This window comes from Electrophorus electricus, chromosome 23 (assembly GCF_041902795.1).
Source record: "Electrophorus electricus isolate QZ-2024a chromosome 23, ASM4190279v1, whole genome shotgun sequence".
Classification (NCBI taxonomy): Eukaryota; Metazoa; Chordata; class Actinopteri; order Gymnotiformes; family Gymnotidae; genus Electrophorus; species Electrophorus electricus.
The window spans coordinates 9536571-9594011 of NC_137519.1; the positions used below are offsets into that span (position 1 = coordinate 9536571).

The window sequence follows — 57441 nt, forward strand, 5'->3', positions numbered from 1 at the left end:
GAACTGATTATAAGTACTTATAATTGGGCCAGTAAACAAGTTGTGCTGGTATGCATCTGCGCTCATTTCCAGGTCTGTTTCTGTGCTAGATACATTTACACACACAAAACCTTTGTTTTATTCTGTAATAGAAATTATATTGAGGAGGTTATAACATGATGGCATGTGATAAAGAACGACTCTTTCCTCCCCTATAGACAACAGACTACCAGCAGTAAATAAACCAAAGTCATATGCTAGTTACATATGTGGATAAGAATATCAAAGCTGTACCAAACAGGCAAGCAGACCACTATCAGTGTACCAAGAGGCAACCTAACCACTGGCAGGGTCTGACAGAGTGGGCAGATGTAGCACTTTATAATGGCCTTGTTGTCCTGGCCTGACCCACTGAGCAACATATTCACAAGAGCTCAAGTAGAAAACACATGTGAAAAGTGGGCTCCTGAGAATGTTTGAACAAAGGTACTTTTGTAAGGTAAAGCCAGAGGTTGCCAGATAACACTAATAGATTAGATTAGTTGCTGTATTTCAAGAAGACAGGGCCTATTGGTTATTCTGCATGTACTCACAAGGTATTCAAACCTACCACTGTTGCCTGTGTAACCTACCTACCTAAGAGAACATAAAGTAGCAGAAGTGGAGTTAATATGGCACTCTGCTCCTTCCTTGTGTCCTGACATCTTTTGCCTACTCTAAGGTGGCTGATGCATGGTAGCCTGCTGCATCTACTGTATTTTTGTTCTCTTACAGCAAATTAATCTTTTCATGTTTGTACATATGTAATCAATGTAGTTTTAACATATAAAATTACACAACATATTAAACTTTAACATATTAAACTACATATAATTTTATATGTATTTTATATACTTTTCTATAATAAGTAGAAGTGGCTGATTCTTTAGGTGCTCTGCAGCTTTAACAGCATTTAAATTTCACTGCAGAGCCAGTACACTGTTAACATAGAAAGTACCCATAGTAACGAGCAAGTGGCTTTACAGAGAACAAGGTAGAGCTGTCTTTTGACCATACCCTTACATCTACTGACATCTGTTCACTCAATCTGCAATGTGCTATCTTACATTAGTATTTATTACATTATCTTACACTAGAAGTTTGTTAAAAGAAAAGGGGTTCGCACATTTTGGTGAAGACATTGCTAAGAGCCAGAGTGTGTGCTCTGCACTCTGACTGTGCTCCATGGGGAGCCTTGTTAGTGCAGAGTGTTGACCTTGCTATTTATTAAATGCTCTATTCATAAAGGGAATAGAGGCCCACTGTGGCCCCACCTAGCCACACTGACTGTGTGGGCAGGGAGCAGGGACCCCTGCAACACAGACTGGGTGGAGTATGACAAGCAAAAGCAGGGAAGTCTCAGTGAGTACCAAGAATTGACATGAGTTGCTGGCTATTAGGTCTACTTCACATGGGACCAATCAATGGTGGTCCCATGGTAAACTGTTACCTGATTGTTCTTTTGACTTTTTGTTTTTCTTTTTCTCTGTTCATGTGGTCCAACACAGATTTAAATTTCACTGGAGAACCATTACACTGTAAACATAGAAAGTATCCATAGAAGCGAGTAAGTGGGGCTCTGGTCTGCCCATACTGTAGATGGAACTTTGTTTATTATGGCCTGAACATTTCTCACAGACTCATGACCATATTAAACGAGGGAATATGGTATAAAGGAAGCCAACTGTCTTTCATCTCTGGCATACCTTTTTGAAAGGTAGCATAGCTCAGGGTGAAACAAGAACAGACCACTCACCTGAACAGCTTTTCACAAATGCACTGTGATAATGGTAGCAGGCAATCACCTCTGAAATGAGCTGTGAATGACTTTATGGAAAAAATATACCACTTCATTGACAAATTAAACTATGGAACAGAATGCAATAGCCCTGCATATGTGTGGAATTGTGACATAAGCTACTATTGTTACCTTTACCTTCAGGATGCTGATTGCTAGTATAATAGTTTAAGTGTATAATCATAATAATTTGTGTGAGGACTATAAAGCCTTAGCTGCAACACTTTTGCAGGACAAGACCAATAGTGCTTTTTTTTATAACACTACATTTGCTGTCTGGCTTTAACAATAAGACTACATAGCATATTTTAATTGTGGTTGACTTTTCAGTTTCTTCTAGCCATATGCTCTCCACTGCATAGACTATCTCATTGTAAAATTCATCTTCTAGAGTCTTTGGCCCATGCTGTGTGGGTCACTCACCCAGTTGTGTCCCCAGCATGTGACATGCAGCAGAGTTGCCATATGCTTCCAACCAGTTCCCTATTTTGTTGCATCAGATAAAAGTTTTTTTTTAACAGTTCATAAATCCCATGTTTCCACTGCTGAAACAGATCTGGGGCGACAGATCTGGAATACACAACATAAATTACTGGTTGACTATTATGATAGAAGTTATATGTAAGCAAGTAATTTTAAAAGTCACCACACAGTTATATTTTTACATAATTATTGTGATGAAATAACTGTAATTCCCTCTGTATCGTTTAAATTTAAAAATATATAATTCCATGTCAATGTCACCATGACCGGTCATAGCCCCAGTGTTTAAAACAAACAAATGTAAAAATAATAATAATAATAATAATAATAATAATAAAAACACTCACTGTGCCACTGATTGCAAACGGCAACTCAGAAATCATATTTCCCATCAATTTGGCAACACGCAGTGCTATCGTGATACAGGAAGAGGTAGTACTTCACAAGTTCTGACGCTCTTAGCCAACAAGGTAGGTCACAAAACTGACAAAGATTGAAATGGATCGTTATAAAATCAACAACAGGCAAATCCGCGTGTAGTAAGTTTGAGTGTAGTTACTATGAACAGACCTAACAAGATAACTAGCTGGCCAGTTAGCTAGCTAGCTCACTAGCTAATGAAAATAACCTACAGTTCGTAACTGGGCCGACTTAGTTACCGCTAGCTAGCTTGCTAACCGGACAGCTTGTTAGGTAGCTAGCTAACGTGTTGGATTTTTTTTTCTCCAAACCTTTTTCCTCTTTTTTTCTTTCACATAAGTAAGAAAAACACATATAGAATTACATACTATATTTTCGAATACCGTGTCATGCTATGACTTTGCTAGGTTAACTAGCTAGCTAGCTAGCTAGCTACCATTGTGAAATTGAAGAAACTGAAATGTGTCTCAAAAGCTTGGAACAACTTTCTCTTCGAAAGGTCCCGCCCAGTAATTTTGATTCAGATTGTGTGTAGCTATTGTAGTAACTGGATACCTTTAACGGTATTTTCGTGAATGAGGTCTATCATTCCACTACTTAATGAATGAAATCTCATGTCCATTAGACAAGAATCTTTTTAAATCCTGGTATTACATCTTGTGTAGAAACTGATGTAATGTGCCATTTATTTGGAATGTACAAAGACAAATTAGATGACACATACCTAACATGCCTAGAGCATATTCTAGTGTGAGAAATTTTTAACATAAACTATGAAGTTAAATTACAGCTTGTTTAATGAGAGTTTCAACTAGTTTATAGAAGATGATAGCTGCTAGAATTACCCTCCCTCTTCCTATGCTTTTCCGCCTCTCTTGGACCACAATAGATGGCATGCAGTGAAATGCACAAATCCAGTCTTGAAGATTCCTGTGGCGAGTATGAAATGTCGAGCTGTGCAGCCGCTATGGAGAAGGAGTCCTACCTGAGTCCCACAGAGAACCCCTCCACCCTTAGTGTGTCATCCAACCTTCAACCAGACCAGCAGGGCTATGATGTCGACTTTGACCCCCCACTGGAAAACAAGTATGAGTGTCCCATTTGCCTGTTGGGTCTTAGGTCAGCTGTGCAGACACCCTGTGGCCATCGATTCTGTAATAGCTGTATTAAAAAATCCATTAGGTGAGCTACTTTACAATTTTTTAATGATCAAAAATGACTTTATAGTTCAAATGTAAATGATCTTAATAGTGCATTAAACAAACTCCTTGAAGATCATAAATATTTCATTGTTGAAAGCTATATTGTATTTAATCTTTTCAATAGGGACACAGGGCAGAAATGTCCAGTTGACAATGAAGTGCTCACAGAAGACCAGCTTTTCCCAGATAATTTTGCCAAGCGGGAAATCCTGTCTCTCATTGTACGCTGCCGTAACACTGGCTGTAATGAGAAAATGGAACTTAGGCACTTGGAGGTAAATTCCCATCATTATGGTAAATATACTACCTATTGCCAAAACTGTTAACCTTATGAGTACACTGCACTGTCTACAAAAATTACTAAGAAGAGAAACCAACCCCTTTGGTGATGCCATGGAAAAATTAGGTTTACAGGCAACCACACAAGGGTTTATATTACTGTTTGCATCATGTTTCATCATACTGATTGTGAGAAGTGCACATGTGTTTCCGCCCCTGTAGAGTCACTTGCACCTCTGTAAGTTTGCCACATTGCCATGTGATCAGTGCCAGGAATCTGTGCGGAAGAGTGAGCTGGAAAACCACAAAGCTCAGGATTGTTTACGACGCCTGGTGACTTGCCCAGACTGTGCAGAGATGATCGCCTATGCTGACAAACAGGTAATTTAGAACTGTAAATGTCAGCTTCTCTGGGGGCAGAATTATTCTGTGTAGTCTAAACCCTTGTGGATCTGAAAGTGTAACAGGTAAGTATGTAATTTTTTATGATTTCAAAGTCAGATGTCGATTTTTAATGTCTGTCTCTTGCTGCAGTTTCATGAGCAAATGTGTCCCTTTGCAAATACAATATGTGACTACTGTAACATGGAGCTCATTCGGGATCAGGTGAGCAAAATATGTCTGCAAGTAAACATGTGAGCATGCTTGTTCAGAAATATTTCACTGAGTTTGTTGCAAGTGAATCTGATTATCAGGGCTTCTGTAGTAATGTATTTCTTGGTTTCAGTTGGCATCACACTGTGACACAGACTGTCTGAAAGCTCCTGTTGCCTGTACTTTCAGTATGTTTGGTTGTAGGGAAAAGGTAAAAGACAATCCATAATATAACTATTAATAAAGTAATACATTATGAAGGCCTTTATATAGGTGTATGTAGGCCTTTGTATTATATATAATTTTTTTTGTTTTGTTTTGGGTTTTTTTAAACTCCTGATGTGAATGGCAAATTTTGGTATACTGAGAGCTGATGAATGAGCTGCGTTTTCTGCAAATCTTTGTCCCAGATGGCAAGGAGTGACCTGGCCCTTCACATGCAGCAGTTCACACAGATGCACATGCGCTGCATGGCTGATTTCCTGCGCAACCAGATCCTTAACGGCTGTCTGCTCACAGTGCCCGCGCCGACGTCCTCTCCAGCCGAAGAGCGTGGTGCTTCTGGCCGGCCGGGCGAGCCGTGCCAGTGCGGTCAGCAGCTGCAGCAGATGCGGGAGACAGTACTGGAGCTGGAGGGCCGCTTGGTACGTCAGGACCACCAGTTGCGGGAGCTAAGCATCCGCAATGAGACACAGCAATCCCAGCTAGCGGAGTTCCGCAAGAAGCTGGCCTCGCTGGAGGAGTCCACGCACGAGCTGGAGGCGCAGCAGTACCAGGGCGTCTACGTGTGGCGCCTGGACAACTTCTCAACCCACCTCCGCAACCAGGAGTTGGGACACCCCGTGGTGCTCCACAGCCCGCCGTTCTACACAGGCCGGCCGGGCTACAAACTCTGCCTGCGGCTGCACCTTCAGACACCCAGCGCGCCCCGCTGTTCCAACTACATTTCACTGTTTGTGCACACCATGCAGGGGGAGTTTGATAGCCAGCTCTCCTGGCCCCTCCAGGGTACCATCCGGCTGGCCGTGCTGGACCAGGAGGAGGGGCAGCACCACATCGAGGTGATGGAGACTAAGCCGGACCTCCAGGCCTTCCAGAGGCCCACTGTGCAGCGCAATCCCAAAGGCTTCGGCTATGTCACCTTCATGCCGCTGCAGGCCCTGCGGCAGAGGAGCTTTGTCAAAGACGATGTGCTGCTGGTACGCTGTGAGGTCACACCGCGTTTTGACACGAGCCTCAGGAGAGAGGGAGTGCAACCTCGAGGCTCCGAGCCATCGCTCTGAGCGCATCTGAGCCACTCCACTTTATTTTCTACAAGTTCTCATAAACACGCTGTTTATATAAAGATTCAGGCAGATGTTTAAAGTAATTTTATTTTTATGTCAGTGTGTTGTTCCTCAAGAGACTATTTTGAATATGTACACAAGATATAACAGTAATAGTTTTAAACCCCTGCACATAGTTAAGTATTCCTTCATAAATTATGGCAGTTTAGCTGTATATACTGCTAAACAGGTAATTACATTCTGAACTATTAAGCAGGTCATGCTGATGGCACTGGAATTGTTGGCTTGTTGGTTGCCAAGATGCAGGTACTGTCTTTCTGATCAGAGAACTTAAAGTAGAGTAGTACTCAGCTAGGACTTGGGAGCCATAGTGTTAAAGGGCTTCATAGTAGTTCTTTATGAACCTTTATAATCATGACAATGAACGTAACATAGGTCACACAACAATCCATCTTGGGCTATTTTCAGTGGGAATGGCCTACCCAAGGCAAGTTTCAACCATCACAATATAGCCAGCATGTCAGTAACGCTCCTACATGCATCAACAAGAGGCACCCCAACCTTTCTTGCTCAAATATTTTCAAAAGCAGCAGACTAGAGGCATCCAGAGAAGAACCTGTAGTTTCAATATTTTTGGTATGTATTGATGTCTTGTGATTCACTCCAATTTACTTCACATTGAGTCCAGTTTACAGAGAACAGAAAGCTAATTCAGGACCTTAACAATTCTTTCATGCTCTTCATTTTTTATGCTATGGTGTTCAAATTAAGTACAATGCCAAATGTCTTATCTGAAATCTGTGAAGTGCATCTTGAGGTGTGTGGCACGATGAAAGGAGATGGTGAAAACCACTGTGGCCTAAATACCCTTACTAAAGTTGTAGTACATTAGATACATTTCGTAACACCCTTGCTTTTTGTTCCTTGTCCTTTTGTTCAGATTTTATGTAAAGGCATTTTCTTTGAAAAAAAAAAAATGCTATGTGCTACTGTATCTGAATAATCTAGAGGAGAAAGTGTAATGGCCTTCACAAGGTTTTAAGAGCATTTTATTCTATTTTCACATTGAATCACAGTTTCTAGTTAGAAATCAGTTGATGCCAAAAAATAATAAAATGCAGAATACACTTTAAATTTTTAATGAACCCATGAGATGAACCATGCCAAACGTGGCTATTAACAATTAAAGCTTTTTAAAATGACCTTTTTTATATAATGTGCCTATAGTGACGAAAGATCATTGTATAGCAGTGCTAATGTGGGTCGTCTACTGACTAAATACATGCCGTAAAATTCACTGACTAATTTTATCTGTTTTCTCTGATTATCAGCTGTGTGTAAAACCAATAAACATTTTAATATATAAAAATTAAGAAAAGTACAAGATTTATCCTTTCTTATATTAATTCGTTAATTTTCAGAGGGTAGGCCTTCTTTGGTATTCTTCAGGTTTCAGGATTACAAAGTCAGAACATCACGTTTGGCTCTCAAAATGTGTGACTGACTTGAAAGAGATTTCTGTTGTGTTCTCTCATCATTTCCTCACTGGTCCCACAGTTGTCTGTTAACCCACAATGTGTCGTCCTAGTAACAGAGAGAAGATGCATGTCAGCAATGTCGGACAGACCATCAGTCATGCTGTAGCATCGTAGGCTGCACCCCCTTCTCTCCAGATACATCTCTCCTTCCTCTTCCATTAAAGGTGACAGAAGAGACCCTTCTGAAATATGCTGTGTAATCCTTATCTCCGGTTGGATGAGGTGTCTGGTTTCTCTGGTATCTTCTACATAGCCTAGAGGAGCAACAGAGAAGGCTTAACATACTTACTGATACTGGCCTGGTCCAGAATGTCACTGGTAAAATTATGCTGACTCAGCTAGACCATTACTGCCAAGATATAAACATGTAACTTCATGTTACTTTTGTTCTTGTAGTTCCACAGGTAAGGAGAAACCACCATCTCGAGCATCTTTTCAAGCCGACAGTATTCCACTGAGGGCCCTCTGGGATCGTGGACTCCCTGGCCACACAGACAAATAATGCTAAATAAAGCAGACATAGCTGGTGTCCAACATGTGTACGCATGCACAAGAGGCATTCTCACCTGTAGGACCAGCAGCATCTGTGTGATGGACGTGGGAAGCAGAGGCAGATTGGTGGGTAGCAGGTCCTCGACAGGAAGCCTCATCAGGACCAGATCCCTGAAGCCCAGCAGGGCCATCTGCCTCACTGTCAGCTCCTGGCCCTCAGGAGCCATGGGAATAGAAAGAGAGGTAGGTCACGCATTATCTCATTACATTATAATTGCTGTATATTGTTGATGAAAATCGAACACAAGTTCTCGTATTGTCTGGGGCAACTTTATTTGTAATATGTTGTTTTATTTATTTACCTGCAATGGATAGAAAATAGCCTGCAGTGTAGGAAGAATCTCAGAGAAAAATCTCAACCATTCCTTAGCCAAGAAAAAGAGCTGTCTTTCTCCTTTTGAGAAATGAAATATCGTGTATACAAACTCAGCGAACAAGTACAGTACTGTAAATTTACATTAGTTCTTTTCATACCTTCATGCAGTTGAACCTCCTCAAAAATAAATGTAAAGCCTTTATTCAGAAGTTGATTCTATAACCAAGAAAAGAGACTGTCTTAAGAATTAACTAAATGGGCCCGACTACAATGAAATCATCACATTAAGGCCACTTAACTGTTGAAAGTTTAAAGAGTATTTTTAAATGTTTCTCGTTATACCATATTGAAGTTATGTCTGTGCAAAAAAACAAAAAAAACAAACAAACAACAAAAATGAAAAGAAATAAATACAAGAGAATACTCTGTTTTCAGCTTTCAGTCTAAGCCTTGGCTTCAGGAACTAGAGCTGGAGAGTACCTGATAATACTCTTTGATGAATGACCCCATCTCTGTTTTTAGAAGCCATCTGTCAACATGTAGAAAACCCATGTAAGGCACTCAAATAAGGCCATGTGCAGCGTGTGTTGTGTATGCACCAACCAGCCACTTTATTAGAAACACCACTGCACCTACTACTCGCAGACAGTTTATTAGGTACACCTATTTTACTAGTATATTTTTAGGTGTATAATTTGTGTTGAAATTATGTTTCTGTTGTGGGTCTGCTGTGAGCGCATTAGGCTTAGCAGTGTTGCTGCTGTCTTTTTATTTGTGTCAGTGTCTGCCACACAGTGTTTGCCACACAGGTTGGGAGGGGTCTGCCACAAAGAAATATCCAGATAACAGCAGTTCTGTTTTCTCTGAAACTGGCCAGTGATGTGAAGTTTCTCATATATACATGTAATAGAGAGGGTCATAATGCTTATTTTGAGATATGATCATGACCTATTTCTGGGTCATTAAGATGCTGTGTGTCAATTGGGCATAGTTAGTTTAGTGTATGTACCTGATACTCTCATTTAAGGAGTAGAGTTCATTCATCTGAAGCTCCTTTCCCTGAAACACCTTGCTAACTGCAGAATAGATCCTAAAAACACAGAATTTACTATCACCAGTAACTCAGAATGCAAATGGAATAGCTACAAATGATCTTAAACAACATTTGTATGCCTGATTATTTGTATGCCTGGTTGCATTTAGTGGTGTTCCAGTATAAGATCTGATCTCCACCTGTTCATGTCACTGCCACTAGGGCCATGCAGCATGCTGGAGGCAGGTTGTAGTTGAGAGAGGACGGGCAAATGGATGGAGCTCTGGTTGCAGGTTCGCTGCTGGCTGGAACTCATTCTGGCTTCAGATGAAGACCAGTGTACAGGCACAGCCAGGGATCATGCGCAGTCAGAAGGACACCAATAGTTGGACCACCAGTTACTGAATACATCAGGCAAACATGCAATTCTATATCTTCGTCATCAATCAGAGTGGGAAAATGAGAGAATTTTCAGGTGTTTGAGATTTAGGCCATGTGAAATTACGCTGGTTGGCAAGCTCCACTTTGTCAGCTTCCTTTGGTGCAGCAATTTCCTGTGCTGTGTACTGTATACATCCATTTATGCTGCATACTGATTAACTAAGCAAAACGCACCTCTCAGCAGTGAGTTCCAGCAGAGGCAGGCAACGGGAGTACACGCCAAGGTGATACGCTAATGAGAGAAAGTGCAGTGGGCCTGTCCAACATGATGTATTTCAGAGTACTCACAATAAAAATGTAGTGATGGTGCTTATGCTAAGCAGTTATACAAAACCAAGAAAAGTCACAAAATGCCACAAATAAATAGATTAATTCAGAAATTGCGCATTTACAATTAGTCATAGTTTTTATTTAGATTCAAAATTATTCTCTGCTTACTAGCTCAGTGGTGGATTGGACTAAAGGTGTCCTGCAACTGCTCACCAACTGGGTCAGAATTGGGTCTGGGTAACGTGGTCAGAGAACATATACAGCATGTTTAAAGGATCAAGCTTTTGTGAATAATCCACTGATGTATTTATTATCCAGCAATGATTGAGAGTGTTCCAGTGACAGAACAACCCATAAAGTATATTTTTGTTATTGAAATAAGAACAGTAAGACTTGAGCAACACAGATTACATTACAGCAAGCGGAGTACATACCAAGCTGTTACAAAGCAGGTGGTCGCAACTGAGTGTTAAGTTCACACACTCACACAGTCCGAAAGACTTGGATTCAGGATTTGACAGAGATCTGATGACGACTGCATCCTGACAAAATGATGAACCCTGTATTTGTGCCGTGGGTGTCTTTCTCAGGCAACGCTCTAAGATAAACTCTTGAAGTCCCTTTTTGTGGTGGTGGTTTTTCCTTTTTCTTTTTTTTTTTTCCCCTTGCCTCAGTTACTGATTCATTGCCTGTACTGGTCATTCATTGATAATGTGTAATCAGTGCATGACGCTCTGGATAGGCATATTATTAACGTGAAGTGGCAGGAAAGGTGCTTCCAGTGCCTGTTTGCATGTAAGAGAAAGTTAGCAAAGATGTTCATTACTATTTTAAAGAAGGAAGTTTGGAGGTGGAAGTGTACATCAAGGGCTAACCACAGCAAGTCAGAATTGCAGGAGTGAGAACATGACTAGTTAGTTAAAACAAATGCATTATTTACAAATGAAAACATTTATATTAGTAATCTTTAATCCATGGATATACCAGAAAAAAGCCTTAGACAAAATCACAGAAACAACTTTGACCAATCATATTAGGCAGCAAAATAATTGTCATTTTAAATATTACATTTAGGTAAAAATAATTTAAATACCACAAATAGCTCAGTAGAAATAGAAAAGCAGTGCATTGAACTAAAAGTAGGAACATGTTCGTGCTCGGTGGGTGGAATCTGTGTTACTAAATCTCTAGTTTTGTCATAAAAGTAGCTGAATTCACAAACAGCGCCTGTGTGTCTGCAGCCACTGCTATTCGTCAATGTAAGGCAGTTTCTTGCCGCTGCCATGTCCTCGCTGGCATTCTGACTCCTCTTTTTTTGCTGTGCTCTGCTGAAGGGTGTTCACTCTGCTGGCCTTGGAATCTGTGAACCAAACAGATGTGACATTCGCTGTCGTCAGGAGGGGCATACCAGGAAGGAGCCAAGCGAAGTGGGAGTTGGCTTGGGAGTGGAAAACTGAAGCCCGGACCTACGTGGGGATAGGGGCGCGTCTCTGTCACACTTCAGTGTGCTCTTGTCGAAGCACTCGGCAATCCAGGACAGAACCTCCCCGCAGTACTTCACCTAAAGGTCAAGGATGTTGCTGTTAATCAAGTGTATATGAGCAACACTTGTCCTTATATGACATACGCTGCACCTCCTTCTGTACTTCACCTCAGCCTCCATAGATGCCATGCGTTTTTCTTGCTCTTTAAACCCTCCCACAATCCTCAGCAGGCTTTGTACCCTGAAACACAGCAAAGTTAGCACAGCACAGCAGCAGCAGCGCAGAAACTGCTGAGTCATGTGCAGCGGAGCGGGGAGCAGCAATGGGCCGCTCACTTTGAGGATGTGCTCCTGAGTCTCTGCTCGCTGCTCTCCAGGTGATGCCTCTCCAGCCTGGCTAGGTAGTTCTCCTTCTGCACCGTCTCCCATGTCATCAGCTTCTGGTCCAGCCCCACTGGTAGCTCCCTCTCTGAATATTAAACACGGTGTCAACTTTCATGTGAGTTTTCAAATGACCTCCCGTTTCTTCTTGTTTTCTTTCTTATTTACATTATTTGGGGAAGTGGCAATTGGTGTGTAAGTATGTGTGTGTGTGGGGGGGTGGGGGTGGATGGATGGGTGGGTAGGTGTAGTTATCCACTATGTGACGAAATATGTGACTGCTTTCAGATCAGTCTGGTCACGTTTCAGATGTGAGCACATCCAGTTGCACCCAGCCAGGGCTGAACAGAACTGACCCAAGTGTTCGATTTTTGACTCAGCCTTTTTGAAGAGGCTTAGGAAGAGCTGGGAAAGGTGACTGATGATGATGAAGGGCGGAGCCAGCGCAGGACGGCTGTGGTACTCCACTATGAGATTATATCGCTGAAACTTCCAGAAGATATCCGTGTTCCCCTGCACCACTTGGAATGTGTAGCTGCAGTGACACAGACAGAGGCAGAAGTGATACTTGCACAACAGGCAGCTTTATTTAGACCTGAAAGTAGTACTTAATTTTGGCCTGCATTTTGAGATGCAGTTTGAGTTAGTTACTGCCTTTGGTTAGCTGGTGTCTAAGTTCATACTGACTGATGGAATTCAGGGAAATGCAAAATCCCCTGCAAGATGCAACCTTTAGCAAAAGCTCCTATAACCCCAGCCCTAGTAAACCTGTACCTGCAAGACACCCCGATCACAAAGAGAGAGATGGCCACCATATCACACTTGTTCCAGTTATGTGGTATGTGGTCAGACTAATTAAATTATTTTATTTCAAGCCCACTCTGACCTGAACATAGCGATGAGTAAGTTGAGCAGCAAAACGTTAGTGACCAGTAAATAGATGACCAGTAGAAGGATGACCAGCCAATTGGCATAGATGTTAGGACAGGGTAGCAGAACGCCTGAGATGATCGCCTGCAAATCCATGGTGCAGTTATCGGCGTGCATTTTAGCAGCTGTGGACATATAGCAATGGCAGCATGAGCACCTTGTCGCCATCTTGTGGCAGTCACTCAACTAACAGCTTTAGGTAAATTAGGAAAAGCCCCTCAACGTCATTCCAGTGTAACAGGCAACTAAAATCAAACATAAAACATTCAACACGTCAGTCAAATTTACAGATATGTGTCTTAAGATAGGACCAAATTATCCTGTCTAAAAAAATCCTACAATCTACTACTGTGCTTAACCTGTGTCTTGGAAGCTAATGACACATGTAATAATTATTTCAAAATTCTTATGCCCTGTATGCACAATATATTTGATAATGAACAGAAATCCCCTAATCATTTTAAAGTACATTAATCCCACAAATAGAATAGCTCACCATCTATCTCCTCCAGGGGGATCTGGCCGAATATATGCAGATAGGGGCGGTAGAGCACCCTACGAAAGACCCAGTCCAGGCGCGGGTCGTTGGGATGTAGCAGGGCCTGAGTAGCCACTCCATATGCAATCAACCACACACTCAGGAAGAACAGGAAGAAGAATACATCCTTCATCTGAGAGAACGACACCACAAGCGTCCACAGCCAATCATAATCGAAAATAGGCTGGCACATTAAACTTTCACACTCTCACACAGATACTGTGCTTTTGGAATAGCTGAATGTGTTCACCATTCTCTCCACAATGATGATTTTGGGCCCGAGTTGCTTGTGGATGGCGAAGATGTGGATGAGCCTTAAAGTGAAAACCATGAAGTCCAAAGCCAGGACTGTGCGCCCAGCCTCGTATGTTCTTTTCGCCATCCTACACAGACACACTGATGGAATTCAGGGAAATGCAAAATCCCCTGCAAGATGCAACCTTTAGCAAAAGCTCCTATAACCCCAGCCCTAGTAAACCTGTACCTGCAAGACACCCCGATCACAAAGAGAGAGATGGCCACCATATCACACTTGTTCCAGTTATCCTCCACATAGAGTTTAAACTTCTTCAGAATGTTCATGTCTTCATCTGTGAAGAAACTCTGGGATACATGATTCAATATGGTCATGTTGCAGTTTCAGTATGAGGCAGATGCTTGGGCTGAATGTGGTTTTATAGTGATAAGCAACAGTAGAGTGCCAGTGTTGCCTTTGCTTTGTGGAATCACAGCCTATATGGCTTTTGCACAGTAAATATGGTCCTTTAATTGATCCTATTTACACCCAGATGAGTTTAACCACTGAATCTGTCCCGTAACAGAGTCCTATTAATCCAATATGCAAATATCGAGAATGTACTTGAAAATAAAAACTTATTGTGGAATATCCAATAGAATAAAATACAACAATAATCCAGTACAATACAGTAATCATCATGGCAACAAAATCTAAGGAGTTTAAATCAGGTGTCACTCTGAATTTTATATATCCATTTTCTGTAGGAGTACAATGCTAAACACTAAGAAAATGTGAATTTGTTAAGGGCCCCTTCTGAACTCTTCCCACCTGCCGGATCTCTTCCAGCACCAGCGTGAACACCCAGAAGTAGAGGATGATCTCGGCCAGAGACGGTCCCATCGGCGGTGCAGGGCGGAAGTCCAGCAGCAACACATAGGTGAAGAGGGCAAGGAAGGCGAAGTACATGATGACATTGCCCAGGAACACGGTGACCGGGGCGCTCCAGAAACGTCTCCAACGACGCAGGAGGAACTGGCTCCAGGCAGCACCACAGCTCTGATCGGCGGGGTCGCCAGCCACCTCCGAGTCCCTGACAGACGCCGTGCGGCACCAGGACGACACAGACACAGAGCATCAGTAAAGTTCAAGTTACCCAGAAAGGTCCTGTGTTGTGGAGTGAAAAGGGACTAACTCTGGGTCCTCCTCGGTCAGTAGCAGGGCCTTTTCTGTGTCCAAACTGTCCAGCTCCACGAACTGCTGCCCTCCGCCTCTGCTCTCCAGTGCCCCATCTCTGCAGAACGCCAGCACACCAAGGCTGAGGAAGCTAATCTAATCATCATCAATTCAGCCAGTTGCAACAGTCTTAGCACCACATGCGTGATATGAAGCTAGATGATTTCACTTGGGCTTCTACCTGAATTTGATCAGGTTGGTCCATATTAGAGGTGGGAGGAAAAAAGACAGGACCAGTTTGGAGATGGCTGTATCTGTTTTCATGGCTCCCCACCAGATCTTAGTCAGAAGAGCCTGGACAAAACTGCAGCCAGTGACAAACCAAAAGTGGCAGACTACAAGCTGTAGGCATGCAAAGGACTGGAACATGTGCCGCCTACCTGGACACCGTCATGGGCAAAGAAGCTTTTGGCGTCTGCTTCCATTGCCAGATTCAGCACGGTGTATTTGCTCCAGCAGTGCGTCTTCCTCACCAGGAGGGCATAAGCTCTGTCCTCACTGTTTGAGTAGCACTCGCTGAACAGATCTAAAGCAAGAAATCACACAGATGCTGGAAAGTTACTTATTGTAACTGTCAATTGAAAAAAGAGTCACCAAATCTCTCCACACGTCTGTTACATCGGTGTAATGTCCTGTTGCCCAGGAGTGGCAGCAGATTGTTTGTTCTTTTTGTAGTTATAGTTTATGTACGAATGTATGCAGTAACACTCACCGAGAGCAAACTGCTCATACTTGGCTTCTTTCATGATGCGAGCAGACTCTGCCTCTGACTCAAGGTGAGCCAACTCCTTCAGGATCTTGCAGCCAGCCAGAGCTGCAGCCACTGCCTCTGGACCCTATCACACACACACACACACACACACACACACACACACACACTCACACACACACACACACACACACACACACACACACACACACACACACACACACACACACCAAAACAAAAAAAAACATGGACATTCACACTGGGGACACTTGTAGTAGCCGGAGTATACTACAGAAACACTACAGAAGTGAATTACTTCCAGAACATTTAATATTAACCAGACTCAGCAGAGGATGATAAAAAAGGAACATGGCCCCTGTTCCTTGTCACTATCTTCCCTGTTCTCCCCCATCCAGTCATTCATAAGACTATAAACAACAACTTGGTATCCAAATTAACTGTGGTAAAAATTTGCATATAAGAGTGGCATTCAAAGGATAGAATTATAAAGATGTAAATAAAGCTGGTTTATTCAAACATATCTCATCACTTCAGAGGTCTATAGGGACCTACCATTGCCCAGAAGTAGTTTGCCATCTTCTGTCTGTTCTGCAGGATGGCCCAGAGAAAAAGGTCTCTCCATGGGTTCTCACAGCGCTCCTCAAGGTCAGGGAGGTCCTTCTGGCTGTGGAAAAGGCGACCTTTATTCACCCTCTCCTGGGGAAGATACAAACAAGAACAATCTGGGGGATTATTTCTTTTTTTTCCATTATTAAACATGTGGGTAATTGACATCAATGACGTAACATCTACTATACAGTTAATATACAGCTTTTGTTTTTTCTCTTTGTTTAGTTATTCCTTTTTGGTTGGCAGGTGTGACTCTGTAACTTCCACCTAATTTCTGACAGCAGGTTTTGTCAAATCTGATGAAGACCTAGTAGGCTTGAAATGTAATTTTGAAATATACTACTTTTGGAGCATTTAGAATGGTGTGTAGACATCTCCTGTTCTCTTTAATTGTGTATATTTTTTCCCTGGAACCTGTATATGATAATACTCCATGAATGCTGTCTAGTTTTCTCATTAAATATTGTTCATTACTGGAATGCTTTTGGAGAATGACGAGTGTGTCTTATATTTTCACATCCAGGTAGCTGCATTAGACATAGCCAATCTCTCCTACCGCTGGGAGCTTCTGGTAGAAGCCCTTGCATGAGTCATGCAGGAAGTCCTTCAGGACCTTGGAGACCTCATGGAGAGTGAAGCGAGGCCGCCGCTCCCCAGACTCCCCAAAAGGAGGCCCTGGGTTCCGAGCTGAGGTCAGCAGGAGCTGTTTCTCCTGGTGTTTCTTCAGGAGGTCAAAGAGGAGACTCTTCTCTGACACTGAACAGTACAGCTCCTGGAGACGCCTATAAGTCAGAAACTCGCCCAAATTCACGCCATTGTCCACAAAGAGACGCACAAAATCTGGCTTGTTGTTGACCAGAGCATCCATCATGACCCCCTCAAGGTCTTGTGCCTAAGAGAAACATACTCTCAGATGTTATTACAAATTATCTAAAAATCTGCAACATGTGGGTACAACAGGTGATTTTACATTAATACAAAAGGTTACATCACTTCTAAAAAAAATCACAAGTTTCTCACACTCCACTCTACATCCCCACTGAAAATCTCGCTCTTGGCAATGTCCACTCTATTCCAAGCCACGGCTAGTTTGAGCTCATCCAGGAAGTCCTGGGCCTCCTGACTCTGGCTCTTACAGGCTAGGGGAGAAAGAAAAACAAATAAACAAAAACAAAATCACTGAAAAATAAACTGATGCATAAAAAACTGCTACATAAAATCTTGCTAAATAATGTTATTCACTAATGGTTTTAGTGGAAACTAGGTTTTCCAATGGGAAACTAAGATTTTCTGTAGGTTATAATCTTCTGACAGATATGTTTATACTCACCTTTAACTAGTGCTTTGAGTATAACTGTGTCTAGCTCAGAGCTCTCCTGCTCTGGATCATGTACAGTCAACAGGTGACCATTATATAGAATCTTCTGAATCTAGTCAAAGAAAGCAAAAAAACAAACAAAACATTTAATGCACACCATTTGGGAAATTCTCTCTAATTACAAGTCTAGTCTGTGCCATTTGCCCCTAACCACTTTGATCCAGAAAGTGATGTCAGTGCAGTGGCTGCTGGGAAACGTGTCCAGCAGCAGCTCTTGGACCAGCTCACTATCCCAGCATCCTCTGTTGATCAGCGTCACTAAAATGTCTGCTACGCCCCCGGAACCAGCCAGGATCAGCCAGGCAGTTGCATTCTGGATGGTCTTGTACATTCTCTACATATGCAAGGTGTTGAGAAGCAGAGGTCAAAACTATAATAATTTTAGCATGGCAATTTATAAGACAAGATGGACTAAATCATTATCTACACACTTGCGTAATAGAAAAGTCAAGAAAATAATTTATTTTATGATCTTTTGTGATTCATAAAATATTATTTGAAAAATATTGCCTGCAAAATCTTTGGTTCCCCATGAACAAGCAGACACAGGACAGGAATTTCATAGCTGCCGGGTCCTGCAGAAATACAAAATAGGCAGTGAGATCTAAACTACTTGAGAGGTCATAACTAAGGACATGTAGCTGTGAGCCAAAAAAGGCTCGGTGAGTCTGCTGTGTTCAGACACCTCCGTATCCGGTACGCTGCAGGGAGATGTGTTTAAGCAGTTTGACCCTCATGTCACTGGTGACCCCTGGCTTCTGCGAGTCCTCGTCTAGCAGGATGAAGTGGGAGTGGTTGCAGTCTAGAGAGTAGACGGTCCCATGGGGGAGGTCCTCCGTGGGGTAGGCGGCTGGCTGGTCAGGCTGTGCATTTGAAGAACAACATTACTGCACTTTTAACTGGAGCACTGCCATGATTGATTGTGAGCAATGACACCACAGTGACACTACAACCATGACTCTGCTTCACAGATTTCCAGATGGTAATGAGCTGTCGGTTACCTCTGACATGTTTAAACTGGGTGAGAGATGACGTAACTGATGTTGCAGCTTATGAAGGAATCATTCACACAGAAAAAATACACTGACACTTCCTGCACTTGTAAAATCTAAAACTAATAAAGGAATGTTCTCCTGTGCCTAGAGTCATGACCTTGGTGGAGAGCAGCAGGTCTCGGTTATTGATCATGGTCCAGGGAGTGATTCCGATGGCCACCACACGGTCCTTCATGGAGGTGCTTGCCAGAGAGTGGTCCCTCACAGCCTGACCCAAATGCTTGGTGATGCCAAACCGCAGGCCACTAGTCAGGATCCATGCTCCTGGGGATGACGGCAGTGACAAGTCATTCACTGGCCATTGAGTGAGTGTTTTATTTCCACCGGCATCATTATTCCGTGACCTCATCCAAGTTTTTTCATGTGCAGATTGTTCTTGCTCACCTGTACTCTGGGTGGCTTTCACTAAGCCTTTCCTCACTGTGTCTCTGAGCCAGGGCTTCATCTGGGCCGGCTCATCACCACCCACTAGCGCCACCACCAGGTGCGGAGGATGAAGCCCCCACTGCTCAATTAGTAACTGGTATATCAGTACGGGGTCTGTGGAATTGTGAACCCTGGCAAACTGGACTGACAAATAGTATGTGTGAGTGATAAAAATGGTCTACCAAGCAAATAAGGAAAATCAAAAACTTTTACCCTAAACAAAAGATTTGACCGTTAATAGTTATGAAAAATCAACTTTATATGTAAATCCTGAACTGAATAATATGAAAATGTTTGTCATTGAATGATTGTACACATGTTGTGAATGTGTCATATCACCTGTAGTGATCTGGCAGGACTAAGATAATGGATGTGTGAGGCTGTTTGTGTCGGTAATAAAAGCCTGAAGGCTCTCACGCAGTGACTGAGAGAGTGAAACACCCCAAAAGATTCAATGATGATAGAGACATCTGCTGTAGTATACCTTGCCCCTGGTTCTATTGGTCCCAATGAAGTCAATGTCCCCCACATGGCCTGCTGTCCATTGGGGTTTATCACGGGCCTCTCTTGCTTTTTGACCCAGACCACCATGAGGGGTGGAGCCTTCCTGTATAGAGAAACACTGGCACCCCAACAGAGCCCTAGATAAAGGACGAACACAGAAACAAACATACAAAGATGAGTGGTATAACTTAATACAGATATGTGGGGATCATAGCACAGAACAGGAATGGTACGTGTGATGAGGACTAGCCATCCATAAGGTTTGTTTTTTGTGAGTTTGCGAAGTCATTAAATGATGTCATTCTCACCCTTGCTCCTGTGACTCCAGCACTACATCACCACATTTTTCACATTTACTGCCCTGGTGTAGCGCTACCTGTGAACACACACACACACACACACACATGCACACGGATACACACACAATTTATAGTTCTCAGTCGTGCAGAGAAAAAAAATGGTGGGCTGTTTATGCAAAACAGGCACGATTTCCATTTTTGTTCCTTGCACATGCAAACAAACTGCCTTTGTACTGGTGGAGTCACAGGTGTCTTGTCCAACCTTGTTTGCTTTTCACTTCAATAGAAAAGCAAGTCAGAGAAGGTTTAGAAAGGAAGAGGCTGATTCAAACAGTGCAATACGCCAATCAAGCAATGACACATGAACTCTGTTCAAATAATCATTTGAATATGCAAATATGAGTAAAAATGATTAAATAGCTTTTGCACAGTGTTATTGCACAGTAAAATGAAGGAGACCCAGATTTATTACTGCAAAATGTGTTAATGAGGAACTTTCACAAATATTTCTCTTTTACATATATGTAAGTTTGAAACTCAGACTAAGAGTAGAGACAGTGAAAACAAAACGTTTTGCAGTAAAGATGAAAAGATACAGAAATCAATTTCAAAAAAATCACAATAAATCTGAACAATATCAATCATGGAAAGATATATCAATATACCAATAGATCATAGTATGCATTATAAATATCTAATGTAAAATATTGGCTGTTAGAAAGACTCAAATTACATAGTACCAGACAAAGATTTGGGCACACCTGACAGAATGTATTTTTTAATAGTAATAAAGGCATTTTAATCTAATGGGTTATGCTTAAGTTTGTTTCTAAGACTAATATAATATGGGAAAGGTGTAGTCTATATATTAATTCATTTTTAATGCTTAATGGTTAAGGTACTTGACTTGTAATTGGAAGGTTGCTGGTTCAAGCCCAGCCAAGTTACAGTGCTGTTGGGCCCCTGAGCAAGGCCCAGACTAACTCCAATTGCTCAAGTTGTACTTAGTCATAATTGTAAGTTGCTTTGGATAAAAGCATCAGCTAAATGCATATGTGAGTGTTTTCAAGACTGATGGTAAAGCATCATAGGTGGCTGCCTTGTGAAGGTGGTTAAGAAAACACCAAGAGCATGCAAATCTGTACTCAAAGTACAGGATAGTTACTTTGAAGAATCTTAGTCAATATTTGTTAATTACAGCATAATCACATGTGTTTTTTTCATCCATTTGATGCCTACCCTTTTAAAAAATATTTATTTAAAAATAAACAAAAAGTGGGTGTGTCCAAACCTTTGACTGGTACTGTACATAAAATGGATGTAGAAGTGTGTGCAGGGTGGAGGTATATGTGGAGGTCATGATTTGACTAGGGGATAGAGCAGGATGTCTATGGGACTGTGACCATATATCATGTAAAGAGTATCATTTGCATTATGGACCAGAGAGAACAATAATGTTTAACCATACAGAGAGAAACTTTCAGCTACTCTTTATGTTCCTTCCTAAGCAGAAGATTTTGGTCACATATTAATATATGTGTAACTAAACATATTAATAAAACATATTATTTTAACCATAAATGCTAAATATGTAACCATTTTATTTTAATATCATATGTGAAATGGTTATTATGATCTTTAAATTAGTAATTATGATAATCTTTTAAATGTTTTATTATGATCATGATGATCATTACTGATTAAACATTATTAATAATTCTTGCAGTGTTACAACATTATATTATTACTACTGACAATGCTGCTTGATTCAAAGGAATAAATGGTAACTGCATTCTCTAGTCTAATGAATAAACAATGTCCAAATGAATAAACAATGAATAACAAACAGCCTTCTGAAAACCGCAATTAAATTTAGAAAGAACGAATAATCTATGTTCATCTTTGGCATCTGAAGGAGCTTCACAGAAATGTACTTCATGCCAAAATTCATATTTCCTAGGGGGCTTACCAGAGGGTTGTCCTGAAGCCCAGGCATATCGAAATGTCTTTTTGCCCTGAGGTCTTGCTCTTGCATTGTTCCCACGCTGACCTGAACTCTGAGCTTTGGACAAGTACTCCTCCAGACCGGGAAATGAAGCTCAGGTATGCTTTTACTAAAGTTCGCCACTGGTCAACCCCAAGCAGGATGCCGCCCAATCATATACGCCACCCGGCCGACCGCTCTCACAACCACACGTGTGCACATCCATATGCACTTTTATTTGTGTTAGGATTTCAGATCACAGCTCCGTATTAGTTTGTTTGTTTCACAATGAACAGTGAGGAACTATTCAGTTTAATTATATTGTTCAAGATCAAATACAGCATACAGCCTAAGCATTCAATTATACATGCATAATAGTCTGCACCTCAAGCTATTTTCTGTAAAAGCATTTCATATATTACTGTTTTACAAATATTCCTGTGTTACAAGGTCACAGCAATTAAGACATACTCAAGGAACTGTAGCTCATGAGATCTCAGTAAGCAACAGGCCATTTATGTTGCAATAAGACAACAGTTTTCTGCATCCCATGTTTGGAGCGAATATATTATATTTTGACTTCTGTGGTCTGAAATTTAATGTCCAATGACCAATGCTTGACTTCAAGCATTTTTCATTCTGTAAAAAAACTCCTGTCTTAATTAAAGTGCTTAATTGTGTATCTTATAAGGATTCCTAGGAACAAACTTAAATTCTTTCACTGAAGTACTGCGTCTTAGTAACCACAAGAGGGCAGTACGTGAAAGGATAATATGTATTATCTTTTGCACCGGGTGAAGGCTTCACGAGATTTACATTTTGTATTGATTAAGACCATAATATTTTTGTCAAGAACAAAAATAGATAAAATAAAATAAAATAAACACAGGTAGAGTATTCAGCTGAACAGTTTTATGGTGTATTAACTTGTACAATATTCACTGTACCATGCTTAAAGCTTTATTTAGATTTTCGTGAGAACTAAAATCAAGTCATCATTTGAGCTATCAGTAAATAGGTTAAAATGCCAAGGATGTGCCAAGAGACTCTGGCCGTCGCTTCTGCTACGTTGTGAACACCGTTTGTTTCTATAATTGCTCCTTTTCAAATCATTTTCATATGCCAATTACTGTAATACGAATACACTTCAACGAGGAAGAATTAAAGATGGATTGCTTGTTCAGTAACATGTTCAGTAACATGTTTTTTTCATTTTGATTCCCCTTTGACAGGTTCGGTTGGTCTATATCTTAAATTAGAATATTTTGTTTATTTTTATTTTAAAATCCATGCCCCCAAACAAATAAACAATAATACTAGGCAAATAATGCACTTAAGTGATGTAATTATTTAGGCCATACTGGCTTCTATAGCCATCCAATGTTTAGGCTTCTGATTCTGTACCTTGAATTACGTGCATTTTTGGATCGCTCATACAGTGGAGATTTATTTCTTTATTTTTGTATGTTTGTTAGTTCTGACGTCCCAACAACATAAATGATGTGGTCTTTAGTAACTCATGGCTATATCTTCTGAGCAAAAGTATATTTTGCGAAAACGCCAAATTTATGTCCTATACTTTACCTCGGATAAAAGGCGTGGTTGTAATTGTTAATACCAAGAAAATACTATTTATATTTATCACTAAACGTGATAAATGTAAGACGTATTTTTCTACCATTTCTAAAATAAAATCGCAAATTAAGGAGAAGCTATATGTATGCTAGAACGGCATTTAACAGGCTTGAAACATTTCTGATGCACGAAATGAATAGCTAATGTCTAGGCTGACATAGCCTCCGGGCCGATAGGAATCTGAATGCGGTGCTCATAAACCATCGCTCCTCATCTGCTCTACGCGTCTCGGGGTTGAGAGCGCTAGGGCCTGATTAGCCTACTGTCTTTAAACCGTGCTATTCCCGCAGTCACCAACTCATTATTCGCTTCTGGCCAATGCAGTGTCGGGGGAGGCGGGGTTTTCCTACACTAGGCGGGGTATTCAACGAACCAATCAGTGGCTATTGTCTTGCAAAACAAGCAAACACTGGCTTTAATCCAACACTGCACAAATATAAATGGGCCGCAAAAGTACTTGTACACAAAACGCCGGTTCTGCTTCGACTAAGATAACATCCAGCACAATGGCAAACGTGGAGATACCTAGCCTTTTGGAACGACACGCAGCGCGGAGAACGTTTCCCCTTCTTGCCCGCACAAAGGTTTGTCGAAACCTCTTTGGACCGGTAGATCATGACGAGCTCAACTGTGAAATGAAGAAACAATTGCAGGAAATCTCCGAACGAGACCAGAGTCGCTGGAATTTTAACTTCGAGAAGAACTTGCCATTGCCTGGAAGTTACGAATGGGAAGAGATATTAGGGCAGTCCGTGCCATCCTTTTATCAGGATTCGGTGCATAACGGGAGAGTGCGGACTGTTTCGCTGTTTAACGTAAAGGACGCCGAGTCCACCTCCGAGTGTGAATATAAAAATGCATCTGCGTTACGTAAGACAGCAGAGGAAGTTCAGTGCTCCGCTGATGCACCGGACCGTTCCAGTGATGTGAACCAAGAGAACCATTCGGATGCCTTCAACGCTGGACTTCGTCGCTTGTCTAATGAATGTCATAGACGGAAGAGGCCGTCTGTCCCAGAGTCTTTAAGAATCAACAGCACTCAGATCACAGGTAAAGCAAATAGCTTTATTGTTGTTGTTGTTGTTGTTGTTGTTTATATCAGTATTCCTAATGTTAGTTTCTCCCGTCTTCAGAATTCTTTCCGAAAAGAAAAAAGACCATTGATTCTAAGCAAGCAGAATGCACTCCAAAAACGGGTTCCTCTATCCCCATTGAAGTAACTCCGCACAAAAGAATAAGATGGTAAGTGTTGAAAGTGACTTTTTTGTAATACATGACATCTTAGTTCATTACAACACAGAGATTAGTTTAACATTGACTATGGTGGAAGGCTGTTACAATAGCGGGAAGTGTTTTAGTTTCTCGTGACATTCCAAGGGTTACTTCGCCGTCTAAGTTAAAAAATATTGTTAATGTTTGAAAGGGTCTCGGAATGGAAAAGGTCATTTGAATTGCTGTGTTTTAAACAAACTGATCATTTCGTTATTAATTCCATTTATATCATTTTTAACAGATGTTTGCACTCCATGGAAAATGCAGTAGTCCTGTGTTTATCTGCTGAGCGGATGAAGGACACAAGGATGAAGCGGCCTGCATTTTTTTTCTTCTGATACATGTAGCAATATGGCTCCGCCAAAACGGACTTTGCAGTGTTACAACTTCTCAACGGTGCAATTTTTTTCCCTGTTTTGTTTTAATGGTTTTGTAGGATTCATCGCTCCGAATAGAATATAGCGATAGCAGTTTTATGCTTTTGAAAAATATACTAACTTATGTTTTATTTATGATCCATGATAGTCTGTTATGCTTTATTTACAGTTATTGTTTATTTACTGCAATATTTGATGTTGTGTTTTATTTAAGTTTTTGGGGACGTCATGCAAAGAATGTTTCTGAGCCGTTTTTAATATATATTCTAGCTTTGTATTGAATCAAAAAAAAAATAAATTATATTTTTGTTTACTTTGTTGTTTTGCAGTCTGCCCTTTCCTTATTTGTCTATAACAGAATTACAATATCTCAACACGGGCGGGGGGGGGGGGGGGGGGGGATGTTTGCCATATACTTTTTGGATGTGAACATTTGCGAGTAACAAAAAGAAAAGTTTGGCCTCTAAACAAGGCGGACTCAGCTGTTCCTCCTTCGGTGGTTATGTGGGAGAAGCGGACAGCTGCGTGGTATAGGGAGGATTTAAATGCCATTTTCTCTCCATAATGAACGAGGCAGGTGCCCTTGGAACCCCGCTTTGTCCAGATAAGACCTTCATTCTCAGCACGCTCTTAGCAATCCCGCTAATGAAACACTTACCAAGACTCGAACAAAATGGGCTCCAACTATACACACGGCAACCACCTGCCTCCCCTCCCTCTACCTACACACAGCATTGTAAACAACATTTCTCTATAGCTCGAAATGTGATGCCGCAACACGCCAAATCTCGAAAAAAATAGAAAAGGAAAAGTTGCAATCAAAACGAAATGAAGAATAGTTATAGCAGAATCACACATGACCCTTTTGGGAAAAAAACATCTGATTTGGGTTATATTGGTGTTTTGTACATCTCTGACTGCTAATATTAGTTTCTCTTATAGCCTCAGGTTCGATTTTATGGGTCTATGGCTTTTTGTTCGATGCAAAATTACTAATCTAGGGTTTTTACAGTTTAGGGAAGAGGCAATAATTATTAAAAATAAAGGTACTAGCCTGCACGTCAGGGAGTTACAAAACATAATGCAGATACATTTAAACCTAGTTTATTTTTTACAGTATAAAATATAACCGATCACATTTTTATATCTTATTGCCATTAAATGTTGCAGGGTTATTTTAACAAATGACATAAAACATAGTCTTACAAGTATAGTACTGATAAAAATGATGTTTCATTGTTTCATTATTCGGATATACGAATAATGTTTATGAACACAAATACAATCGAATGCATTCGTGAATGGCTGTGGAAACAACTAATTATTTTTCTTTTACGAATTTCCTGCAAATGTATTAAATCCCAAGAAAAATATTCCCAGTTCTACACCAAATTTCCCCTTCTTAGTTTTCTTTCTTTCTTTCTTTCTTTCTTTCTTTCTTTCTTTCTTTCTTTCTCGTTGTTTCTAATAATCGTTGCAGCCTGAAGTCTGTAATTTTTAAATATTTTTAATAAATAGAAATAAACGAAATAAACGTAAAATACGATGCCTACACGTCGATGAGTATTTTTTCTCTGTTGTTGTTGTTGTTTTTTTATCAAACACAGTCAGTGGGGAGCTTTTCGGCCCGCCGCTAAAGGCGTTTACCATTTACTATGACCATCTGGCACCAAAAAAGGCGAAATAGAACAAAGGAAGGCAAAGGCGCACGGCGAAGCGAGTGCCATCGCATTCACCTGCAAATGAGCCTTTGTGGCTTAATAGAAGTTCTCGGTGCTCACAAATCCTCTGTTTGGTTTTGTTTTCGAGCCGTATCCAGTCGTGTCCACGAAAACAGAGATTGGCCCCACAAGCCCTCATCACGTACTGTCAAGGTCCGAAGGGTTTGAGGTGATCTATGTAACACTTGATTAGAGGCAACGATTGTGCTGATGATATCAATTTTACTCTGACGAGAAAGACAAAACAAAGATTGTTAAAAGATTGTTCTCTGTCGTCATTATTTAATAACAAACGATAAACGATCTAGTGTTATTGTCAAAATAACACTGTCAAAAGGTGTTGTATACTGTCAAAAGGTGTTGTAAGCCCATTCAAGAAGCGTCATTTTACATTATTAGATGGAAACTGTTCAATGTTAAATGTCGGCTTTCCAGTTTCCAAATGTATAGTTCTTTTTTTTTGACAAAATTCGACTAATAGACTACTTTGTTTTTATGAAAAACAGTCTTAACGTGCGAGTCCATCGGACCCTTGAAGAAAACGCGTTCTTATTTTAGGGAAAAACCCGAAAATTATCGAAGGTCTGCGCTCGTCAAGCATTTAACTGGAACTTCATTATCTGATCTTTTACACTAAAATCATCATGCCCAGACCGTTAGGTTTGTCAATATGCTGTGCTATTATCATCGGGGTTTCTCGACCAGATGGATGATTTCCTAAGACTCATGGGACCACAAATTTGACTAGCTGAAATCCCAAACATCCATAGCTTTTTACCATCTAACGATCTCTAGGTGCCTCAGTAAATCTAGGCTCCACATCTCTTTTTAGTCTTTAGCATTTATTTAATTCAGTTTATTATTTTTTTTAAACTTCTTATTCATAAAATCATGTATTAATAAAATAATTTGCTTGTGTGAGATTAAAAAAGGAAAGCTAAATAGATTATATGGTGTGTTTGCATAATTATTTCAGAACATCCTGTCACTGTGAATTATAAAAAAAAATGTAATAAAAAATTAGGATTTCAGACTAAGTTTTTTTTTTGTTTGTTTTTTTTTTAGCATATATTGGCAATGCAGAAGGAAAAGGTCTAATGTGGGAAAGCTTATTTTCAGACTTCATCCTCCTTCCCTTCTGATTTTAGAAAATCTCTTTCTCAGCGCTGTTAACCCTATTAAGACCCAAGAATTCTACCAAGTAGCCGCCAAACCATCAAACCATCAAACCATCCATCTTTCCGGCATTTTAACCTTCCTTCCATTCCGGAGCATTTCTTTTTCTCTCTGAATCTTTTGGCCCATAAAACTAGTGGAGGCACAGGCAAGCTGTGTCTTCAAGGCTGGATAACCCTCTATGGGTTCACTAGCTTGGATTAATGGCATTTGCTCCCAGAGTTTGCTCAGCAGTCTCAGAGAAGGTGGCAGCAGTGCGTCCTTTTAAATGCATAACAAAGGCCCATCATTTATGTGGTGGCATATGGTCCAGACCCCCACTGTAGTAGGCTCACTCTTCATGCTGTCTGCCAGTACTGTTGTGTTGTTGCCTCCACTGTTGACATAGTTGTCTTGTCATGAGGAAGCAAACTCCAGAGGACAGCCAACACTGTGGTTATACTTCCCTCTTGTCACTCATCTTTTCTACTCTATTCTCAAGGGCATAAATAGTTCTGAGATATGACTCACAAAATGGTGTATATCATCAAGAACATTCAGATGAGCTAATATTTTCAAAAAGGCAAGGCTGTTTTCTCCAACACTTGTGTTTCTCAAGAAACAGACGATTTTACCCACAGTAATTAGGCCCCACTGCATCATGTGCTGAGGTTTTCTGAGGAGAAATTGTTAGATTCATTTTGACAGAAAAAGCCTTAAAATTAATGTCTGTCAATAAGTTATGATGTCCTAAAAAAACTAACCAGGGATTTTAAAAGACTCAAAAACAGAACTAAAAAAATATTAAAAACAGTTAAATCCTGTTTTTTACTTCTTAAGTTTTGATGTTTTGTAAATCATGTTATTTTATTAGGCACTTCTTAAACCTAAGAAGGATCAGAAAATAATTACTATCAATTTACAAGTTCTAAAATATATTAATTATTTTCAGTGGTTAAGATTATTGTTTTCCCTATATCATATGATATGCACTGGCTATTTCCTGATAATCATCCTTGCTGGAGGCCACATCTCTGATACTTTGTAGATTATCTTACCAGCACCAGCAGTCCATGTGATAAGCAAAGGATGAAAGTAACAGAGAAACAGCCACGTTCTTCACAACAGAAGGTCAGGGAGTGCACAGCAAGTCATCCCCATGGCAACAAGCACCCTCACCAAAAAGAGCAAAGGTATTGTATTAAGGTCATAGGCCATGGTGCTGCCCATATGGTCGTGTGCTGCGTAAGTCACTGATCTGTCAGGATGCTTTAAAGGAATTCAAGCATCACTGAAAGACTCTTAGAAAAAGAACTACAACTGTCCCCTGAATGCCATAAATGCCTCTACACAACCACCTCTGCCACCACAGGCTTGTGGTTAGAGAAATGTGGTTACAACAGGAAACCTTGCAGGTCTGAATGCTAAAATGGATTGATCAAGTGATATAGTTATGTCATTCAAAACAAACACAAAAATGATATTGGTGTTGGTTTATATTTATTAATGAGAAAAATGTCCAAATGCCAAGACTACAAAAAAAAAAAAGCAAACAAACATAAAAATCAAAATGGCTAAGCAGGTATAAGAAATGAGGCACAGATTCAGTAGTGTTGCATCAAGAATGAACGAGTAATGACCACTGGTAATTTGAATAAAACTCAACTAGTTTTATGGTAAGGTCAAATAAAAATCAGTGTGTGTGTATATATATATATATACACACATACACACACATACACACACATTTGTATATAAATGTATACATGTAGTAATAAATAAACTTGATTTAAAGTGTACAGATCAAAAAAAATTATTCTTATATAACTGAATTAAACTAGATTAAACTAGAATTAGACATACTTTAGCTGTATATAGTTTGTAAATTATCATTCATTTAAATAATCACTTCTATACCATGGTCTGTTTTTCCCCCAGAAACAGATTTATCTATTAATAATCAGTAGAGAGATGGTGCCATCAGGAACTTTCAGTGATGAAAGGAAAGCATTAAAAATTAATCTCCACATATCCCCCCTCCCCCACCAAGCAGCAAATATATTACCCATAATCTATAATTCAATATGTCATACTTTGTGCTTACAGAAAATTTACTCATAAATAATTCTCCAACAAACTCACTTTCCAAAGCATTGTGATTGGTCCAACTCACTAAGCATTACATGTAATAGGAATTTTTGAGGAATACCTCAAAAAATATGTTTCATGAAGCATTCAGGGTAGAGTTACAGATGATGTAAAATTATGCATTGGAATTGTGCCCTGTTGAAGTCAATGGGAGCTAATTTCTAAAACCAAGTATTTTACAAAAACATCCTAAAATTTAAAGCTACTCTGAATGCTCTGTAAAATATGTTTTTAGAGGTAGCACGAGTTCATGAGCTCTCCTCAAGCGCAGACGCACAGGTCGGGGTCGACAGCTGCTCGTAGGTGGGGAGGCTGAGGTCGCGGACGAGTGTGTGGCCGCTGCCTCTCCGGCCTGCCCCTGCCTCGCCCCCCTCACTCTCCCGCAGCAGTAGGTGGTTCAGGGATTCTGCGATGTGAGTGAGACTCCTGTCCATGTGCGTGATCTGAGTGAAGGACAAGGTGCAGCCTGAGTGCATATCTTCACAGAGCATCCCATAATGCCATAGCTGGAAATGCCACAACAACAGTACTGCTTAGAGCATCAGGTTGCTCTACAGAAGTACACCTTTTTTGGATGACACATGGTAAAATGATGCAGAAGTTGGGAAAACTGAATTGAAGCAATGAAAATAAGGCTTTTAAGAAACCATGTCCCATCAAAAGCAGCTGTGCTCTTGGGTAATTAGTTAATATTAATTAATATTAATTAATATATTTTTGATCAGAACTGTGTGTGCCATAACTGCAGAACAGAAAGTGAATGACAATGCCATTTGTGGTATTATAACTGGCTATTTTTGTTACCTATCTCAGAACTTCCATTGAGCAACTATTCTGTTGACATTCCAAGCTCATATCATACCAAAGTTGAAGGAAACCAGACTGTTAATTCTCTTAGGAATTTACAGCGCAATACGTCAAGACCTTTAAATATTTTTAAGGTTTACCACAACATACTTTCCTTTAAAATTCCCTTGCAAAAGCTTAGGTACTATCTTGTTTAGGAAACTGTGGATGAAGTACATGCTAAGATTATCTTTTTGTTCTGTATTAATCTGTTCACTCCAGACACAAAACAGCCATACGTTTATAATATCTGTTTGGAGGCATTTGGACATATACTGCTGTGGGGTTGAGGGTCACTCCACATTAAGTGGTCTTTGGAGCCATGTCTGTCTACACCCCATTACAACTCATCAGACGAGTGTCTCTGACCAACAGCAACGTTTATACCATGATAGCATTAAGGCACACACTCACAAACACGTTTGCGAACACACACGGCCATGCAGCACATGGCATGAGACCAGACATGTAAACATATGCAAGCTCTCCCACGCAGTCATACATATACAAATATACACTCCCTGACCACATAGAGACATGAAGCAGCCCAAGTGATTGGGAATGGGACTCAGAGCTGTCTGCCATGACCGGGTACAGCTGAGACCACTTAGTGTCGATACCTGACATGCTTTAAGTCTGCCACCCTAAATCATAATTATGTCTCTTCATAAGGGCTCATGTAGTCAACCATGTTAAACTTAAATTCATTAAACATACTGACTAGAATGTCAAATAAATTATTTCTTTATAGTGAGTTAAAGCTTTTTTTATTTTACAAATGATCTTAAATTATCTTATTTACTTTTTAAAAATCTGTGTCAGTTATGTAGTGTAATATATTCTCTAACATAAATTCCCACATATGGAGTGGCGGCTGTCACAGTGGGTGGCATGAAAGAATACAGCGAGTATGTCAGCCAAATGCTTCAGGCGGCTGTTTGACAAAAAAAAAATTCAGCTATTTGTTCCTGTTTATGTCAGACACTGTCTGCTTCCTGTTTACCAGTGAATTATGGGAAGAAGAGCGACGGTTCATGGGGCAGGGCATCCTGTCATCACTGGATGCTGTCATCACAGTTTCCCTGGCAACTAAACATGCTCCACCAGTCAAAGCAGAGACAGAAAAGTAGTACAAACAAATAGTCCCATTCTAGTGAAAGAAGAAAGTCCTTTTTGTGTGGCTATCAGACGTTTTGCAACTTTCGTGACATTAAAAGACAATAAATTACCATGTTAGGGTAAAACATTGCCAACCTAATGACACTGCAGGTGTTGTTTTAGCTAAAACTATGCTAGCTATAAAAAACCTAGTCATAAATGGTTGAAGAAAATTCTTACATTCTTCTATTTAAAACATAGCTTTTGACAGAATATCTTGGTTTTTGACAGAATATCACAGATGTCTTTTTATATACAATAAGGAAACTTTTTTTTGATTGGCTGGACCAAGAGACAGATACAGTGATACCTACATGACTAAAGATATATATAAGATATGTGAAAGAGTGAGAGAGAAAGAGTGAAAGTGAGTGTGTGTGTCAGAGAGAGACAGAGAGAGAGAGGAGAGAGGTGTGGTAAGAGAGAGGGCGGGTGAGAGATGTTAGGAACGGAAGAGGAGGGACAGAGGGAGGGAGAGAGGGAGATGTATGTCAGTAAGTGTGTGTGTGTGTGTGTTCCCCTGAGTTCATGTCTGGGATGAAAAGTGTTTGTAAAGGGATTTAGGGCCAGTGTGGCACGTGAACAGGAGCAGAGTGAGTGCTTGTAAAGCTCCTGAGTCCATGTCTGTCAGTCAGACTAAGAGGCTACTCATTACACACAAACACACACACACACACACACACACGTGCGCACGCGCGCGCCAACATTCACACAGACACATACACACACAAAAGTTCCCTTCAGACACTAAAGACCCTTATCAGTAGACATCACTCAGAAAAATACTCAAAAAAAGATAAAAGTGGCATTTGAATGATGGGAGAGTTTAATATGGCCCCATGTTTGAGTGTGTTGATTGAATCCCACACTCAAAGAGTAATCAGTATCTATAGCTTTTAATAACAAACCTGAGTATTTGGAAGGCTTGGTCATACTTCGTAGATGTGGGAATGAGTTTTTCCTTATGGGTTAGTGAATTAACAATTCTACTGATTCATCAGTAACATCTGAGGAATGTGAAGTGCTGTCTAGAGGCATTTTTATGGGGAGACAGCTGAGGTATTTTAAGGATCTGAAACTGTGAGGTCCTCATATAAGTTTAACAACAATGTGCTACATCTCATTCCTGCTAAGTTTATCTGATCTCTAATCTGAACAGAAAAATTCAAGGTCTTACCTTCTCCTCCATTCTGTTGAGTCTGGAGCCAATTGTATTCATTCCTTTGTCTTTAGCTCTTTCTGCAGAAAACAAAACCGCACCAAATTAATGGCAAACAAGAAACAGACACTGAAAGATGCCATTATGGAAAGTATCTTACAAAACTTAATCGGTTGTTGTTTTTATTTGAAAAAGATGAGGGACAGCATAAGTTAGACTTCGCCAGCCATACCTGAACTTGTCTGGAACAAGGAAATTTTTCCCAAGGACTGATCCAGTCTAGGGAAGTCAGAGAAAGAGTGATCATACATTCCCCAGAAATCCCACAAGGGGCTGGTGTACAAGAATTGGGAGAACAGGGACTGTCTTCTGTTTTTAAAGCCACAAAACCAGCAGAGCTATAGGAAACATTAATTCCCACATAGCTAAGCTTCCTCGGTGCCCCACCTCCTCTGCAGTTCCTTGATGCGCACCATGAGGTTGAGATGGCCTTGGGAGTACTGCTCAATCACGTCCCTCACGTCGTATGGCTTGCGGGCTTGCTGCAAGCACGCAAGCACAGTTAGCGCTCCGCATCTACTCGCCCCTCCTTACCTCGCGGCGCAGGCTTAGCGAGTGACAGAAGCAACCTGACGGGGCAATGCAGAAATGCTTCGCACCGCTGGGAGTTAATTGTTAATTCACTGAGGCACATGAGTGGTTGGATAAGAGAGGTGTGGGCAATTAAATCTCGTGAAACATTCGTGAACTTTCATCACTCAACATTCATCCAGCCCCGAGATCAAAGGCTCCTATGGTAGGAAACCACACCAGTCAGCACCAAACATTCACATTGATCAAACACACTGTTTCTTTGCTGTTGGACCTGATTAGGCCTGTGCTCTGACACCCGTAGCTGTTTGAATTTTATTTGCAGTCCCAGAGTAACATGTGGAGAATGTTTGTTATAGGCCTTCGGTCGCTTAAACAACACCCCCCTCCTCCCCCCAAAAAAAGGGCAAACATTCACACCTCTGTGGTGGGGCGAAACCAATTTGGACGATTCAGACGAGAGTAAATCTGCTCAAAGGAGAGCAAATACCAGCATGAGCTCAGACAACGCAATGCCGGCATTTGCCGCACAGCTATGATTGTGTGTTTGGCGTCACAGGAGTGTGTGAGAGGAGGATGGGGGAGGGGGGAGGGACGCATAAGTGTGGTGAGTGAAGGCAAATGAAAGGACACAGTGAGAGGAAGGACAAAGAGAGAAAGCACAGCAGACGACAGTGACCAGTGTCAAGTGTCTGACGCAAGGGGGGTGGGGGGTGGGGGGCTATGTGAGGGTACTCTTGACTTCAACAGAGATGTGTGTGTGTGTGCATTATGTGTGTGTGTGTGTGTGTGTGTGTATGTGTGTTTGTGTAGGTGTGTGGGTCATTGGATGTGTATGTAGCCAGGACTGACACACTGCGTTGTGTTGACTGTGCCAGCCAAACCAAAGAGCTTGGGCAGAAGCCCAATTCTCACTATGTTCAGCTTGAGTTCAACCCTGTGATAGGCACCGAGAGACATTAAGCTCCTCGTGAAGACCTAATTGCAGTAGGTAATTGCTCATATTAAAGTGATAAGCAATCTGCTCCTAACACTGCCTTTCCAAAATTCCACAATAAAATTAAAAAAAAACAAAACAGCTCACTTCAGAAGGCCCTATACAGTAGCAATTGTGAGGTTGTGGTAATTGCAGGTTTCAGAAAAGGTGGGACGTCAAAAGGTCAAAAGGTCTTACCTGGAACCTTTTTTTGGCCACAAAGTACCGCATTCTCTGGATCACCCGGATGGCTGCTCGGTGGGACTCGCGCAGCCTGCAGTGTCCAAGGGCGTGGCATAGAGGTTTCCATGGGGACAAACAAAAGAAAGCAAGAATGACATAAGTGAGACACAAGAAAGCCATTTTAAACCAGATGCTCAACACAGTTTATCTTAGAATACATTGGGAAAGACAGAATAGAAACAGAAATGCTTGCTCAGCAGCTGCAGGGTGTGTTTGCAATCACGCCACACTAAACGCACGTCCGAGTCCTTTATGGCTTCCAGTATAGATGAAGAAGACAATAAGACTGTAAAATGCCACCGGTGGCATCATGAAATCAATGGGTTTCAGGACACTGACCGCGCTCCTGCTCTGAGCCACGCCACGCCATTTGCAAAACAATCTTATCTGTGTCGGGAAAGGCCCTCAGGTGAGTCTCGAAGCACTCCTTACAGATGGCTCTAATGCTGATGGCCAGGGGTCACAAGCAGTCAGGGAAGCTTGAGAGAAATGCGAGGCCCTCAACTAAGGAAACTCATACGTGTGCGTGTGTGTGTGTGTGTGAGCGTGCGCACGTGCATGTGCATTTGCCTGTTTGATTTCCTCTCTGCAGATAACCTATGAAGGTTATCTTTTGCAATGATGGAAAATTAGCATTTTGCCTTTTATCTTTGGGAACGGGCCCGGCCATGTGCTGATTCGTGAGTGCTGGCCTACATGTGGCGTGTGTGTGTGCCGCACTGCCATACTTACATTTGCATCTGGTGTGTGTCAGGCCAAGTCAGTTACAAGAGCCCTCCAAAGAAAGGCATTAGCATTAGACAGGCAGGGCCTTAGTGACTTAGTGAACAAGGCTGCCTAAGGGAGTCTGCTTCTTCTCTGGCAGGGCAAGCACAGGGGAAGAGACTACAACACACATGTCAAGCTCCAGGAAACTGCTGCTATATGGGTCACCATTCAGGACTTGAACCTGCAACCCTCTGGGCATCTGGCCAGTGCTAAGTTGTAATATTCCTTAGGCTGGAGCTAACTCTCATGGTGTGCTTATTAAGGAAAATGGCTTTATTATTAATTTGGATTTGCAATAAAAGCAAAGGGGGAATAGAGAAATAAACATGGTCAAATGAGATACACGTAAAATGCTAAACAACTCCAATAAGCAAACTGATTCCATTATGATACAAGCTTGAAGTGGATAACAAAGAAGTCCTTGTTGATATGGCTGAATAACAAACTTACCTTAAAGGAAGCACAATTATTCAATAGCCCAAATGTTCTGCATTTCGCTGGAGTATACGACATACATTACATAGCTGAAGGAACTGTCATTTGGCTATTGAGTCTTCAGGTTGACTACATAAAGACGTTGAATGACAGTGACCCAGCTAACATGAAGACAATACAAACCCTGTCATCACTGTTGGGGTTACGGTTCTGACACTGAAAACCTTATGACGGCTGAAGCGCTTTGAAGAGTCCGTCTGAGGTTCAACCACCAGTGACAGGCACAAGATCGGACCTCAGCTTGTCATTCAAGCCAGTAGACAGTGAAGAGTGTGTATGTGTATGTGAGAGTGAGAAAGAGAAGAGAGAGAGACAGACTGGCATAGAGAGAAAGAGAGAATGAAATGGAGAAAGAGCGAGAGAGATAGCTGGATAGAGGGAGAGGAAGAGAGAGAGGGGGTTGATGGAACATGGGAACCAACCCATCTGTCCAGGAGACAGCGCCACTTCCTCTCCCCCGCCCTGGTTACCAGCATAGCAACGCTGGTCTCATGACCTCAGCAGGGTCACCATCTGCCTCTGGTATTGGCACAAAGCCGGGCTAATGGCAAACACTGGCAAGAACTTAGGCAAAGGGGAGAAATGGTTCCCCTGGGACCAACAGAGGGAGAGACAGACAGGCCAAGGGAAAGACGGAAAGAGAGAAACACGCAGAGAGAGAGGAAGAGAGAGACCAACACAGGATGAGTGTCCAGTAATGAGAGAGAGAAAGAATTCTCCCTGCAGTTGGTAACCACAGTATCTCCTGTATTCCCAGTCGCCTTTAACATTGACTGATAGCAACCAGATGTAAAAAGAGCAGAATATACACTTTTTAAAAAAAGGGGGTTGCAACTTCTGTGGAATAAAAAACAACAACTGACACACATGATGTACAGGATTCAAATGTACAACATAAGAACATAACAGAAGGCATCTAGAGTTATGACTGGCATCTTCTGGCATAACTCCAGCCAGATGGTAATAGCATCTAGCTAACCAAAAGTGCTTTTCAACACAGATACAGTCACGATGCAGACTTACAGAAAACTGGATCCACAGTTCTAATAAACAATCCAAGGGCATCAGGGGCAAAGTAAATTCACCTAAGAAGCCAAGAGGAGAAAAACATATGTGATGCAATGGCCGTGCAAGATCGAGATTTGCGTCTGATGGGCCAGTGTTTGACCAATGACCAGAGTTGCAATGGGCCACAATGTGCGTGTCTGTCCATGTGGAAATGAACGGATGTTGTGTTTGAGACAATGACGGGTGCAAGTGCACCAAGTGAAGATCAAAGTGGTGCAGCGTGGGACAGGAAATAGTCACAGCATTACCGCTATCAACACCCCACTCAGATGAGCCCACCTCCTCAGGCCAGCCGCTCCGAGCTCGGTCTGGCAGGGTGTGTTCAACAAAAACAGGGCCCTGCCCAGTTAGCAGTGGGCTCAGATTGGGCTTGAAAAGCCAACTAGTGGTGTGTAAAGACAGGAGAATGCTCTGCCAGGCACATGAGAACGTTGGAATGACGTCCATGAAATTCACCTGACCCTCAGAGACACAGACTCTAAGTACTTAATGATAATATTTCTTTTTTTTTTTTTTTTTTTGTTCTTCAGAGAGTACAAAATAATTTTTGAAAGTGTTGTTCATCTGACCATTTCCCCACTGGAGTGGAGCTTATCTGACTGTAATCTAAAGTAGATAAACAGGAAGGAAAACAATCCATTGCTGTAGTTTCTCTCTAATCTTATCATCAAGACAGAGAAACATTAAGCCTGAAACAGAGCTCAAAAAGCACACACACACACACACACACACACACACACACACACACACACACACACACAGACACATATGCACTAATACACAAACAAACACAAGGACTTCAAAACACACAAAAATGTACAAACACACAGCTGTGTGGCAATAAAATGATGAAGAGGTGTGTCAGATGACACAGGAATGTGAATGAATGTGTTTCACAGTGTGTACCTGAAGCTACACACAGAGATCCCTCCTTCATCCACTTTCAAATACATGCAAAATACAAACACAGTCGTCACTGTGCAGTGGTAATGACAGACCCCCTCAGTACTTACATCATCGTTCTGAAATTTAAAATACACGCTGCCCGCCCTGAGCCAAAAATCCCCATGACTAAGCCAATGTCTAATAAAACTGTCCAGAAACGCTTTGTGTCCCTATCACGTGACACATAACAGCCACGGGTCTGTTACAACAGCCCCTCTCCCACACACACACACACACACACACACACACACACACACACACACACACACACACACACACACACACACACACACACAGCCCCACCCCCAGCTGAGTCGGAGTGCCCTCTTGTCCCCGTCTCCCCAGAGTCAAAAGTTGAAGCCCCTTTGTTTGGCTGTGTTGTGCCGTGGGCTCCATGAGTGCAGCATTGGGGCACTAAAATGCTGGAGGGGCTCAGGCGGCAGCTCTAAGAATAGCCCCCTGCCGCAGGGGGGGAACAACACACTGATTAGCTGCAGTGGGAGGGGAGACGGCTGGCTGAGCGGTCCAGCGCGGCAGCTCCCGACGGCGACGCCTCCCCTCTCAGCTCGGCGTGGATGCCTCGCTGCCAGCTCTTCCGTGAGCGCTCGGGCAGTCACAGAGCGGTAAGTGCTCGGCTGATAACCGCTGAGCAGGAGCTGGAAAGCAGCGCATCGTCAGGCGCTCAAGCCGTCGCAGGCCTTGGGACGTCACATAGACATGGACATGCACACGAACACACTCACGCATACACATACAAACTTTTACACACACACACACACACACACACACACACACACACACACATCGGTCCCCATGGCCTCAGCTGTGAAAAGGTCTCTTTCATCCTGCGCATCAAAGGGCCGGGCTAGCACACAGAGTATTAAATATCCCGGTTAAGGCTGCGTCCTAGTGCGGAGAAGACATCCGTGACAGGCAGGCCTCTCTGGCTTATGGCGTGACCAAATGGCTCACAGTGCCAGACCTGCTTCCCTGCATCCTCCTGCGCGAGGGGGTGAGGGGGTGGCAGAGCGCGACCTGTCCCAGCATGTCCACACTCGTTGTCATACATGCCTGTTATAGGCAGGGTCTCAATGTGTGCTGACACTAACAGGAGCCAACATGGCAAATAAGCAGAACAGACACCTTTAGGTCAACCATGATTACAGCACCATTACTGAGCTGGGCACGTATGGACTTTTGCAATTTTTGGCAGGCTGAAAGGTTTTTTGCGACAGTCTAGGGTGCTTTACTGTCCCGATAGTACAGGGTGATTCCTCCTAGCTCCTTCTTTCTCTTTATATTTTCTTTCTTCTTTTTCTCTTGCTTTCTTTCTATTCATTCTCTTCATCAATTTATTTTCTTTCCCTCTTTCCCTTTTCTGTCTCCCTCCAACTTTCTTCTAGTCCAAGTTTCTTTCTCTCCCTCTCTCGTCTTCCCACTCTGTCTCAATCTCTCTCCCACCCTTTTCTCTCCCTCCATCCCTATCTGTGTCTCAGTCTCCCTTCCTCTGCCTCTCTCCCCTCAGCTGACTCTCACTCCATGTCCCTTGTTAGCTCTGACACACTGTAACGAAACGCAATTACTGTTAAAGAGGGAAGAAAGGAAGGCCGTGACAGCCCAGATAAAGAGGCTTGTGCTGGCAAGCCGCGCTGAAGAGGCATTAGTGAGCCAACGATCCTGTCCTATTCAGCATGCCTAACACACTCCTACACACACACACACACACACACACACACACACACACACACACACACACACACACACACACATACATACATACACACTTACATGCATGCATGCAATCAAAAGCACACACACAAACCTAGAAAGTATATTGAGTCAGTTCTAATGGGTACCTCTAGAGTATGCATGCCTTTTCTGTAACATTTACTGTAAATCTCAGCAGTAGCAATAATACATTGCTATTCTTCATTATCATTCTTCAACAGTTTCTTCATCCTTTTTATATGATAAATGCCATGAAAGGCACACAATGGTAATATTTTTATAATGTTGTAAGTCTAGCACTATAAAATGCATTTCTTAATGATATGGACAGTAATGTGGATTTTGTAACAATGTCAGCCACACACTGCATTATTGTTAAAAAACAAACGAATAAATAAACAATTAAAGAATTTTTAAAAATCCATGAACACTGTTTTACAACATGGTGAAATTTCTGAACACCACAAGTCTCACCAGAGCCAGAGGTGATTGTTTCTTATGATAAGAGCGTTTCTAACAAAGCTACCATTGCAGCCTTAGTCCAGGAGCCCCGTACGGTGGAGCTGCTTGTCAATCAGGCTATTGTTGGCGTGTGTGGAGCAGCAGACAATGGCCCTTTGTCTCTGGGCTAGAGTGGACGACCGGGCCCTGCCTCGGCCACAAGAAGCCCTTCTCTGTTTGCTGAGAATAAATCAATCTTTTCAGCCTTTGGTAAACCACACACCCCCACTACCACAAAGCAGGAGAAGCACATCTGAGCAGGCAGCCACTCACTCTATCACACACTCACTCACTCACTCTATCACACTCTCACTCACTCATTCTATCACACACTCACTCCCTCACTCACTCTATCACACACTTACTCTCTCACTCTATCACACACTCACTCACTCACGCGCTCACTCACTCCCTCACTCACTCGCTCGCTCGCTCACTCATTCACCATGCACCTGCTTCAGCTGTGATTCCATAGCCTTTCACCTTGGCTGTTCCGGTAGCCTGGAGCTCTTTTTATTTTAAGGTCAGCACAGTGATGCGTAGCACTTTACAACATAAATATCAGGTGAGGGAAACTTACCGTCACTTCAAAGTCTAAAAACTGCCCTTAGCATTATAACAGGGTTTCACATTAAACCATATCAAATCTAAATCTTTTATCACATCAGCTCTTTTTTGAACCCTAATATACTGAGGAATTTGATATACTGGCCAGTGGTATGTACTGATGAAAGTGTGTCTTATTGCCTGTAGTCACATGTGTGCGGGTGCGTGTGTAAGTGATGTTGCTATGGTATTGTTCTCTCCCCACCCCCCAGCGCAGCCAAACTGCTTCAGCTGCAGACACAAGCGTGGGGTGGGGGGATGGCTTTGGGCCACTCCCTCCTCTTAAGTTAACAGGCCAAGGTCAAAGGTCAGCACAGGAGAAGGGTTCTGAGCAAATGCCCTGAGAAGAGAGGAGAGGAGAAAGGGAGGAGATCAGAGCAGAGGAGAGAAAGAGATGGAAGACTATTGCGCAAGAGAGAAGTATGACGTTTGCGTCTGCTATTTTTGCAGTTTTGAGTCACTTCCCAGTTCTGCTGCACATAAACAAATAAACACGCACTCATATCCACAATGAAAGAGAGAGAGAGAGAGAGAGAGAGAGAGAGAGAGAGAGAGAGAGAGAGGGAGAGAGAGAGAGAGAGGGAGAGAGAGAGAGAGAGAGAGAGAGAGAGACAGAGAGAGGGAGAGAGAGAGAGAGACAGAGAGAGGGAGAGAGAGAGGGAGAGAGAGAGAGAGAGAGAGAGAGAGAGAGGAGAGAGAGAGAGAGAGAGAGAGAGAGAGAGAGAGAGAGAGAGGAAGAGAGAGAGAGAGAGAGAGAGAGAGAGAGAGAGAGAGAGAGAGAGACAGAGAGAGGGAGAGAGAGAGAGAGAGAGAGAGAGAGAGAGAGAGAGAGAGAGAGACAGAGAGAGGGAGAGAGAGAGAGAGAGAGAGAGAGAGAGAGAGAGAGAGAGAGAGACAGAGAGAGGGAGAGAGAGAGAGAGAGAGGGAGAGAGAGAGAGAGAGAGAGAGAGAGAGGAAGAGAGAGAGAGAGAGGGAGAGAGAGAGAGAGAAAGGGAGGGCAAAAGAAAGGGAGAGAGAGAGAGAGCCAGCTGTTGCCATTGCATCTCAGTGTGAGATGAGCGAAAGCTCATTAAACTTCAAAGATCAAACAGAGGAAGGCAGTGACAAGAGAGCCTTTGTGGAGGATATGTAATATGTTCACTGAAGAAGGGGAGGTGGAACACAATCAGAGCTCAACCTAGGAGACAAAAACCCAATCCACTCCTTTAAACTAAAATACTAACGGCAAAAAAAAGTCATATTGGTTAATTCAGCTTTATGATAATGATATGGCATAGCTGTTGTAACATTAGCTTACAGGCTGATATAAATCCAGTCTAAATGGTTGTTTTGACATTCTGGAAATACTTTATATATTGTTGTCGGCACAGCAACAGCCACGTAGAATGTGCAGACAAAAACTCAGCCAGACTGCTTCTGATTCAAAACCAGATGCTTAGCATTGCAGACAAAAATGTCTTTTGACACTGGCGTCTCTTACAAAACAGAGTACTCATTATGAGGCACATAGGCATGACCATTAGACCAAGCACGTAGGATTATGTAAGTGTTATGTTGCCTGTGTTTACTGAAATGGAGGTCATGGGATACTGTTGCATCACACAAGAACCTCGTTCTAAGTAAGCAACAGAAACGTTGCTTTGCTATTTCACCTGGAGCACAGGGAACAATGCAGTAGCGTCTGAATGTGCCTCGATTCAGACAGACATGAGCAGCAAAGTACTGCTGGGAGCAACAACAAACATCTCCGCTGCCCTCTAGTGGTACACTATGAGCTACAGCAAAGTGGAGCAAAGAGGAGGTGACATTCTTGCAGTTCATTTACGACGACTCAACCAATGACTGAATCAATAAAACTGGTTGCCCCTGACACCGGACAGGCCGGCCTGGTAGCCTGGCCCACCATCATTGTCTCCGAAGGAGGCCAACGGCACGCAGCTCCCCGTGGGTGGAGAGCCGACTGCAAACCGAGCTTGTGCGATCTGGCCCGTTCCACATGCTACACGCCTAATGGAGCGCAGAGGTGCAGCTAATAGCCGGCTCACAGGCAAGCCACACCCACGGGCCCTCGCCATGGGAACCAGAGGGGCTCCGGAAATTTGCCTCATTTCCAGCAGTTTTGGCCACCAGCTGCTTTAGAAGAGGAGTGATAGTGTTCTGGCAGGATCATTTCGAATGGGGAGAAAGTGAAGGAGCTGTAATTGTTTTTGTAATTGATGGTGAAGATTAGCACGCTGCTGACAGCACTTACCCAGCATTTAGATTTAATTAGGTACCAAGTACAGATAATTGGTTATTAACTGCTGGTACTAAAACCAGGCTATTGTGCTCAAGCTTTAAGCCTAATGTGGCAATACTAGCCTGGAGATATAACTCCTACATATCGAACCCAGTTCCACACAGAGTGCTAGGAATGATCAAACCAGCCCTTTCTCCTTTCAGTTCAGTGTTGATGTTTCTTTCATGCTTGATGGACAGAGAAGTTCTCTTTCTGGGACACAAGCAATGTGGAACAGACCAGATGTGTTTGTGTGCATGCACGTGTGTGGTTGTGTGTGTGTGCGCGCGTGTGTGTGTGTTCATACTCACTGAGACACGTGAGTGACCGGTAGGAGAAGGCTATCCCTCTCTGCCTCAATTTCTAGGTCTTCTGCAAAGCTGCTGTTCCTCTGCAGTGGCTGAGGGGTCTGCACCTCTAAAACACCCATGCCCCTTTTCACTACAAACACATGCACATTCACCTTTACTTGTTGTTTTGAAAGTGTTTTAAAAGTGGCTATGCAGCTCTCTGCAAATTTGCTGGGCACAAAGAGGCACAGTGCATACATCAGATCTTCCATTAAGGAACCTCTCATGGGCAATTTATGTTTATAAATATCCCAATACAAGACTGCAGAGAGCCAAAATTGTCAGCCTGAACAATCATTTTTGGCTTAAGAGGATGCTAACACTGTTCATACATCAACACAAAGAAAGAGAGATGAGAAGCACACACGTCACATAGCCATTTGCACTCCCAACACAAAGATTCACAAACGGAGGAAAGTGTCACAACTAAGCCTTTTTTCCCTCTCCTTGTACGAAGTGCTGTCTCGGAGCCGGCGTGAACAGGCCTAAGAGCTGAGATAGGGTTACCTGGAGGAGGGGAGAAGTGGAGAGAAGATATAGAGGTCCAGGACCGCTGCCGTTCTACGAGGGGAGGGAGGAATATTCATTATCTGCTTGGCCTGACCTCTGTACCACATCTATTCACAGAGCTCAGGCCAATCGCAGATTTCATGCGCCTTATCACATCAGGCTGGACAAGTGTGTATGTGGACATTCCAGTATATATTAAAAAAAAAGCAATCCATGTGAAAAGAGACCCAGATGCACCCAGGCAGTGTTTGGTGACAGGAGGGCTGTGTTAAGAGCAGAGACATGCGGCAGTAGATTTGACCATCGGCTCACTGCATCGTTTCGGAGCGCTTGCTTGCACTGTGAATGGAAATGAACAGATTGGCGGCAAAAAGACAGCAGCGTTGTTAACGGAGCGATTCTGGTGATGAGGCCGGTGAAGCAGAAAATGAGGAAGCTGGCACTGCGAGAGCATGAGCTGAAGGCGGGGTTGGCAAAGGTGCAGAAGCTGCCAGTCCAGGAAGAGCCAGGGTTACTACCTGAGTGTTCAATACCAAACACTGTGTCCTGGGTGGGCTCTCCACTTTCGTCCAGCACCGAATCATAGGTGATGGCGGGGATGGTTGGGGAGGTCGCATCGCTGTCCCTCTCACTGGTCTTCATTTTTCTCCTCATCTTCACCTGGCAAAGCATGGGAAAAATGTCAACGTCCACCCTTGTACTGTTTATGTAAATGTCCATGATTCATCCTAATGCATCCACATCACAGCACTTGCATTAAATGCGTTATTTACGGTTTTCTTGGATTTTGGACTGGGTAGCATGGACTGGACTGCAGGTCTCTTTCGCACAAACATCTTATAGGTGACAGAGTCCGGGTTGTCTATGGCAAAACACCTCCAGGAGGTCTGAAACAGGGAAGGCGAAAGGTGGAGTCCTGCCAGAGAACTGCGCACACCTATGAAAGCAGAGGAAGCCTAGAGAAAGAAGGGTCGGTGAACTAGAGAGCCCTGACCTGAATGAGGCAGGCAGCAGCAGGGATTTGCCTGTTGAAATGTTTCTGCCTCTGTTTCTGCTGGACTTTGAGGGCAAAGCCTGATCCCAGGATGCCCTGCAGGAAACACGCATCTTTAGCACTGGCGTGGACTTCGGGTAGGGACAAGACACATGCTGTTGGTGCCCAAGTTAGCGTCCATGACTTACAGCGGGCAGGGCAAAGAAGGACATGGCAAAGACGGAGAAGCAGGAGCCGATGGTCTTCCCTATCCAGGTCTGAGGGACCTTATCCCCATAACCAATGGTGGTCACTGTCACCTAGAGCATGAAACACAAATAACATGGCAATGGCTTTGGCGAAACAAACCACAGATTTGGAGTTGATGCTCTACCACCGACCATGCAAGCTACCTACCACCCCCCACCAGAGAGCATCAGCATAGCTGGCGAACTCTGTGACCCCACTACTGTCCACCGCGTCCTTTTCTGCCAGGTACACAAAGTAGGAGCAGAAGATGAGGCCCAAGAATCCGATATAGAGTGTGGTGATCAGCTCCTGAAAGAACGCATTGGTTATAGGGGTGGAGCCAACAGACACAGCCTGAGGCCGACCGAGGAGCATCGTAGGTGGGGAATCGGGGAGGATTGCTTGCCTGCCGGTGGATGAAGACCACGGAGCCCAGCAGCCGCCAGGTGCCTCCCTGCCGGTCCACGTGCAGCATCCTGAGGATCTGCAGGAAGCGGATTCCTCTGGGCCAGAACAGGGGAGCAGCCGTGAGAACAGGCCCGGAGCAGGCTCAGGGAGAACAGAGACTGGACGCGCGTTTACCTGACAGCGGAGGTGGCGAAGACCTGGCCGTTCGAGCCCACCGACAGGACAATGACAGAGGCCACCACCACGATTAGGTCTGCGGCAGAACGATACAATGGCTAGAAACGTGGCAAGACACTGCAGAAAAGTGCCCCCATCACAAGCTGTTATCTCTATGAACAGTGGAAATGGTCTCACCAATAATTGAGATGGGCTTCCTAGCAAAGCGAAGCCTCCCCAGCCAGCCCACGTATTTACTGCGGCATCCAGCTGACCAGAGCCGCACCACGTACTCCACCCCAAAGAACACCACCAGCACTATTTCCTAGAAAGGAGACACACACACGCACACACACAGGTTTCCATCTTCGGTGTGCACAAAAGCTGTTTTTATGTAGCCCACTGTGGGGATCATTTATGGCATTCATTTAAATTGCACAGAATAATGTTAAAGTGTGACCATTAATTCCAGTAACTGCAGTCTCCTGCCGCAAACAGAAGTAAACAGTGCAGTTTAATTGTATGAAAAAAATAGTTTAAAAAAAACAGTGTTAATTTGTGGATGCACTGCAGAGGAATGGCATATTTGAAACCATTCCAAAAGGATTTTCGAGACAAGGGCCCATACAATTCTTCACCTAACTTCACATTGCCAATATGTAAAGGAGATTTTAAAAGATTTTTTTTTCTATTTCTTTTTTCCTCTCATTTTCAGAAGGATTATGTTGAATGAATTCTGTTACATAACAAATCAGCCCAGATTTAGATGTAGTGTTATCATGAATATAAAGGACCTCTCCGGATCGGCTGGGTTTAATAGAGCTATGCCACCATGCAGCCAGCAGAGCTGACAGGCGTCATGCAGCCACCCAGGGAGGCTGATTCACGGTCATGGCCAACAACAGCAGTTGCCCTCGTCTCCTTTAACAAAGAGAGGCTCAGAGTCGGCCAAGCTCGGCCCCACTGAGAGCGGCGAGGAAGCACACAATGTATGAGTTATGAAGCCAGAAGTCCTCCATCCCACACGCAGTCTGGATGGCTGGGCTCAGGCAGAGCTGGGGGGTGGGGCAGGGGGAGGCAGCAGGGGTGAGATGGGCCAAACAGCCTGGGAAAGGGGACAAGACTCCTGGCACACAGGCACAAGGTTTGTCCAAATCTCCCCCTGGAGCAGAGTAAAACGGAGTGGAAGGGCCCTGGCCCGTTGCACTAGGTGGGGGGCGAGGGGTAAAACACAGTGGATTGGAGGTGAGGTGGATCTGACACACAGATAGACAAGCTCTGCCTGAGCTGGAGTCACAAGCTACTGGACCTGAAATGTCCCTATTTCTCAGGGAAACTTTTTCCCTCCTATCTTTCAGGGCAACACATATGAATCTCTAAAAGTATACCGATGATGACTGATAAAGTAGCATATAATAGTAATCAGCGAAATGCCTTCTCATTTAATAAATATTTTTTTGCAAATTGATGAATGGAATAATTTAGTTTTCACACGTCTTTCTACTCTACATCCAGACAAGAGCTGCTCTTGCCCAGATAAAAGCAAACATCAAAGAATAACTGATTAAAGCATACCTATCCCATGGCCGTCTTTGGCCCTCCCTTTTAGTGTTCTGAGCTTGGTATCTAATTAAATCTAGGCTAGTGACCACACTGACCAGCTGTCACATACATGGTCTGGGTGGATGGCCACTGGGTGCCCGGGGCCACGACAGGAGCTCCTGGGGACACAGAGGAAACGGGAGCCCAGAGGCAGGGGCCTCTCTCGTTACCATGGTGATAGGATTTCCCCATCCAAAATCCAGCCCGAATGCAGTCACCACGGCGAGCAGAGGAAGGGGTCACCGTGGCAACACAGGGAGGAGAGTGAGGGCCAGCTGACCTTCTGGCAGCTATCTTATGAGGTTACATTGTGTGTTCATGAAACAAAAATAACTTCCACCCAACTGATTGGCGTGACCACAGCAGAAATTCAGTAGTAATGATGCAGCAAGAAACCGACATGTTATGTTTCACACTGTGATGCTTTCACGAACATAATGTATTTAAAATGAACTAGATTTAAAGACAGTGGACTTCACACTGTCTAAATGCTGTATTTTAAATGTAAGTGAGCAAACACACATGGTCATTTGTTGCATATTACAGGAAAGAATACACGCGCGCGCACACCAAACCTGCAGTTATGGTGACCAATGTTAATATTAAACTTGCAAAACACTCACAATAGGATTAAAACATATTTTAATGTTAAAAGCCAGCATGCCATTCCACAAAAGCAACCTTTAAAGTAAAAATAAAGGAAAATATGGATAATGCCCTTTATTATTGCACATCATCATTCTTTCAGACAAAAGAAAGCATGCCCCTCCAAAGGGGGGTGGTGGTGTGAGTGGTTGGGTGAAGACCTTTATCAGTGAGGTGAAAGATGTCAAAGTAGTTTCGATGATTTCTAACACCATCTGTAAGGTGGAATATTCAAAAGTGCTTAGGAAGTCCTATCACTTCGTAATGGCTAATGTCCCGAAGTCATATAAACAACCCCTGCTTGCAAACAAATTGCCATTTTGTTCATAGGAGGACATATTTTGGAAAGGCAAAGGGTCCTGGGTAATGTTTAGTTACTCTTTGTTCCTTGAATCACTAACAAGGTCAACTAACTGGCTATAAGTCCTCTTTGGTTCGGAGTGAAACATTACAACAGGTAGAGGCCAAAACAAAACAACCCATACTCACGGCTATTCATGGATGTTTTAAGAAGCAAATATTTTATCATCATTATTGAATCCTTAGATGGTTTACAATAGTATAGCCACCTTTTAGGAGAGTCTTCGAAGAGAAAGCTTTCACTGACAAAGAGAAGGTTTCCTGTGTGGTGTCTAAATGAAGGGTTTTATCGGCAGAAGGCGTTATCGCAGTAGGTCCTGTACTTCGTGTTGCGGTTAACACCTTGTGGCACTACTACTGCTGCTTGAGCACCAGAGCACAGAATGCGTCGATGACTCCTCACACCTCGTTAGCATAAGAGGGTGCTACGATGGCATCCCACTGAGCTCACTCTGGGGAAACAGGCATTTACCCATGCGACTTCGCAGCCCAGCGTCGTGTCAAAAGGCCCGTAAGTGCTGGATTTAGATACAGGGGGACGTCCTGCGTGACTTCCTGAGGGAGCCCACGCTTACTCTCTGTGTGGCGAGTCTAGAAAGGCGTCACGTTTGAGCCACTGAACACCTCGCAGTTGATGAGGGACGTTATGCCTGACAAACGTGCAGTAGCACTCCTGTCAGGAGAACAATGACGTGCTAAGCTGGACTCACGAGCCTGGTGGCAGCTCTCTCTGTTTGCATCTGTAGCTAACACGGCCCGAATGCTGCCAATTAACAGAAGTGTGGAGAAGCCTGATATGAAATACTAATTAATGTGTGAACTTAATTCAGTCATTTATAGGATCAACTGCAAAATATGCAAAAGTGTTACATCATTTGATTTCAGTACGTTACCAATAAAAATATATAAATATATTATTTATAAGGAAAGAGATTACAGAGAGACATAGAGGTACAATACTTTTGCTTGCACAGCTGATAAAGGACCTCTGTTCTACCTCTATAAATATGTAGGTAGTAAAAATGTCATTCTAGTGGAAATGTAATTTCCAGACATGTATGTATACATATTTCTACATGCTTATATATTTATATATGTAATGTGTGTTTCTGATCATTGCACCATCTGATCATGGAGCAGTCCGTGTGAGTGGAGCTACTGCCACAAGCAGCACAGTGCAGGCTTTCTGCCTTTGTTCCCCCCCAACAGCTGTGAGGCGAACACAGAGGGCCAGGCCTCATTAAAACCTGGAGCGCTGGGGGTGGAGAGTGTGTTGGTGGTGGTGGTGTTGATGGTGGTGGGGTGGAGGCTGGGGATTCAATGCTTGCAGATCGACTTCCTGTGAAAAACACTCTCGTCCATAATGTGGGGCCTATACTCGGTAATGAGCACCGTTAAACTGGGTGTCTGCCGTTTGACGACAGGGATCTCCCCCTACACGGAAGCAAGAACACCTGTTACAGGCTTGGCTAAGCTCGGGGCCTCTTAAATGGCAAGTGTTGGCCTAGCTAACCCACCAGGCTCTTTCTCTATGTCAAGCTCCTAAGGTGTCCCCTCCGACATGGACTTGTAAAGCCTGGCATCCCCTCATGAACGCAACGCATTGCTTTAATCCCATTAGCTAGCACCCAGGCTGACCTCTAACCTCTAGCACCCAGGCACCACAAGATAATCTCTACCCTTTGCTCTGCCCTTTTCTTAGCCAGCCTTGTCTGATTGAGTCTCTCCTCTCTCCATTTGTCTCAGCCCCACAGATGATAAAAGGGGAGCTTCATATAAAAACAACAGGCGTGTTATTGTGAGAAGGACAGCCGCTAACCTTAACATATGGCACTGAGGCACAGGGGCATACAAGTAAAGCCACTGTCTAGCGTTTATTATTGATCATCCCCACATCTGATATTGTCTCTCACGGGGTAAGCAACTTAATTACCAAACAGGCTGTTGTGAGAATATTGATCAGATTGAATTCTCTGATACATTAATTAAGCTGAGTAAGAAATCAATTGTCTGACAAATGGATAGGTAATGTGAGGTGGGATCATGGAACAAAAATGATTAAAAAACAAACAAACACTTGGACAAAGTAGTATTAGGCTTCCTGGCACAGCAAAATATTTGAAAAAAACTGGCCTGCCTTTCAAATAATTATGTATTGTAATTAATAGCATAAGAGATGATGATCTTTTACTGAATAATAATTCGCTTTTAATTACTGCTCCGTGTGGGCTACTCTTTAAAACAATGCCGATGTATTACATGTATGGCACTGACGCCACCTGCTGGTTAGAAATGCGTCATTGCGGCAACTCTGACCGGTTACACAAATAATAGATTACTCATTAGGTAAAATCTAACTATATAAAAAGTTAAAATGATTTTATCAAACGTGTAATAAAACACAACAGGAATGTGATTTATGAAACTTACCACCCAGAAAAGTGTTTCTTGGGCCAGAGCCTGATACTGATCAATAGTAGACAGCACACTGAGGATCAGGCAAGATAGTACAATCAGAAACCTGCGGAAGGATATATTACATTAATCTATTTAATCGCCACAATAATAAAACATTTTTTGTTTTGGTTCAAAAATAGTTGAAGGCTCTATAGAGCAAACAGAAAATGTAATTGTATGTACACAGCCAATACTACTGAAGTGTTCATTTCAAGCACAGCTTTGACAAAACCTGTGAGCTACTGTTACTCACCATCACCACCTAGTGGAATAAAGGTGCAATAGAAACTGTTTTCAGTCATTCATATTCTAACTGCAACCAAAGGGGGTGGGGGTGGCGGGAACCAACCTTGGGACCGGGCTCCAGTCCACCACAGGGAGCGCGCGCACACACGCACGCACACACACCTGGCCAATTTGGAAAAGCCAATTGACCTAAAATGCACTGCACGCCTTTGGAATGTACTCGTGTACCGGAATACCTGGCAACCCACGCAGGCACAGTGAAAGCGGCACACTCCACACAGGCAGCGGCCGAGCTGAGAGGCGAATCTACGTTAGCAGTGCTGCACCACCGTGCTGTCACATGTAAACAGTTGCACGTAAAAATGGTCTCGTGATAAGGAAGAGGTCGGTGAAGTCAAAATGATGGCGTATCTGGACTAAAAAAAATCCCCATGATCAAATGTATGTGACGTATGCACATTAAAGCCCGCTGCCAGCTGGATGTTGTCCAGGGCAGGGACTTCCTCCTGGAAATGACCTGCCATCAGACTGAAATAAAACCTCAGTCCTTCGTTCACCTTAATACGAACTGCAAGTATTAAAAGCCAAGTGCTTCATAGTTGAGACATGAACATATTATTTGTACCATATGAATCAGTGTAAAAATAATAATTGTAATAATAATTGTATTATTTCTTGGGCCATTAACTACTCATCAAAAAGGACACTATATTATTATTTGCTAAGTGTGTGTGTGCGTGTGTAAACTGTCATTCTAAGCAGTGAAAGTGAATGATTTTGGAGCTTATCTGCTGGGCTGAGAGTAAAGTCCAGGTGTGTTTGAAAACCCAGGGTTTGACGTTAAACACATCACTGTGTCATTCTCCTACAAGGTCGTCTGCACTGCTGCATGGCTCGACCAACACAACCACCACTGTAACTCCTCAATACTTGAGATAAAATTGTTTTCTTTTTGAGAGATAAGGGTGTTTTACCTAATGCCGCCATGCCAGTAATCTGACAGGGACACGGACTGCAAACCCCACACTTTTTTTCCTGCATTAGGCTGCAAAGCAATCTTTGTATGTTAAAATCCTGATTTTTAGAACATATATGATTAACTGTTCCAGACTCTAAATCCATGAGGAATACAAGCACTCCTTAAGAAAAGGCTTGAAAAAATGTTTAGAAAACATTGTACAAGTTGCATCCAAATTATCATATAATAATCTTCGGGACCATGTTTTGACATGGTTTGATCAAATCTGTTGAACCTCTAACTATGCCTTGTTATTAACTAGAAAATAACTGTCAGTTAAGTTGGTTGCCAGTTGCTACGTTCCTTTTTCAGCTGACAGCAAAGATCCTGAATCCTGAATTTTACACAACATATTGATGACAATGGCCACAACAATAAATAAAGAAAGAAAAAACAGCCAAACACCAGACAGCAAGCAGCACAGCTGCTGATATGACAAAGAGAGGGCAGCTGTCAACTGTCAGCACTGACACATAGGGAGGGGCCCGAGGTGTAGAGAAACAGCCTATGGAGAAATTGGTGGCTGTCAAACCTTGCAAAAAGCCTCCAACTCCATTAGAGCCATGGTTTCCATGGAGAACTTGTGCAGCTAAGTCATGACAGAGCACCTATCACTAGTAGGCCAATCATGAGATACTGCTATAACTAAAAAGCATAATGGAGAAAAATTGCTCTTATGAGGGAGGAGGTGATTAGTCAAGTCCGGTCATGGCAGTAAAAAAACCAAAAAAACCAAAAACAAAAACAAAAAAACAACAACACCAGACTGCTTATTGAAAATGGGAATGATGGGGAAGAAAAAGTGCATTAGAGTTGGAGAGATTCAGACACAAATAAATATAGAGTTAACTATGCAAGATAATGAGTTAAAGAAAAGTGTTGAGAGGTCTTGTTTGGAGCAGGAGGTGATCATTCACAGCCTTCTGTCGCAGCTTGCGGGCATGTGGGAGAGAGGGAAAAGCAACTATGTAATAACCTCACAGTTACATTCGCTTCTGACAAGGTCTTATGCCACATTCTGCACACCTAAAAAACTTTGATGTTTAATGACGGTGTGGTATTGGTGCCACTTTGTAATATAGACAAACTTTCCTTTTCCCACTGGCCGGTATGTCTGCATCATCTTGAAGCTACTCATCGCACATGTCTTTAATCACTCTTGGTTCACATGCCAATATAAGACAGTCCTTTATCGCACATTGTCATACAGATGATAATAAAGAATGTACTGGGCGCATTAACTAGACTTAAGCACACCTATAGGTCAGGGGAAGGCACGTACACACATGTCCACTCATCCACTCACACAGTGATGAGGACACACACACTCAGTCTCACACATGCACAAAACACACAAACATAGTTTGCTGTGTTGTGGTCGTGCTTTAATGATAAGCGCCTTTCATCCCCCATACAGCCCTGGCTTTGGTGCCTTTGGGGCAGTGATAACCAAGTGCACATTCTTGGCTAGCCTTGCCTGCCTCCCCCCACACTCCCTCACACAAGGGAAAGCACTGCACTTCAACCCTCAGTACAGTACAGCAACTTTCCCCCTACCAGCCAATGCTATGGCCATGTCTCTCTCTCCTTATCCTCTCACTTCATTTTTTAACAAGTCCTATTTTTTTTATTCTGCTCATGAAAGGATCACGACGCAGCGCAACTCTTGAGGGGTACTGAAAGGTTTTGAAGTATAACATATTTGAGCGGTTCACGCAGGCCCTAATTCATCGATCCACACGCCAGCACAACACACACAGTCTTTCCAGTTTTCCCAGCCACACTCAAGGAAAAGTCATCTTGCAACACTGCAAACCAACCCCCCCCCCCCCCCCGGGTGCATTATCTCTGATGGCTCTGCACAGCAGTCAGGTACGACGACCCTCACAAGGTCCCCTATCGTCTCTGCCCAACATCAGCGAACCGCAAGGTTAGTGGGTCTTGCGGGGCCACCGGGCTCTGCAGAGTGGATCCCCACCACCATCTCCACCAACACCACCTCTACCCCCTCACTAGCCAAGTTTAGCTGGCCATTATCACCTCCTCTCCTGCTAGAGACAGAGAACATGACAAGCAGCCGGTCCCTTCACGCCGGGAATTCCTCCACGCATGCTGTCCTCAACCAGCCTCACTTCAGACTCTGAAAACAAGACTCTTCACACCATGAGACCATGTGCCCTACACATTTAGGAATTGAAACTGCCAGCTGACACTAATCTAATGAACAGGTTGTGAAGTGCTTTGCATGTTTCTGTATTTGAACAGACAGTAGCTAGGTAGTTTATTAGTTAGAGCTATTGTTTTGGTTGTGGACTTAATCACCTACTGGACGTTATTTTTTTTTCTTTTATCGACACAAATATAGAAAGAGATACTCAGCAACATAATTTTGTTGCAGAAAATGTACATTTTGATATGTATATATTTGTGTAGCTGTACTTACACTGTAAAGTGATACACAAAGCATTTCCAACCCGATGGTCTTTCCAAAAAGTTATACACACGTCCTTGAAGATATGCTCGAGTCAGGACGGGACGGGTGTTACTGTAAATGGACATTCTGTGATTGTAACCAACACCGTACATGTGAGATGTTCGGCGCTGAGTAATAATTGTCGGCACGGTAAATTCGTCATTGCGCTTGTTACTGTCCACGGGTGCTGCGTTGCGAGGCAAAGACAAGTTCTTCTTACTGCTGGTCTTTGCCGGAGGGACATTGGTCTCTGACATCTCCAGTTCTGGCTGCGTTTTATCCCGACGTTCAGGAGCCGAAGACCCCGCGATATGCCAGGAGTTCGTCACATTCTGAGCTGGAGCTGTCATTGTGCCGGCTGGGAGAGATTTTCATCAGTGGGAGAGCACAAACTACTAGGAAACTTTCACTTCGCGGTCATTTGGCAGGTTGTATTCCCTTGCAACAGTGAGCTATGCTCCCTTTAAAACACTCGCATTAGCCAGATTTTGACTAACAACGCATTTTAATGCTCCGGTCAACATTTTAAACTTGAATGCTACCACATTTTACTCAACTCCTATAACCTAATGCTACCTGCACTGCTGTCAAGTCTGTGTAGGCTTCATCACAAGTGACCAGCGGTTGCGTGCTCAAACCGCTCTGCCCGTTGCCATAACCATTTCCGACGAGTGACGCGCCAGGAAGCGTAATCAGATTGAATTAGAGACAGACGATGTATTTGATTATATCTTCGCTGCATTTATATTCTCATAAAATCAATCGCCACTAACAAATCAGTGGATTGTACTAGAATATAATGTTAGCATTTCATAAAGTATAGCAGGCCTACAGGTAAACTCTCAAAGCAGGCCAAAACCTTTTTAAAATAAGATGTGTTAACTAGGTCTGTGTGGATGAACTTTTTATTTTTAAACCCAAAGCTATTTCAAGAAACATTATTGGACAAGAAGCATTACCCGTTGATGCTTTTTAAGTCACATTCACCTTAGTTTACACATTTACATTGGGTGTTCTGTGTCCTGGTCTGAAAATGTAATGACCTTGAATTCTCGCTGTTTCATCCTTGGTAATTAAGGGGGCATTGATTCACTGAGCAATTTTTTTTACTGAACTCATGAGGCACTAAAGTGGTGACAGGCCCTGTCGCTGGGCCCGTATTGCGACAGGGCGGATGGAGATGTAGACAGTGATTATCCGAGGCTGCCATCTAATACCTACGTAAAATTGGAAATATGAAGCCCAACTATTACTCTGTGTTTTCCTAAGGATTTTTCTGCAATGAAAAGAGGTTTTTTTGTTTTGTTTTGTTTTTTTTACAAGGAGTGCTTACGGACGTTCTGTGGCACATTCCGTCCTTAGCGTTTCATAAGTATGCGACTAACAACACTCGCTTTTAGAGTGAAGACGAGAGTGTCAGTCGGCATGCAGAAAAGAGACCAGGTTGTGCAGTCTGGTCACACACAAAAGCGCGCGCGCGCACACACCACACACACACACACACACACACACACACACACACACACACACACACATACATTCACACACACCACAAAAAAAGTGTAAGAAAAAACCGTGTGGTGCACAAGTATTTGCATTAAGAGAAGAATGGATTGGGGTACCAAGATTCTTTAATACTGCTGAAGAATGCACAAAGAGCAGATGTGAATATTTGGTTCCTTCGAGCTGCATGTTTAATGTGATGCATGTAAACTTATAATTGCAAAAGAACAAGTGATAAAGCTGCGTGGTTATTCCAGTGCTTATGTAAAGTGGCACTTGGTTTAGTTTAATGTTCATTCATCTCCGGGCTTTGCTGCGGTGTCTGACAGTGTACAGCAGAGTGCAGCATTACAGCATATAACCTTGACCTTTCTTCGCTCTCGGTACATAATTTAAAGGGGAGGGAGCATGTGTTTCACCACATGTAAACTTAGCTTGGTCTGAGGGAGGTACTCCCACTCCCATGCTTGCCACTAGATTATCATATGTCAGTGTCAGTTCGGTTATTCTGGGTTCAACTATCGAGAATCAGTTGATATGGATGTTGCATATACCTGGTTACAGTGCCATTATGGAACAGCTGTTTCCAACTTTTAAATATTATAACTAAGTTCTTTTATACTGAGTAAAAAACATTAGTTGTATATTTATCTTATTTACCACTGAATGATTATCAATAGTGATAGTGAAAACTAACTGGCAGAGAATATTTCTGGAATATTTTATATAGAAATTCACCATTTAATACATAATGTTTTATGCAGCATTAGAAGGCCTAAGGTAGGTTATGATATATTGTTATA

The 57441-nt window shown here is 42.7% G+C and overlaps 5 protein-coding genes across 7 annotated transcripts; 2 read left to right on the forward strand and 3 right to left on the reverse strand.

Moving 5' to 3' along the window:
- Positions 1 to 2706: 2706 nt before the first annotated feature.
- traf6 (TNF receptor-associated factor 6) lies at positions 2707 to 7300 on the forward strand. 2 transcript variants are annotated; one of them, XM_027013821.3, is made up of 7 exons: positions 2707 to 2769; positions 3609 to 3901; positions 4046 to 4196; positions 4423 to 4581; positions 4735 to 4806; positions 4928 to 5005; positions 5205 to 7300. In XM_027013821.3, the coding sequence occupies exons 2-7, from the start codon at positions 3609 to 3611 to the stop codon at positions 6075 to 6077; spliced, it is 1626 nt and encodes a 541-aa protein (XP_026869622.1). In that variant the 5' UTR covers positions 2707 to 2769; the 3' UTR covers positions 6078 to 7300. The 2 variants fall into 2 exon arrangements, with proteins under 2 accessions (XP_026869622.1, XP_081562669.1); XM_081706543.1 differs by lacking the exon at positions 2707 to 2769 and adding an exon at positions 2782 to 3058.
- LOC113579692 (proline-rich protein 5-like) lies at positions 7170 to 10114 on the reverse strand. The gene is made up of 8 exons (XM_035520930.2): positions 9720 to 10114; positions 9496 to 9576; positions 8967 to 9015; positions 8645 to 8702; positions 8473 to 8564; positions 8185 to 8325; positions 8001 to 8100; positions 7170 to 7872 (listed from the first exon to the last, which is right to left on the reverse strand). The coding sequence occupies exons 1-8, from the start codon at positions 9833 to 9835 to the stop codon at positions 7568 to 7570; spliced, it is 942 nt and encodes a 313-aa protein (XP_035376823.1). The 5' UTR covers positions 9836 to 10114; the 3' UTR covers positions 7170 to 7567.
- Positions 9827 to 22728, reverse strand: trpm5 (transient receptor potential cation channel, subfamily M, member 5). The gene is made up of 29 exons (XM_081706545.1): positions 22004 to 22728; positions 20044 to 20111; positions 19716 to 19872; positions 19190 to 19370; positions 18903 to 19069; positions 18436 to 18613; positions 18261 to 18325; positions 17902 to 18084; positions 17703 to 17802; positions 17393 to 17511; positions 16929 to 17264; positions 16316 to 16459; positions 15746 to 15869; positions 15414 to 15559; positions 15215 to 15327; positions 14993 to 15091; positions 14629 to 14890; positions 14047 to 14165; positions 13813 to 13945; positions 13521 to 13695; positions 12981 to 13149; positions 12451 to 12629; positions 12050 to 12182; positions 11882 to 11954; positions 11701 to 11791; positions 10665 to 11590; positions 10399 to 10463; positions 10135 to 10192; positions 9827 to 9840 (listed from the first exon to the last, which is right to left on the reverse strand). The coding sequence occupies exons 1-26, from the start codon at positions 22067 to 22069 to the stop codon at positions 11478 to 11480; spliced, it is 3693 nt and encodes a 1230-aa protein (XP_081562671.1). The 5' UTR covers positions 22070 to 22728; the 3' UTR covers positions 9827 to 9840; positions 10135 to 10192; positions 10399 to 10463; positions 10665 to 11477.
- Positions 22729 to 24087: 1359 nt separating this feature from the next.
- cdkn1ca (cyclin dependent kinase inhibitor 1Ca) lies at positions 24088 to 25615 on the forward strand. The gene is made up of 3 exons (XM_027013823.3): positions 24088 to 24703; positions 24787 to 24895; positions 25167 to 25615. Coding segments are annotated over exons 1-3 (720 nt in total). The 5' UTR covers positions 24088 to 24093; the 3' UTR covers positions 25168 to 25615.
- Positions 25616 to 30174: 4559 nt separating this feature from the next.
- On the reverse strand, positions 30175 to 55787 carry kcnq1.1 (potassium voltage-gated channel, KQT-like subfamily, member 1.1). Of its 2 annotated transcripts, XM_027013794.3 has the most exons (17): positions 55106 to 55787; positions 51372 to 51462; positions 46533 to 46659; positions 46353 to 46431; positions 46177 to 46273; positions 45939 to 46079; positions 45731 to 45841; positions 45543 to 45638; positions 45322 to 45435; positions 45067 to 45208; positions 44546 to 44599; positions 44000 to 44129; positions 35255 to 35330; positions 33937 to 34031; positions 33722 to 33768; positions 33508 to 33569; positions 30175 to 30769 (listed from the first exon to the last, which is right to left on the reverse strand). In XM_027013794.3, exons 1-17 carry the CDS (start codon positions 55483 to 55485, stop codon positions 30575 to 30577), a joined length of 2037 nt encoding a protein of 678 aa, XP_026869595.2. In that variant the 5' UTR covers positions 55486 to 55787; the 3' UTR covers positions 30175 to 30574. The 2 variants fall into 2 exon arrangements, with proteins under 2 accessions (XP_026869595.2, XP_081562667.1); XM_081706541.1 differs by lacking the exon at positions 44546 to 44599.
- Positions 55788 to 57441: the final 1654 nt, after the last annotated feature.

What these genes read in the sequence shown, in the direction of transcription:
- traf6 (XM_027013821.3), top strand. Translation starts at nt 3,609, where the DNA reads ATGGCATGCAGTGAAATGCACAAATCCAGTCTTGAAGATTCCTGTGGC. An exon ending in TGTATTAAAAAATCCATTAG is followed by an intron (nt 3,902 to 4,045) that starts GTGAGCTACTTT and finishes TCTTTTCAATAG; the next exon opens with GGACACAGGGCAGAAATGTC. An exon ending in TGTTTGGTTGTAGGGAAAAG is followed by an intron (nt 5,006 to 5,204) that starts GTAAAAGACAAT and finishes TCTTTGTCCCAG; the next exon opens with ATGGCAAGGAGTGACCTGGC.
- LOC113579692 (XM_035520930.2), bottom strand. Translation starts at nt 9,835, where the DNA reads ATGAGTTCCAGCCAGCAGCGAACCTGCAACCAGAGCTCCATCCATTTG. An exon ending in TCATCAAAGAGTATTATCAG is followed by an intron (nt 8,703 to 8,966) that starts GTACTCTCCAGC and finishes TCTTGGTTATAG; the next exon opens with AATCAACTTCTGAATAAAGG. An exon ending in CTATTTTCTATCCATTGCAG is followed by an intron (nt 8,326 to 8,472) that starts GTAAATAAATAA and finishes ATGGCTCCTGAG; the next exon opens with GGCCAGGAGCTGACAGTGAG.
- trpm5 (XM_081706545.1), bottom strand. Translation starts at nt 22,069, where the DNA reads ATGCAAGAGCAAGACCTCAGGGCAAAAAGACATTTCGATATGCCTGGG. An exon ending in CCAATAGAACCAGGGGCAAG is followed by an intron (nt 19,371 to 19,715) that starts GTATACTACAGC and finishes TTGTCAGTCCAG; the next exon opens with TTTGCCAGGGTTCACAATTC. An exon ending in ACCAACCTGATCAAATTCAG is followed by an intron (nt 15,092 to 15,214) that starts GTAGAAGCCCAA and finishes GGCGTTCTGCAG; the next exon opens with AGATGGGGCACTGGAGAGCA.
- cdkn1ca (XM_027013823.3), top strand. Translation starts at nt 24,094, where the DNA reads ATGGGCCGCAAAAGTACTTGTACACAAAACGCCGGTTCTGCTTCGACT. An exon ending in CAACAGCACTCAGATCACAG is followed by an intron (nt 24,704 to 24,786) that starts GTAAAGCAAATA and finishes TCCCGTCTTCAG; the next exon opens with AATTCTTTCCGAAAAGAAAA.
- kcnq1.1 (XM_027013794.3), bottom strand. Translation starts at nt 55,485, where the DNA reads ATGACAGCTCCAGCTCAGAATGTGACGAACTCCTGGCATATCGCGGGG. An exon ending in GAAGCCCATCTCAATTATTG is followed by an intron (nt 46,432 to 46,532) that starts GTGAGACCATTT and finishes GTTCTGCCGCAG; the next exon opens with ACCTAATCGTGGTGGTGGCC. An exon ending in CCGGTCACTCACGTGTCTCA is followed by an intron (nt 35,331 to 43,999) that starts GTGAGTATGAAC and finishes TGGACACTGCAG; the next exon opens with GCTGCGCGAGTCCCACCGAG.